General features: G+C 42.6%; 2 protein-coding genes across 5 annotated transcripts; one reads left to right on the top strand and one right to left on the bottom strand.

Moving 5' to 3' along the window:
• Positions 1 to 11,625: 11,625 nt before the first annotated feature.
• On the bottom strand, positions 11,626 to 44,861 carry ATG3 (autophagy related 3). The gene is made up of 11 exons (XM_034789548.1): positions 44,623 to 44,861; positions 40,048 to 40,089; positions 34,820 to 34,869; positions 33,672 to 33,742; positions 30,238 to 30,345; positions 27,486 to 27,535; positions 25,365 to 25,443; positions 24,785 to 24,819; positions 24,330 to 24,485; positions 23,397 to 23,524; positions 11,626 to 11,778 (listed from the first exon to the last, which is right to left on the bottom strand). The coding sequence occupies exons 1-11, from the start codon at positions 44,692 to 44,694 to the stop codon at positions 11,676 to 11,678; spliced, it is 894 nt and encodes a 297-aa protein (XP_034645439.1). The 5' UTR covers positions 44,695 to 44,861; the 3' UTR covers positions 11,626 to 11,675.
• A 65-nt stretch (positions 44,862 to 44,926) lies between these two features.
• SLC35A5 (solute carrier family 35 member A5) lies at positions 44,927 to 66,589 on the top strand. Of its 4 annotated transcripts, XM_034789518.1 has the most exons (8): positions 44,927 to 45,085; positions 46,098 to 46,289; positions 50,308 to 50,460; positions 52,449 to 52,547; positions 58,582 to 58,715; positions 62,457 to 62,524; positions 63,061 to 63,853; positions 65,115 to 66,589. In XM_034789518.1, the coding sequence occupies exons 3-8, from the start codon at positions 50,331 to 50,333 to the stop codon at positions 65,181 to 65,183; spliced, it is 1,293 nt and encodes a 430-aa protein (XP_034645409.1). In that variant the 5' UTR covers positions 44,927 to 45,085; positions 46,098 to 46,289; positions 50,308 to 50,330; the 3' UTR covers positions 65,184 to 66,589. The 4 variants fall into 4 exon arrangements, with proteins under 4 accessions (XP_034645409.1, XP_034645418.1, XP_034645401.1 ...); XM_034789527.1 differs by lacking the exon at positions 46,098 to 46,289 and having other exon boundaries at positions 63,061 to 63,827; XM_034789510.1 differs by lacking the exon at positions 46,098 to 46,289.
• The last annotated feature ends 1,258 nt before the right edge of the window (positions 66,590 to 67,847 follow it).

The raw sequence follows: 67,847 nt of genomic DNA, 5'->3' as shown, positions 1-67,847 counted from the left end.
GAGCATAAGCTTTCGTGGGTAAGAACCTCACTTCTTCAGATGCAAGTCTTGCATCTGAAGAAGTGAGGTTCTTACCCACGAAAGCTTATGCTCCCAATACTTCTGTTAGTCTCAAAGGTGCCACAGGACCCTCTGTTGCTTTTTACAGATTGTGTCCAAGAACCTCACTTCTTCAGATGCAAGACTTGCATCTGAAGAAGTGAGGTTCTTACCCACGAAAGCTTATGCTCCCAATACTTCTGTTAGTCTCAAAGGTGCCACAGGACCCTCTGTTGCTTTTTACAGATTCAGACTAACACGGCTACCCCTCTGATACTTGATAAACTGTAGAGTCTGCTTCATATCAGCTACCTGTGGATGGGACAGATTATGTGGTGTAACATATGTCTAAAGCAAGTTAAACTGGAAGGTAAACCGTTGAAAGCAATTCAATGTACACACAAAGTATTTCATACAAAACTAGCTTAGTGTTAGCAGGGTAAAATTGTTTTTAAAAATAAGTGAATTTATTAAACTTGAAATAATACCTGATCATTCAGATCATAAGTTTTGAGAAGTGCCACTCTTCACTATATTATTGTATTGTTTTCTTATCCCCTTTAGACTTTCTAAGCTGTACTTTTCCTACCTAATGAAATACTAATAAGATTCAGGCCACTTACAAAAGGCATGATTTCACCTAGTTTTCTTGGATATAAAGTATCTAATTACTCTTTTTTACTCTGTTTACCTTAACTAGAGATTCAGGTACCTTCTTATTTTCTTGAAATTTGTACAAGCGGTCATTCCAACAATAGAATATGACTACACAAGACACTTTACAATGTAACTAGAAATCACAAATGTCTATGCTAATTACTGGTTCTGATTTTTTTAAAAAAAAAACCCTATACATGTGACTTGTTTGTTCAGCATTGTACACCGTTTCTGTAACATTCAACTTTTATCAAGTTTATGCATCAAAATAAAAAGTTCCACTACCAGCCTTACTTTTTAATGAAGATCTGTGTGTAAAATAAACCACTTTTCATTCCTATACTTGCAGTATAGGTTTTTATTTTCACATATTAATCTAGTTAGTCCTTAAGCACCTTTTTTACTTATAGCTAGTAGCTCTTTCATATCAAAGGTTAAAACTTTGCTTTCCGGTATGAGTCTAAGCTTGATTCTTTTGGCTTCAGTAATAAAATGCTTTTTATTTTTCAAATAACTTCCAGTTCACATGTTTTTTTTAAACTACATGATGAAACTTGTGATTTGCTTGAGTGCCTTTCTGAGAAGATGAAGGAGAAAAGGAAGTGCTTCATAGATTCTAGGACTGGAAGGGACCTCGAGAGGTCATAGAGTCCAGTTCCCTGCCCTCATGGCAGGACCAAATACTGTCTAGACCATCCCTGATAGACATTTATCTAACCTACTCTTAAATATCTCCAGAGATGGAGATTCCACAACCTCCCAAGGCAGTTTATTCCAGTGTTTAACCACCCTGACAGGATCTTTTTCCTAATGTCCAACCTAAACCCTCCCTTGCTGCAGTTTAAGCCCAGTGCTTCTTGTTCTATCCTTTAGAGGCTAAGGTGAACAAGTTTTCTCTCTCCTCCTTATGACACCCTTTTAGATACCTAAAAGGTATCTATGCTATCGTGTCCCCTCTCAGGCTTCTCTTTTCCAAACTAAACAAACGCAATTCTTTCAGCCTTCCTTCATAGGCCATGTTCAAGACCTTTAATCATTCTTGTTGCTCTTCTCTGGACCCTTTCCAATTTCTCCACATCTTTCTTGAAATGCGGTGTCCAGAACTGGACACAATACTCCATTTGAGGCCTAACCAGTGCAGAGTAGAGCGGAAGAATGACTTCTCGTGTCTTGCTCACAACACACCTGTTAATACATCCCAGAATCATGTTTGGTTTTTTTTTGCAACAGCATCACACTGTTGACTCGTATTTAGCTTGTGGTCCACCATAACCCCTAGATCCCTTTCTGCCGTACTCCTTCCTAGACAGTCTATTCCCATTCTGTATGTGTGAAACTGATTGTTCCTTCCTAAGTGGAGCACTTTGCATTTGTCTTTGTTAAATTTCATCCTGTTTACCTCAGACCATGTCTCCAATTTGTCCAGATCATTTTGAATTATGACCCTGTCCTCCAAAGCAGTTGCAATCCCTCCCAGTTTGGTATCATCCGCAAACTTAATAAGCGTACTTTCTATGCCAATATCTAAGTCATTAATGAAGATATTGAACGGAGCCGGTCCCAAAACAGACCCCTGCGGAACCCCACTTGTTATGCCTTTCCAGCAGGATTGGGAACCATTAATAACTCTGAGTACAGTTATCCAGCTAGTTATGCACCCACCTTATAGTCGCCCCATCTAAATTGTATTTGCCTAGTTTATCGATAAGAATATTATGCGAGACTGTATCAAATGCCTTACTAAAGTCTAGGTATACCACATCCACAGCTTCACCCTTATCCACAAGGCTCGTTATCCTATCGAAGAAAGCTATCAGATTGGTTTGACACGATTTGTTCTTTACAAATCCATGCTGGCTATTCCCTATCACCTTACCACCTTCCAAGTATTTGCAGATGATTTCCTTAATTACTTGCTCCATTATCTTCCCTGGCACAGAAGTTAAACTAACTGGTCTGTAGTTTCCTGGGTTGTTTTTATTTCCCTTTTTATAGATGGGCACTATATTTGCCCTTTTCCAGTCTTCTGGAATCTCTCCTGTCTCCCATGATTTTCCAAAGATAATAGCTAGAGGCTCAGATACCTCCTCTATTGGCTCCTTGAGTATTCTAGGATGCATTTCATCAGGCCCTGGTGACTTGCAGGCATCTAACTTTTCTAAGTGATTTTTAACTTGTTCTTTTTTTATTTTATCTGCTAAACCTACCCCCTTCCCATTAGCATTCACTAGGTTAGGCATTCCTTCAGACTTCTCTGTGAAGACCGAAACAAAGAAGCCATTAAGCATCTCTGCCATTTCCAAGTTTCCTGTTACTGTTTCTCCCTCCTCACTGAGCAATGGGCCTACCCTGTCTTTGGTCTTCCTCTTGCTTCTAATATATTGATAAAAAGTTGATAATCCTGTCTAAGTTTTAACTCTTTGTACTGCACCACAAACAAAAATAGCTAGTCCTAGAACCAGCAAAGATAGCTTATATGAAATGTTGTTAAAGCATAGTGTTGAGATGGTGGGCAAGAAAGCCTATTTGCGAGATACATACTCTCATTCCTAACTTGGTGTGTTTTCTCTTGACCTCCAGATTAATCTTGAAGGTACAAGGAGTGCTGGTGGTATTTTAAGGAATCCTTATTGAGGTTGCAGGAACAAACCATCCCGATGTGTAGAAAGAATAATAAATATTGCAGGCGACCAGCTTGGCTTAACAGTGGAAAACCTTGCTGATCTTAAACACAAAAAAGAAGCTTACAAGAAGTGGAAGATTGGACAAATGAACAGAGAGGAGTATAAAAATATTGCTCAGGCATGCAGGAGTGAAAATCAGGAAGGCCAAATAACACTTGGAGTTGCAGCTAGCAAGGGATGTTAAGAGTAACAAGAAGGGTTTCTACAGGTATGTTAGCAACAAGAAGAAGGTCAAGGAAAGTGTGGGCCCCTTACTGAATGGGGGACGCAACCTACTGACAGAGGATGTGGAAAAAATCATTGAGTACATTAGCTTTTTTGCCTCTGTCTTCACAAACAAGGTCAGCTTCCAGACTACTGCCCTGGGCAGCACTGTATGGGGGAGGAGGTGACCAGCCCTCTGTGGAGAAAGAAGTGGTTCAGGACTATTTAGAAAAGCTGGACGAGCACAAGTCCATAGGGCCAGATGCGCTGCATCCGAGGGTGCTAAAGGAGTTGGCGGATGTAATTGCAGAGCCATTGACCGTTATCTTTGAAAACTCATGGCAATCGGGGGAGGTCCCAGATGACTGGAAAAAGGCTAATGTAGTGCCCATCTTTAAAAAAGGGAAGGAGGAGGATCCAGGGAACTACAGGCCAGCCAGCCTCACCTCAGTCCCTGGAAAAATCATGGAACAGATTCTCAAGGAATTGATTTTGAAGCACTTAGAGGAGAGGAAAGTGATCAGGAACAGTCAGCATGGCTTCATCAAGGGCAAGTCATGCCTGACTAACGTAATTGCCTTCTATGATGACATAAGTGGCTTTGTGGATGAGGGAGAAGCAGTAGATGTGTTATTCCTTGACTTTAGCAAAGCTTTTGTTACGGTCTCCCACAGTATTCTTGCCACCAAGTTAAAGAAGTATGGGCTGCATGAATGGACTATAAGGTGGATAGAAAGCTGGCTAGATCGTCAGGCTCAACGGGTAGTGATCAATGGCTCCATGTCTAGTTGGCCGCCAGGATCAAGTGGAGTGCCCCATGGGTTGGTCTTGGGGCCGGTTTTGTTCAATATCTTCATTAATGATCTGGAGGATGGCGTAGATTGCACCCTCAGCAAGTTTGCAGATGACACTTTAAACTGGGAGGAGTGGTAGATACGCTGGAGGGTAGGGTAGGGATAGGATACAGAGGGACCTAGACAAATTAGAGGATTGGGCCAAAAGAAACCTGATGAGGTTCAAGAAGGACAAGTGCCGAGTCCTGCACTTAGGACGGAAGAATCCCATGCACTGTTACAGACTAGGGACCGAATGGCTAGGAAGCAGTTCTGCAGAAAAAGACCTAGGGTTTACAGTGGATGAGAAACTGGATATGAGTCAACAGTGTGCCCTTGTTGCCAGGAAGGCTAACGGCATTTTGGGCTGTATAAGTAGGAGCATTGCCAGCAGATCGAGAGAGGGGAATGATCACGTCCATTTGGCATTGGTGAGGCCTCATCAGGAGTACTGTGTCCAGTTTTGGGCCTCACACTACAAGAAGGATGTGGAAACGTTGGAAAGAGTCCAGCAGAGGGCAACAAAAATGATTAGGGGGCTGGAGCACATGACTTGTGAGGAGAGGCTGAGGGAACTGGGATTATTTAGTCTGCAGAAGAGAGTATGAGGGGGGATTTGATAGCTGCTTTCAACTACCTGAAAGGGGGTTCCAAAGAGGATGGATCTAGACTGTTCTCAGTGGTACCAGATGACAGAACAAGGAGTAATGGTCTCAAGTTGCAGTGGGGGAGGAGGGTGGTGAAGCACTGGAATGAGTTACCTAGGGAGGTGGTGGATTCTCCTTCCTTAGAGGCTTTTAAGGTCATGCTTGACAAAGCCCTGGCTGGGATGATTTAGTTGGCGATTGGTCCTGCTTTGAACAGGGGGTTGGACTAAATGACCTCCTGAGGTCCCTTCCAACCCTGATATTCTATGAAGAACAAACTCAGTGCCTTAAGCTTTTGTTTTAAAAAGCTTGTTTTCCATGCTAATATTTCAAAATGTTAACTGGCTTTTTAATGTGGTTCTCTATCCCCTAGTAGATTGGGTTAGTAGTCATGCCCACCAGTAGTCCATAAACTTCCACCATTATTTGTAAGTGAATTTGCTCTGGTTGTGCTTTGTGTTCCTTTTCTATTCTTTCCTGGATTCAAATACTTACCTGTTTCTTTCCTAACTGCTCATTGGAAGTGATGTTCAAAGTTGCAACTGCATGAAGCTGGGCCCAACAATTGTTAAATTCACCTATGAGTACTCTCGTACTCACCCAAACATTGAAACAATGCTATGTGCCTGAGATACCCCTAGTTGCAATAGTTGATTAAACAGCTGTTCCAGATTAAATCCTAGGTGAAAACATTAATTATGGCTTATGGATTTGAGGGAAGTACAGTTAGTGGATACCCCCTGGCAGACAGAGGCTATACTTGTCCAATGCTGTAGTCTCTATCCTCTCAAACTACTATCATTCTGAATTCTGTTGTTGCTCTCCCTGGTCTTTTTAGTCCTCCTTTCCCTTCACCCTCTTCAAATATTTGTCACGTAAGTCAAGCATAATACCATCTGAAACTGTCAAAATTCCTCCATCCCCACTACTTAAGCCATGTCACCTTCCCTCAGGCACTAGAGTTCCCTGAGAGGGGTATCCCCTGAAGCATTTGTGAGAAGATTCCTGGAAAGACCCTGCTGCTACATTTGGAAAAAGAAAGAAATGTCTGTCATCTGGGACAGCAGTAGCCTTGTCTTAGTAGGGTGACACCCTAGAAGCAGGCAGCTGCTGATGCTGCTGTTTTTCTGCAGTGGCAGAATCTTTAGATGCCTTCCTCTGCAGGGAAGATGATGGTATAATCTTCAGCAGCCTGCAATGGGGAGTTAGGTGGCAGCAAAATCTTCACCTGCACTTTCCCCAGGTACACTAGAGGCTGACAATGATCCCATTCTTCTGGGCCTGGATGTAAGTGGCAGAATCAGCCACCAGCAAGAGCCAGGCAACAGAATTTTCACAAGTATACAAGAGGAACATGTAGCTTGATGCCAGCAGAAAAGTTGAGAAACAGTGATGCTGAAGTTAGTCAATGACTTCCATCAACACAATTATTTTGTTGCTCTTTGTAAAAGATGTCCATTAGGATACATGTATGGAAGAGAGAGGAAATTGAGCTACTGCCATCAGCCGATCCTAACACAGGCATTTCAATGGTAGCTTTCCATGCCCCTATGAGAATCTGATCTCTGGAACTCCTATAGGCTCCAGCCCTTCCCTCCTGCCTTCATCTCAGAGAGGCTATGGAGGAGCCAAGTTATAGGAGCTCCCTTTGTCTATGGTTCATCTTGAAGCTCCTATGACTATACCTGTCTTTCCTAAGTCATCTGCCTCCTGCTTTATAAAATGTCTTGATTCCTAGTCTCATGTCAGTTTTGCCTCCCTGCATGTGTTTTAAATTCTATAGGTGCTGCTGTGGATTGTATTAGCATCTGCATTGGGCCTCTGGTGTCTTGCCCATCTACTAAGTTCTGCATATGCTCCACAGAGAGCTAAAACTGAGGGAGACCAGTGGTGAAATCCTGACTACATTGAAGTCAATTGGAGTTGTCCCTGACTTCAGCAGAGTCAGCATTTCACCCTAGGAATTCAGGAATGAAGAAGGAAAGCTGCCTTGCAGAAGCTGGAATGCTTAAAACCATAGAGAGCTCCTACACTGGGTGGCACACTAGCTTTTAATGTACATCAAACATTTCAAAAACGTAAAAGGGGGAAAAAGACACACACGTGTGCGCGCGCACACACACACCTTCATTAGCCACAGGTAAGAGTGTATCAGTAACTTAACTACACTTCTATCCCTATATAACGCTGTCCTCTGGAGCCAAAAAATCATACCACGTTATACGTCAAACCGCGTTATATTGAACTTGCTTTGATCCGCCGAAGTGCGCAGCCCTACCCCCCCCCCCCCCCGACCACTGCTTCACCGCATTATATCCGAATTCGTGTTATATCCGGTCTTGTTATATTGGGGTAGAGGTGTATTCAAATATTCTTTTTTTTAGGTGGGAGTTCTTAACTTTGACCTTATAATCTGCCTTGGAATGAAACTTTTTTTTTTTTTAAATGTCTATTGGTCCACAGCAAGCAACTTAATCTAATCGATGACTGTAGAAACTAGAAAGCCTTGCTCTCAGTCATACAGGAAGAGATCTATCTTATAAATGTCTCATTAGACCAATAGCATACTAAGGCAGTCATTCCCTGCTGTACCCATACATGTTCTATCTGCCAGTAATTATGTAAGTAAAATTCAACACACAAATTTTTTATCTAGGAATACAAGTCCCTTGAGCTCAGCTTGTGAAATTGAATGAGAAGACCAAAAGTTAGTTTGGTCACAAAACATTGTACTTGGTATGTATGTCAGAAACGAAGTTGCAAAACTAGAGCGTATATTTTGATAAGCAGCCCACAATTTACAAAAGGGTGTATCTCGGATAATACACATTACCTTAATTGCAAGCTGCTTTAGGTGTGTCTCTTCCCTTGGATGATTTTGACAGTGTGGATGTTAACTGCTGTACTATTTTGGTTTTTCTTACCCTTCATGACTACTACCTTGTCCATCAGAGATTGAGACCACATCTAGTTGAGTCTGCTTATCAACTGGCCTGGCATGTGAGCGTGAGGGCATTCGCTACTCTCAGAACAGCACGGTGGTGGATTTCTATGACTTCTTTTCTTTTGGAGAATTATACAGATTTTGAGCACATAAATGCTTTGGGGCCTAATTCTATACTGCACTGTACTTTGTGGACCCTTTTACACCAGGGCCAAGTGAGTGTGAAATGCTACTATTCTAATTTGTTCACGCTTTGCACCAATGTAAATGCCTGCAAAAGGTTTAGTTTGGGAAAAAAGGCAATTAAGGGTGGACATGATAGTGGTCTTCAGATACTTGAAAGGCTGCCATAAAAAAGATGGAGAAGTTCTCTTTTGCCACAGGGAGCAGGACAAGAGGCAATGGATTCAAACCACAGCACAGCAGATTTAGATTAAATCTCAGGAGAAACTTCCTAACTGGAAGAACAGTAGGACGATGGAACAGACTGCCTCAGGAGGTCATGGAAGCTTTTTCACTGGAGGTTTTCAAAAGGAGGCTGGATCGCCATCTGTCTTGATGGTTTCGATGCAAATTCTGCATCTTGGCAGTGGGTTAGACTAGAGGATCCTTGCGGTCCCTTCTAACCCTATGATTCTAGGTGCAGGTTTGTCATCAGTAGATCTCAAAGCACTTTCCAAAGGAGGTCAGGTTCATCCTCCTAATTTTATAGATGGGGAAACCGAGGCACCAAGAGTTGATGTGACTTTCCTACGGTCACCTAGCAGAGCAAGGACTAGCACCCGCATTGGTTAAGTTCCATGGCAGTGCTCTACCCACTGGGCCACATGGTTATCAAATAGGTAAACCACACTCAAACTCCTTTCTAGTAAAAGAACCTGCAGACCTCTCTTGTTTTTAATGCCTTTCTGTAGAAATGGTTATACCTATCTGATTGTTTCACCACTCCCATCCACTGGGCCTGGTAAGTCAGTCTCTCTCTCTCATACCTATGTTCAAAATCTGGTATTTGCTGCAGCTAAATAATTAACTCCTTTATTTGCCCAAAAAAGTCTCCCTCGGGAAATGTTTGCTGGACGCATGTTTTTTAAGTTGTTTTTATTTTTTTTCCTCAATTCTTTTTGTCTTAAGGCAGTTTAATAACTATTCTACAATTCTTTCTCTTCCAGACTTGCTTACCTAATTTGGTGGTGCAAGGTAGGATTGTTATAATTTATTACAGGAATCTCTTCAGGTGTGGCACAAACATGGATATCCCTTTCCTGAACTGTTCTCCTACATTTTCCCTTAGCTTATTTAGAATATAAACTTTTTAGGGCGCAGAATTTGTCTTCTACTCTAATTTTACAGGTTTCAGTGGTAGCCATGTTAGTCTGTATCAGCAAAAAAAACCCAAGGAGTCCTTGTGGCACCTTTAGAGACTAACAAGCGGGGGAGGGATAGCTTAGTGGTTTGAGCATTGGCCTGCTAAACCGAGGGTTGTAAGCTCAATGCTTGAGGGGGGCATTTAGGGATTTGAGGGTTTAGTTGGGGATTGGTCCTGCTTTGAGCAGGGGTTGGACTAGATGACCTCCTGAGGTCCCTTCTATGATTCTATGAAGCTTTCGTGGAATACAAAAATACAGGAGCAGGTATAAATACATGAAAGGATGGGAGTGCTTTACCAAGTGTTAGATCAGTCTAACAGGATAAATCAATTAACAGCAGGATACCAAGGGAGGAAAAATAATGTTTGAAGTGGTAAGAGAGAGGCTCATTACAGACATTTGACAAGAAGGTGTGAGTAACAGTAGGGAGAAATTAGTATTGGGGAAATTAAGTTTAGGTTTTGTAATGACCCAACCACTCCCAGCCTTTATTCAGGCCTAATCTGAATTTGCAAACTAGATACCATCAGATTAGGTTTCTGAAGTTGGTGGCCAAGGATAAGAATCCACTGGTCATGCTGCATATCTGCACTAACACCACCACTTCAAATGATTCCTCACAGCTTATAGAGGACTTCGGGGAACTTGGAAGCATGCTGAAGGAGAGGAATGTCCAAGTGATCTTCTCTGAAGTCGTTCCTGTCCCAGGAGCAAAGGAAGACAGAAGACATTGGAAGTGAGCTGTTGGCTAGGTAAATTAGTGGAGGGTTTTAGTTTGTGGAAAATTGGTCTATCTTCTATGTAAGGAGGGGGCTGTACAATTTGGATGGCCTCCATTTCAGCAGAATGGGACCCAATCTCCTCAGAGATAGGCTGGCTACAGAAGTTAGGGGATTTAAACTAATAACAAACGGGGAAGATATAAGCACTCAGAACAAAATTGGGAGAGGGGGTGGGGGAGTAATCAAGGGACGTGAAGAGAAGAAATTCTGTAATTGCTTATACGCCAGTGCTAGGAGCCTGAGTAATAAAAATTGGAATTGCTTCATTTATGAGGAAAAAAATTGGATCTGGTTAGTGTTAATTAAACCTGGTGGGGTGAGTCACACCATTGGAATATTAAAATCAGTGGTTATAACGTATTTAGGAAGGTTTAAGTGGGCAAAGAGGGGGAGAGAGTCAGTGACCGTTTGGAAGCAAATTATCTTGAATGTTTATGGATCGATGGTCTAACCAACAAAGCTCAAGATGGGGGTATTAACTGGTGTCTGCTANCTTCTGTTAGTCTCAAAGGTGCCACAGGACCCTCTGTTGCTTTTTACAGATTGTGTCCAAGAACCTCACTTCTTCAGATGCAAGACTTGCATCTGAAGAAGTGAGGTTCTTACCCACGAAAGCTTATGCTCCCAATACTTCTGTTAGTCTCAAAGGTGCCACAGGACCCTCTGTTGCTTTTTACAGATTGTGTCCAAGAACCTCACTTCTTCAGATGCAAGACTTGCATCTGAAGAAGTGAGGTTCTTACCCACGAAAGCTTATGCTCCCAATACTTCTGTTAGTCTCAAAGGTGCCACTGGACCCTCTGTTGCTTTTTACAGATTGTGTCCATCTCAAACTGTAGTACAATGACAGAGCCACATGAAGGGTTAAAACCCCACACTGTTAGCTTAGTTATCAGCCTACACTAGCTGTAATCTATACTGGTACAACTTTCTTGTTTATTCAAGGTCTAAGACTAGCTGGTATGAAAGCTGCTGCTGGTGGTTCAGAGCTTTCAGCAGAACCACAGCCCCCCTTTCCCTTCTTGTTTTAGAACAGGAAAGCCAAATGAAGGATTTAACGGGACACTGGTACCTTGAAAGTGACATTTCTGTCTGAAAGTGTTGTACTAATATATTAATGGTGTAATTATTGTACCTACTGTTATTACAAGTATCACTTAAGATTCCTCATCTCACTAAGATCAGAGAAAGTACTATTTGTACAAATGCAACTGACCAGAAGAAGAGTGAAAGTGACTAGCTATAATATGAATTATTTTCACTATTCTGTTGGTCAACTGCATTTGTTTTAGAACTAGCATGAGATCACTAATGAACTTTGCTGGGGGAGCTCAGTCAGAACATGCATGCTACTTCCCAATTCCTGCACATAAGAAAAAATGGTAACTTGGCGTGCCTTGGATGTTATTGCTAATCTAAAAGTGACTTCAATAGTAGTAAGACTCACAAATTACCTGCAAAATAAAGTTTTAGGAATGGACGGAGGATGGATTAGACCTTTATTAGATAACATATTCTTCAGAGGTCTCCTGACATTCCATGGAAAGGATACATATGAACTCCAAGTTCTCCCCCACCTTCTGCAACTGTTTCAATTATTTTCTTCATCACTTCTGCATGCCTGAAAGTAGATTGGGACTCTTAGAGATATCGTGCCAAGACAACTCAATCTTCCATAACTCAATAAAATTAGATTATTTGTGCAGATTAATAGCCTTAAGAAGTATGACTGGATGGCTACGGAAAGTGGCATTTGGATAGGAAATTTTTTAACCTTTAGCTTACTGGCGTCAAACCAACTCCAAACCATGAGGAAGTTATAACCAATTAACTGTGGTTTGGTTAGGCTTCTGAAAGAATAGGGCATACTTAGTCCACATCAGAAAACACCCTGAAGAACGTTATCCTTATTGGTAAGTTTCATACTTCACCCTGGACATTGTTGCACTGTGTCAGAGAGGAAGTACATTGTTGAGACAGCGTGGAATAAATTGGAATTAACTCACCTGGGGGTAGGTTGCTTCCATCACTAAAACGTTGTTTTTAAAAGTTTTGGTGCTGGGCAAGCAGAACAATGCATGAGAGTTTTCACAGACCAGTTTTAAACCACAAGATGCCCTCCATACTGTTAAGTCTCATACTTCATGGTTTAGTATGGCAATCTTCAAGCTAGTTATGGCTGAGATTCTTATTCCAGACAATGCACAACAAGATTTTAAAATCAAAGCATACTAAGAGAATACACTTCAAAGTTACAAGCGATTTTCATTTTCAAAACAAGTTTAAAACTCAGATCTTGCTTTTACATACCTGCCATATCAGAGTTAGAAAGTTCCATTTTTTTGCAATAGTGTGTCAACACCTTAAAATGCAGTAAGATGTTCTTATTTTATTTTAGGGGGGGTTAAGTTACATTTAACCCTTCCACAAATGGCAGTTTAAATTCACCGTCCAATTAATCAAGTCATTTTACTAGCTGTTACCATAAAACTGACCATGGAGCACCGTGGCCAGAGTGAGATTAAGATCAGATTCACTAATTATTTATATGTGTATTTTCATCTAGCATCTTTCATACATGGTGCTTTTCAAACTATGAAGAAAGCACTTCATCCACTACTGAAACGGGCTGCAGAGAGACAAGAGCAATTACAATATGTTTAGGGCCCTTCGTTTTCAGTTATTTTATTTTATTTAATTTTTCCCAGGAATTTATCAGCATTTATTACTACAACAAAAAAAGGTGAAAAAAAAAAATCTATGGAAAAACAATTTTTCTGGGTAAATATTGGGTTTATTTTGGTGGATGGAAGGAAAGGGGAAAAATATTCAGTAGATTAATGCTTTGATGAATGGAATTCAAATGTGGTTTGCTGCAGAACTTAAAACACAATGCCACCTCTGAGTTTAAGGAAACGATATCTCTAATCCCGATAAAACTTTTCATTTGAATAAACAGTTTACTGTTGTAGACTTAGAACTATTAGCCTATAAATATTTACATTTAATAATTGGGCCACGCTGTTTGCAGTGCATATACTCAACTTCATCTTTTCTCCTGTTTTTTGGTTGCTTTTTTTGTAAGTACTTTCAAATACTTCCTTGTGTTCTGAAACGTAATCAGATACGTTTTTATTTTCTTTGCATTTTAGTGTCTCAGATCTTGAAAACGTTATCTGCTAACAGCTTGAAATGTGTACATGGTGGGCGGGAGAGCCATCAGGATGTTCAGATGTGTACACACTTCAGAGCTTGTGGGCGTGCTTGTTTATTGTGTGTATCTTCTAGACTAATACATAGCCTTACTTCAACAGACAGCTTTGCATATACACAAACTAATGTATTATCGTAATACATATATCTCTTGCAATGTATTGTATTTTCCTAATAAAACAAGTTATTTTTTATACATTTGAATGACAAAAGTTAGGATGAAAAATCAGAAAAAAACAAATAATGCTTTTTGTAAAAGTTGGGATATTTTCAATCAGTTTCAATTAAAAATGAAGGGGCTTAAATATGTTTCACAATTGTAAGGGAGGAAAAGTGAACATTTCCACCTAATGACACTGGAGCAAAAAACTACTTTTTAAGAATAGCTATGGGACCTTCAATATGTCCATGCAGACCACAACCCCAATTAAAGATTTTGTCAAAGCTCTATGTAGTTCACTTTGAGTTTATTTGTCCCAGAGAAAGGGCGGGCTTGATCATCCCTGCCTGAATCCAAACTTGTGCTTCCAGATCTGAGGCTCAAAATACTAAGAAATATTTTAGCCACTGGCAATTCTACATTTCACATAACTTAGCTTGCATGGCAGACGGTGTATGTAATTTGATGGTCAGTAACTGTTCTTTGCTTTTGTAAGCTATCACCACTGTTTTTCGTTTATCTCAAATATGAGCCCACATGTACTCACTTATTGGCATTCTAAACACTGGAAATGTTTCTCTTTTAAAGTGTTTGGCACTTTAAGCCACCATGTTTTGACACAATGATCCATTACACATCTGGAGAAACATCAGTAGCTGCACATAGAGATGCTCCTGCCAATGCATCAGAACTTTTCACAACCAGTTACAGTCTCAAAGTAAAGATGGCTGTCTGATATGTTTCCAATATAACATTTGTAGATATGGTAGGGTAGGGAGCAGCAGTGAGAAGGGGTACAGAGTGGGAAGGAGAGAGGACTGAGCAGACAATAATTCTCAAACAGGATTGCAGGGGAGAGAAGGAGGCATCAAGAACGACAAAGGAGGTGCTTTAAATGAAGATCGCTTTAGCTATGCTTTTATTTTAGGTTTTTGTAGTCAAACCTTAATTTGTGAAAAATCCTCAGGTTAAGACGACAAACCAAGGGAAGACCACAAAGAAATTAACAGGATTTTTTTTAAAAATGGTCACCTCAAACTGATTGCTATTTAGGGGAAGCTTACAGAATTTAATGAAAGGGCTCAGATAGCATTATATAAATGCTTAAGTAGATGGCTATTAATCTGCATTCAGTCAACTCTGTTAGCTCAAAGTTTAGCCATCTTGGTCATGTGATTCTGAGAATACAAATAAGTGGTTACCACATTATTAAAACGGATATTGTGAAGTGGAATGAGTCAAAAAGAAGAAGTGGTGTTGGGCAATATCAGAGGACCATATTTCTCACAAGCTATACTACTTGTCTTTACATGCAGTTGCTGGGAAATCATAGCCCATTAATATTTTATTAGTCCCACTGCAATACTACCGTAGAGTGCATTGACAAAAATTTACACAGCAGGTGCTTTTTATATATATTTCAGGAACAGTCAAGCTGTTAGCCTCTCTGAATTCTCCCATGTCAGTTCAGCCACACTAAGGCTGTTTCATTCGAGTTCAAAAAGTAAAGAAGTTCATTCCATCGCCATTGAATACTTCATCTCAAGATGATCAGAGCAATGCTGCAGCTTGGTGGAAGAGTTATTACAATAGCACTGCAATTTTTCATTATACAATCTAGCCATAAAATGCTGCCATTGTGTTCCTTAGAATGCAAGACCTGACAGATTTCAATAATTAGCAGTCCCATAGGAGCCGACCTATTAGTGTCACTCTTTCATCCCTACAGTTTTATAAAAATATGCACAAACACTTGTGAAAGCAGAACTAAGACTGGAAAGGTCTGAAGTGTTTTCTTTGAGCACTTCATTTTTAAAGGGAAGCAAAGATCTTAACTTCAATATCAGCCACAAACCTCCTCCCTTCAAAGTAGAGAAGGAAGAGATAGTAGTCCTGCAGTCTGTAACAGACTAAGCCAGACATTCTAGGCTCAACAGTCCCTCACAATTTTAAAGTGAAACATGTACAAAAAGTAATCCTGGGAAATACTTTTGGATGTGTGATAAAGGATGGTTACCTGGACTCAAAGGAGAGTTTTGAAGAACAGATGGGAAATTGTATCTTTACTAGACATTATCCTGTATCAAACCACACTGTATGGACTTTAAAGAGAATGAAAAGGAACGCGAGGCAGCCATGTGAAAACAGCAATCTGAAGAACTGCAACCTAAAAGGGACTTGAAGGCCTTGTTTAATCTAGAGTTTAGTCCTTTTGTAATTAGTTAAATGTTTGCCAGTTAACTTGAGCTAGCTAGATACTCCACCAATGCTTATTTCACTACAAACATTTGATCCATCCTGTAGCCTAGATTGGACCAAAAACATTTGTGTCCTAGAACAAATTTTATCAAATGATGATCCACACATGTCACAATCATAGTAGTTGGCTTAAATTAACTAGCAATCAATTAACTAGTTACAATAGGACTAAGAACTTTCATCCAGATGTCAAACATTGCTACTCCTGCCAAAGAAGATCTGGTGACAGCCATGCATTAGGCTTCAACAAATGGAACAGTCATCAAAATAAGCTTCCTAACACAAAGGCCTCAGTAAGAAGCTCTCTCACTGAGAATTTGTTCTCCCAATTCCAACGACCCTCTTCCTACCGGTGTAGGAGACCAAATGAACTCCCAGGAAAATCTTTCAGACTTCTGTGCACCTTGAACATATTGTATTAAGTGACTAACTTAAGCATTCAAGTTTGAAAAAGCTGGCCTTGTGGTTTAGTTACACCTTGTGAATTGTGTAATTCATGTTCATTAAAAAAGGTTAGGTCAAAAGAAAAAAGTTTTCCAGAATGGAATGAAACGGGACAGTCTGGTCCAACAAAAGTGATTTGTCTCTTGGGCTTTCACCATGACAAACTTCAAACAGGAAAGGAAGTTTTAATAATGAAGTAGGGAAAATTCAAAGATCCCCCATAATAAAGTGGGTCAGTGTGGAATCTGTTTATGAAAGTGACTTCTGTAGCTGCTCAAACACAGTTAAGTGAATGAGAACTAGTAGCAAAACCAGTATTACCTTTAACTGCAGCTTCCTGGACCTCCAAACTGACAGACACCAAGCCATCTTGGAAAGCACTAAAGTTGGATCACTAGGTGGTCTCCCTCCTCCACTCCCACAACACTCCTTATAATGTAAACTATAGAGTGGAACTCCTAAGCTTTAAGAAGTGCACCATGGACACTTAAGGGCATAGGAGTGAATCCTCCAGTTGACAATATAATATCAGTATTTTTTTGGTTAATTCTTTAAATGACCAAAAAATGAAGTTTCAGGTCAACAAACTATTTGTGAAATCATCTCAAGTTCACATAATAGTTTTGAGCAAACAAATATCAAAATGTTTCGGAAAAGTCAAAGTCACATTTCATTTTGACCTGACTCAAGGATTTTTTATTTTGATTTTGGGCACTGAAAGTAGGTCTAGAACTACAAAATGGGGGGGATGGATAAGAGGAGAGGCAGGAATGGGGATGCCCCCACTCCTTAAAACTCACTGGGATGTGGGATAACCAGGTTCAATTTCCCACCTCTGCCTGATGCAGAGAAGGAATTTGAACTTGGGTCTCCCACATAGTAGGAGAGAGAGTCTTAGCCCCTGGGGCAAGGGATATTCTGGGTAAGGGGCTCTCTCAATTTCTCATCTTGAAGCTGTTCCACTTTTTGTAAGTAAGTAAATAATTATTGGAGCAGAGCCTTGAACTTAGGTCTCCCACATCCTAGATGCATGCCCTAACAAACCCATAGGCTACAGAGTCTCTTTCCCTGACTCAGTCACTCTTCATTGCCCAATTCCTACTTCTACAAACTTGTGGATCAGCATTTATTATTGACAAATTGATTAAATGGCTGCCAATTGATTACTTCTAACAGGAAGTTAGTAAAGACTGCTTTTACCCATCAAGCAATTGCCAAAACACAACTTGTGTGACTATGCTGATTGAACAGAACGTTTGAAGTAATGATTCAACAAGTGGTTAGCGTGCAGCTTTCCATGGTATCTATCCCTTTTTCAGTTCCTCCTTTGAAACAGAATACCATGGCAATACATGCGACAAAAGAAAAACTACTGAGTGAGCAGGCTGCCACAGTGTTGTGAGCCAACAGGTACTTTCCCAGTTGTCAAGCATAGCCCTACGTACACCACATTGCACAATTTATGGGGTGGGCAAGGAAGCGACAGGGATAAGAGAGGAAAGACTGGAACTTCTTTGTGAAGCAAAGATTAAAGCAGCACCCCTAGCTACTGTTTCTACCCGAAATATCTAGGAGCAGCTTAGAATCCAACAGGCCCTTTTAACTTCAAAAGTTAAGTGACTGAGTGGGCAATTCCCACTCAATAGACACCTTTCACCCCCTCCAGCATCCCTCTGTCCCAAACCAAGCAGTTCCACACCATCTAATTCATAGACCTTAAGGTCAGAATGGACCATCATGATCATCTATTCTGACCATGTCCACATTGCAGGCCACAGAACCTCATCCACCCCTAACCTTTGGCTGAGGTTACTGAAATCCTCAAATCAAGGTTTATAGACTTCAAGTTACAGAGAATCCACCATTTACAATTCAGCTTGATTTTCTGATGGTTCTGAAGCCCAATCCAGCTGCCTGTCTCCCCTAGGGGTGTCTGACACACAGGCACATGCCAGATGAGATGGCAGAAAACTGCATACTAAACAAGCAACAAGTGCCCAGATCCCACTCTCTGAGAGAACAGCTATTTAATTAAACCCTGTATATGCCTCCCAGAGTCTGTAGTTGCATTAGCACTATCAAGGGCAGCTAGTCAATTTACTAGAATCAGCAATAGTTAAATGCCCCATGTCCACAGCCAGAACATATTCTAACAAGACCTGTGCTATCTGTACCACACTCTGGCCTGAAGCCAGACTAACAGGACTCAAGGAAGATCAAAATGCCGGTTAATATTGGAGCGGTCTCAGTACAGTCTCAGCTTTCCCTCTCCAACCCACCATCCCCCGAAACAGGAAGAGTAGCAATTGGAGAGACTATCAGCATGAAAAAACTGCTTCTTGAGCACAGGCCTAAGTTCCTTGACAAGAGTGCTGACACTTTGCTCTACTGGGGAAGGGTGTGGAGGGTGAAAGGTGTGTGACAGTATCTACTGATAGTATTCCCCTTGAGAGATTATCCCAACTTCCCCCATCCACCATCTCTAGAACCTTGCTGAGTGAGAGAAATTCAGCTGGAAAAGAAGTTATGTTGTTTGCCAGTAGACTCATGCTGGTAGGTGCAGGATGCCCAAACACCTCTCAGCAAGAAATTCAACCGAGCAGACATGCTAGATTCAATACACCACGGGTGGCCAGCCTGTAGCTCCGGAGCCACATGCGGCTATTCAGAAGCTAATATGTGTCTCCTTGTATTACCGACTTTGGGGCTGGAGCTACAGGCACCAACTTTCCAACGTGCCAGGGGGTGCTGATTGCTCAACCCTTGGCTCTGCCACAGGCCCTGCACCCACTCCACCCCTTCCCGCCCCCTACCGTGAGCCTGTAGTGCTCTCACTTCCCTCCTCCTGGTCCCCCCGAGCCTCCTGCACGCCACAAAACAGCTGATTAGAAGGTGTGGGGAAGGAGGGGGAGGTGCTGATCGGCAGGGCTGTCAGTGGGTGGGAGAACTGATAGAGGGCTGCTGACATATTACTGTGGCTCTTTGGCAATGTACATTGATAAATTCTGGCTCCTTTTCAGGTTCAGGTTGGCCACCCCTGCAATATACTATCCATGCCCCAGATGGAACTGCTGGTTGGGACTTCAAGTGATACAAGAGGACAACTTTTCATTGCATTAAAAAAAAGTCATGTCTTATGCTGTGCCTATGATAGCAATCACCCCCATGATTTCTCCCCAATACTCTGATCGCCTCCTTTCACATTTAAGGCATGTCTACACTTAATGCTACAGCTGTGCCACTGCAGTTATGCTGCTGTAGCGCTTCAGTTTAGACACTACCTATGCTGACAGGAGGGAGTTGAGAGGTGGTAGCTAGGTCAATGGAAGAATTTTTCCTTCAACCTAGAGCATGTCTACACTACAGCCTTAAGTTGATCTAAGTTAGGTCGACTTACAGCCACAGCAGTAACTGCCCTCCTTCTGTCAGTGGTGCGCATCCCCATCAGGAGCGCTTCCACCAACTGATGGGGACAGTGTGGGGGGCAGCTGCCCAGATTTCTCAGGCTTCTTACCTCCCTGAGCAGGGAGCCTCCAGGCAGCTGCCCAGCTGGGAGTGGGGATCTGGGGGCAGCCAGGCTGTCTTGTCAATTTCACAGCTCCAGCATGGAAATTGATAAGACAACCAACAGCTGAAGTAAGTAACACTGTGTTGCCCTAACTACAAAGACATAAATGCCATGCCTCTGGCGGGGGTGGAGTTATCGTATCCATGTAGTACAGCACTTGGGGCAGTCTACACTACAGGGTTAAGTCGACCTAAGTTACGCAACTCCAGCTAGGTGAATAACATAGCTGAGTCGACGTAGCTTAGGTCGACATATTGCAATGTCTACACTGCACTGGGTTGACGGGACTTACCTTATGTTTCTGATTCCGGTGGAGTATCGAGTTGACAGGAGTGCGATCTGTGGTCGATTTAGTGGGTCTTCACTAGACCTGCTAAATTGACCCCCAGTGGATCAATCACCACAGCATTGATCCCTGGTAAGTGTAGACATACCCTTCCATTGGCAGGACAAAACTGTAGCATGTACAGACAAAATTAGGTCAATGTAAGGCAACTTACAGCGACCTCACTGTGTCGTGTAGACCAGTTCCTACTGCTATCTACATGGGGACTTAGTTAAACCAACCTAGTTTTTTATTGTAGACCAGGCCTTACTCTACTGCAGTCACCTGAGTACCAAGATGACCTGTAAAAGTTGCATACAAGGAGAGGTCAATTTAGCAGCCACTTGACAGCAATGGTTAGAGCATCCTACTACAATATCAATAGATAGTGGACCGCTGCCTGAATAATACCTTCCCTATAGAGGTCGAACCAAATGGGTCAGTTAACGTCAGAGGGCAGCCCAACAACACAGGGCCTGTGGACCTAGTAGGAGTAAAGGTAATGTTACATCTTGAGGTGTGTAATCCTCACCCTGATCACTACCATAGTGTGGGACCACATGTGTGAGAAGACAGAATCCCCGTGGGATGGACTCCCTTTGTTAACGTAAGTGTCCACATAGAGGACTTTTTTTCAGTTTGACTTCAGTGCTCATGACCCTCTCAGCAACTCCAACACCAGGCTGGACAAAAACTCAAACTGTACATCTAAGAACAGTAGCAGTGTCTATTTCAAACAGATTCTGGGTCTTGCATATACGGTTGCTGCACTCCAATTTAATCTTGGAATGAGACCGCCTATATTTAGGGTCAGATGCAACCAAGACACATGCAGATTGGTAAGCATCAATAATTTCTCATCTACAACAGGGTGAAGAAGCAACACTGACTTCATGGCTACGCCAGTTTTTACAGTTTCATGATGGCTCCAGCAAGGTGAAAGTGTTTATTTTCTATAGAGAAGTTATTCAAATTTCAGACAAGCAGGACTATTTATTAATCAATATAACGAGCAGAGCAGTATGAATTTCCCTGTGCTACTTCATCAATAGACTATCTTGACTTACATCATTTCTGCTGTTATACTTCTGAGCTTCTCTTGAGGCTGATAGATATGAATACTCAAGACACTGATTAGTGGCTAAGCTGAAACCACAGAAAGTGACCTAGTGTAAGATTTGAACTTGCAACTGCAGAAGCAAAAAAGGCCAGCAAGCTATCCCACTGCGAAATCAAAACACTCCTAGTTTCTCTGGTGTTTGCAGTGCTGTCTAGTGGCAATAGCATTAACAGCACTGTCTGAAAGGACCAACAGGCTGCAGATCCTGTGGCTGCACAGAGGCAGAGATAGTGCTCCTCAACCACACACACACACACACACACACACACACACACAAGCAGTGAGTGACCAAAAGCTGAGCCATGCTCAGTATCAGACTAAAGCTTGTTTGCTACCAGGTCACATCAAGAATTTCAATCTGTTCAGTGCGACGAAAGCCACCTCTAATCAGAGAGACACGAGGCAAGAACCACAGGAAGTGGTAGTGATGAGCCAGCATAACAGCTACAGAAGCAATTTAAGCCGGTACTGCTATACTCAGTGGCAAAGGGGTAAAAAGTCAGTCCTGTCAGTGCCAACCCTCCCCTCCCTATATCCCCTAGTTGCAAAACTGCAGAGGAGACAACCCCACCCCCAGGGGCGGGTTGGGGGACTAGGGCTCCTGCATTGTCCCTCCTCACCTCACCCATGTGGGTCTGGGGACACACTGCAAGGAGGAGCCAGCCAGAGACTGAAGCTGGCAGAGCAGCTGCACAAGCATTGGCTGTTTGCTCCAACTTCTTCCCTCCCCCTCAGGCTTGGTCTAAACCAGTAGTTTTCAAACTGTGGGTCGGACCCAATCCTGGGTCACGGAATGGAAGGCACCGGGTTGTGGCAGCTCTGGTCAGCACCACAGACCAGGCCATTAAAAGTCCTGTCAGTGGTGCTTCCCGGATAAGGCAAGCTAGTCCCTACCTGTTCTGACACCTTGCTGCACCTCAGAAGTGGCCAGAAGCAGGTTCGGCTCCTAGATGGGGAGGCCACGGGGCTCTGCATGCTGCCCTGCCCCGAGCACCGGCTCTGCACTCCCAGCTAATGGGAACTGGGGTGGAGGTGCCTGCAGGCAAGAGCCACGCAGAGCCACTTGTGTACCTCCGCCTAGGAGCCGGACCTGCTGCTGGCTGCTTTCAGGGCATAGCGTGGTCCGCAGTGCCAGGACAGCGTGGCTGGCTCCAGCAGGGCGGCGCAGCTGTAGCGCCGCCAGCCACCAGTGCTCCAGGCACCGTGGTAAGGGGGCAGGGAGTGAGGGGGTTGGATAGAGGGCAGAAGAGTTTGGGGGTGGTGGTCAGAGGGTGGGGAACAGGGAGGTTGAATGGGGGCAGGAGTCTCAGGGGGCAGTCAGGAAGGACAGGGAGGTTGGATGGGGCGGTGGGGGGCAGTCAGGGGCAGGAGTTTTGGGGGCGGTCAGGGGACAGGGAGTGTGGGGAAGAGGGTAGATGGGGGAGGGGTCCCAGGGTGGGGGCCATCAAGGAACAGGGGGAGTTGGATGGGGCAGGGGTCCCAGGGTGGGGGCCGATAGGGGGTGGGGTCCAGGCCACACCCCCTCCTCTAACTGGCCCTTCATACAATTTCCAAAAACCGATGCGGCCCTCAGGCCAAAAAAAGTTTGCCCACCACTTGTCTAAGCATAGCTGTCTGCCACCTTCTGGAGTTGATGTGAAAGTGCAATTGTGTGACTTTTTTTTTTTTTTAATTGGATAAACAAAAACAACCTGTAGTAGCTTTCAAAATACAATAGGTTTTTGGTAAACAATTTACCTTCCCAAAAGATCATGCTAGAGTAGAATAAAAGAATATTTTTTTGCAGCAAAAGATCAAAACGAGAATAGCCTGATTCTAGACTTTCTAGAAGAGGAGACTCATGGAGAATACAGTTTTGAGATGCTACTACAAAACAGAAGCACAAAGGAAAAACCAAACCAATTCTCTTAATGCACATTTAGCACTGGGATGGCTGCTCAAACAATTGCTGACTTTTCTTCCCTCTGCAAAAGGGAACAGCTCATGCAGACAGACAGCTGTGGACAAGTGTCCAGGAAATGGGAATTTATGATTGTTTGATAGATCACAAGAGGATGGACAAAAGGCAACTTTAATTAGACAGAATGATCTTTTCACAAACATATCCATAAGCTGGGCTTAGTAAAGAAATACTGAAAGACTGAAGATACCTGCATGGATGAACTGAACACATAGGTGGTGGAGGAAGATGGGGATGATTTTCAATTGTTACTGTTTTTTTGACATGATCTTGACTAATATCTTCATACATGTAGTCTACCGTTAAAGGCTGCCGTTGCTGAAAAGAAAAGAAATGTGTAGCAGGAACAGTGTCGCACAAACAATCTTTTCCTCCTACTCAGAAAGTAGGATAGCACTAAAGTAGCATTTTGCAGGTATATATGTTATCTCTGCTTAAAGGACCCCAGAGTACTTTATAAACTAAACATAGCACTGAAATCAAAAGTGGCAAGCAACCATAGGGACAACAGGTGAGAAAGGGGATCTTAATGACCGGGCAAACCTCTATTCTTATGAAAAATGCTGCAGGATCCATAGGATCCACACAGAGCAGATATAATACTGCATAGTACTTTGTTTACAGTACTGTGGGAGAACTGGGAGCTGAACCTGTGGTTCCAAGGAACCTAGATATTTCTAGACTGAGTCTTATATCACTAAGTCTTCAAACTTACAAGATTCCATAGTGTAAAATGGAAGAATGCTTCCTTACTCAACTTCCTGCTGCCTGTGTACACTTGGTTCTCACACCTTCTTGCTCTACTGACAACAGATTTACTGGTTTTCATTCTTGTTACCCACGGAAAGCCAACAGCTCAGAGAACTAGAATCTTTTCTTTCAAGGGCACCATCATAACTGGTTATGAAGATCCAATTACAGGGCCATTCAAGGTGTGGTGAGGTTGCTTTTACTTATTTTCACAGGCCCAGTAAATCTTAGCTGAAGTCCTGGCTTAACACTGATCTGCTCACTTCCCTTAAACATATATTTAATCAAGTTGCAACAAATTGTCCGTGCTACCTTAACTGGCGAGTCTTAACACTGGGGAAAAAAAAAAAAAAAAAAAAAATACTGGTAATACCTCATCATATCCAAATAACCACAGCCTTGGAGTCTGGTAGTATTTGTCGTAAGTGATGTAGAGGTCATAAGTTCTGGTCTGCAGGATGGCATCTTCCCCTCCGACATCAGCTTTAGCTTTGCTAGCTTCTGCTATTTTTCTTGTATCAAGAGTTGCCTGAGTGTAAAGATTTAAGATAAAAGAATAAAGTCAATAACAGTAAAACAAGTATTTAAGTAACACTATGCCTTTATTCACCTTTGCCCCATACCTAAAAAGGCATCTGAAGACCATGGTATTCTGATCAATGTGTCAGTTATAATATTCATTTATAACAAAAATTGGTGCTTTTAAAAGTTTTAGTAAATGCATTTAAAAAGAAAAAAGCATATTAGCCATTTGACAGTGTTACCAGTTTGAGCACAAAGTAGAAAGGGTGTTAATGCTGTGGAGGAGGTAGAGAACAGTTCACTCACGTCATCTGTCTCCAATAGCCCACTCTCTTCATATTCTGAAAGGAAAGAAAGAATGTCTACAAGTTCATGCCAAGCTTGTAATTGGTCATCAGAAGCTTAAAAATATGCAACCAAGAGTGCTTCCTTAAAATCTGCAAGCATCTAATATACATGCTTTATCCAAGTAGATTTCCTAATTTTCCCAGTACCATTAAACTACACCTAGACTCTCTAATACTGTAAATCTGACAGATTGTCTACCATGTGGCTCCACTAGACACTCATTATGGAAGCCTCTAGGAAGTCAGCATTTTTCACTGGGTGGGTTTCAGAAACTGAAGTTCGTGCACTAAACAGTCACAGAGTTGCCATGCTAGACTTGTCTATTCCGCTGCCTACTGGCCTAATTTTCCAGTCACTGACACTTGTGCATTCCAGTGGAGTTGTGGTGGCGTAAACCCAATGTGAAAGGAGAATCAGGTCCAACATGGGACTGTTAATAGGCATTACATGGAAACAAGCAGTAGTGCTTTCCTAGAGAGTGCTGCCCTGGTTACATGGCTGAAATAAAGTGCATCCTATCCAACTTAAAGGGAAATACCTTCCATGTCAGCTGCTTCCCCTTCATCTTCCTCATCATCTTCACAAGAGGCTGGATATCCTGATAGTTTTATATTGTCCTTTTAAGTTAAATTGAAAGCAAGTGAGAACAATGCTTTACAGACACTTGGATTCAAGAGATGCAATTCATCTGCCTTGGAAAATCTATTTACAAATGAGTATTTTCCATTTATTCCTATGAGGCCAAACAACATAAATAAGAAAACTGATATTCACATTAGTAAGTACTACATTCTCAGGCATTTAAAGGTTTTTGTACAACATTAAAAATCCACTGAAAGTTATGAGATTCTGTATTCTCTTGCTTCCAGATCAACTCTGCTCAGGCTCAAAGTCAAAGGATGACTTCTGTAACTATCCATGTTGTAAATTCTGCTCTGAAAATACATTTACTCCTATATCACCACCAAGATAGAGACTCTGCCGTCAGAGCATAACTGATAAGCCTGCTGTTTCCCAAGGCATAACAGAATCCAGTTTGCTCAGTGGCACCACACAGACTATACAGCTAGCAGGAAGAAGTTGTCAGCAAAGAGAAGTGTGACTTGAAGACATACAGAGCTGGTACATTGGGCAAGTCAATTTAAAGGAATCAAGTACAATTATATTTAAAACTCAATATCTGGTTTAAAGCCTGTTAGTACCATAGCAAAAGCCAGTTGTCCAATAATTCCACACTTGTTTTAAAGCCATGCAAGATTCTCAGCTTGTTTGAGACTTTGATCCATAGTCTGACAAGTTAGAGATCCAAGATTGGAAGAGAGAGATCCTGGGTGTCAATGGCCAACATTCCTCCCTTTCCATATAAAGCAGGTTCTAACGTTAAAGGTTCTATACAAGCTTGCTAAGTGCATAATGAACTGCTTTGGGATACAGTACCCATGTACAGAAGACACTACATAAAAGCAAATCCTGTTCTAATAATATTACACAGGAACGCAAAGATTTGCCATGTTGGATTGGGCCACTGGCCCATCAAACCAAGTATCCTGCAAAAAGCAGATTTTTTTTGCATCTGATGAAGCCAGTTACACAATGCAGTATGTACAGTGCAGATACTTCACATTCTGAAAGAATAGGTGACAAGCAAGCCAAGTGCTTTTATTTCTGCTTGAAAAGTGTGTATTTGCCCTGGGCCCCATAAAAATAGTAAAAATATTGTTGTACAAGACAATGTTGTTGGCCAGCTACAATAGGTCTGTAAGCACCACGAGGGATCACTGAATTAAACTGATCTGTTGCAGTCCTTACCAATTACCAGCTCCCCCCCACTTCACACACCAGATTTATACTGCTTTTAGATTCAAAGAAGCCTTCCAATTGCAGCTCAGAGGCACAGCTCCATTTTAGTTAGGTTCCTTTTTAAGAGGCATTTCTACAGATGACTTTCACCCAATAATGCTTTTTAAACATATACATGTTATTGTTGAGAATGGAAAGGTTCATGCTATCTTAAGTGCCTCTTCAGCCTTAGAGGAAGCTGAGAGCAGCTGGAAGTTTTCCAGATTTCATCTCGGCCCTATGATGATTTGAGAAGTATGGTGGCAGTTAATAAAAACGCACTAAAACAAGAATGAATTTAGCTACATTAGTGCCTCAGCAACTGGAGATACAAGTTGGGCAGAAATATGACTTGTCCAAATCAAGATGTACCTTCTCTAGACCTCCTTAAGGGACCAGGATTTTAAAACTATATAAAACTTGTTGAATAAGCCCCATTTTACCATATAATAGGACTTTTTGTTTTTAAATCTAACAATTTGTCAGCATTCTAATAGCTCTGCACATGCTCACCTCAAAGTTGAGTGAAATCAGTTTCTAGGTGTATGTGGAATATTAGTGAATGTGTATGTTGAATGGAAATACTCCAGATGAACAGTGCCTCATTCCATGATAATGGGAGGGGATACATGCTTACATTGATATTATAAGGGGGTTACTAATTCAGTTCAGAGCTCACCCCACCTTCACATATTTCCTGGCCTCTACTGTTCTTTCATGTACAGAATTAGCTCACATGGCTGTTTAGGGACACTATCAGACATCTATTGTAGTTTAACCTTCTAGTACAATAAGTCAATATTCACAAGCTAACAAATACCTTGCTCTCCAGTGTGATCTCCTTAACTGCTTCTGTCCCGCCTGCAATACCTGTTGATTGAACATCAACATTGAAAATAGTCCAAATTAGAAGAGCCTGTTTCTTTGTTACCAGGATGGTACAAATGGCTCAGAAAGGAGTATGTGATCCTTCCAATTACATTTTTATAAAATAACTTTAGAAACTGGAAGGACACGTTATTCAGAGCTGGACAAAGATTATCCCGCCCCCAAGCAGACTTATGTAGGCTAGTACAGACTAATCACATAGGGCAGACTTTGAGATAAGAGTTTTGATAGAGGAATCTTAAGCAGCTTTTGCACAAGTAATGAGTTGGGGGCAATAATTTAACTGATGATGGATAGCTCTTACCACTACAAAAAAATCTAGATGGGCTAATAGTCATACTGTACTACTCATGAACACTACCTTACACATAGTAACCTCAAGCACATGAAAGCAAGGTGCACTCCAAGAATAATAATTTGAGTATATGGCAAGAGCTACTGTACATTCAAAGCATCCTGTCCATGTAGCAGCCTTGACTGTGGTTGAACATGCTTCCTTGTTAGCCAAGTGTTATTTCTATAGTGTCATAAGTGCATAAAATAATTCAAACAAATAAATACTGACATGTCCCTGTTCCCAGGAGCTTATATTTAAAAAGTAGCAGCTTGCCACTATCAATTAATAAGCATTAGGAGAAGAGGCTGATACTGTGGCTACACTAGAGAGCTTTGCGCCATGTAAACACGTTAATGTAGCCCCTCTAAGGCGACAGCTCTCTCATCGGCTTAATTACGCCAGCCCTGCGAGCAGTGGTAGTTATGTTGGTGGAGAGATGTTCTCCGGCCAATATATTCTGACTTAATTTAGTGCTGTCCAAATCGGCATTTATGTCACTCAGGGGGTGGACTAATTCACACTCCTGATCGACATTACCTATGTCAACTTAAGCTGTAATATAGCCGGAGCCTCTGTCATTCAGAAAAAAGAACACCCGCTGCATTGCCGCTTCTCTTCAACCCATCCCACTTATCCTTCTATTACTTCTTGTTTACTGCTGTTCTTCTCCACTGTCCCGTAATATTACATCACTCTGTTTCAATACAATCGCAGGTCCAGTTAACCAACTGAAGAGGAAGAATCTCAGATGACTTCCTCAAAGATACAATGCATTATCTTAGGAGAATACCCATTAGTAGACAGCATGTCTTACCACTCAGGAAAGACACAGCCAGCATACTGGCAACACATCAGCAAATGAACACTGTTTGGGAACAATCATTTCAACTGGCTGGTGTAGTCATGCCTACATATTGTTTCTCCTGCCAGAACTGAAGGTACTCTTAGCTCTATAATATCCTAGCACTGTCAGATATTTTTGTTTACAGAACTGGTTCACAATATCAGCGAACCTCCCAAAAATCACTGGAAGATTTCTAGTGACAAAAATAAGAATTAAAACATCAGCAAACACAGAATAAAGAAATTAACTTCTGGGGTATTCCAATCACACTAAGGAGTTGTTTTTCTTAGGGCATGTCTTCACTAACATCTGTGTAGTCATGGCACCAGTGCTGGGAGAAAGCTTTCCCGGCGCTACAAAAAACAACCCACCTCCATGAGGGGAATAGACACCAGCGCTGGGAAAACTGTCTACACTGGCACTTTACAGTGCTGAAACTTGCAGCACTCAGGGGGGTGTTTTTTCACACCCGAGCGAGAAAGTTGCAGTGCTGTAAAGTGCCAGTGTAGACAAGCCCTTAGAAAGCCTCTAGGCTACAGAGCTACTGAGAGATGTTGCATTACGCAAGGGGTGAAAATGGTTTGAGTACTTTTGATACATAGAAAGGAGAGAAACTTACTTTTAAGGGCTATTCTCAAACACCTTCATCCTGGAATTTAAAGGTCAGCTTTCTCAGGCTGTGTTAAAACAATCATCTACTCTCAAAAGAAAAGCTGAAAGGAGTATACTATGGAAGAGATTTTGCTAGGCACTTGGGAGTTAGACTGACTACACAGTAGAATCAGATGAACAGTTATTTTTAGTTTCTCTCTCACGGTGACAAAGGCATCCACTTAGCAGAGAAGCCTGTCTCTATGACTAAAGCTTTCAAATTTATGTAAAGTACTAACTCAATTATCTGTACTTAACTACAGTTTCCTTTTATCATCCCAATTTATCTGAGGGCCCTTAGATACCTTCTAGCAACACTAAACTGTTGGGACTAGAGATCAAAGGCTCATCTAAGGTGGGGCAATATCACAGTTGTGTCACTGCTTAACTGAGATAGAGTCTTAACTGTTGCACATCTCATACTTAAACTCACTGACAAGGGAGGTCAGTATGCCATTATTCTTCAAATAAGGTGAAGAGAATGGTGCTTTTATTTCTCTCAGTATCTCTTTAGTAACAAGTTTGGTCCCCTGCATGTGGGATATTTACCTTACCAAATATAGTAATATGCATCTCTATTGTGCTTCTCAAAGGACTTAAAGCTTTAAGCATCCACACCTCTGAGATATTACCTCATTTCACAGAAACAGACACAGAGAGGTTAAGCAACTTGCTAATGTCTCTCACACACACACACACAGGTATTTAACTGGGACTGTAACTCAGGTCTCTCAAACTAGTGATTAAGACACATCATATATGAGAGTTAATAGACATTTCAAAATTAAAATTAAGAGTCAAGGTCTTTAATATTAGTTAGCAGTGGAAAGTTAAAATCAAGAGTTTCAATACCTGCATTGTGAAATGTGTCTACCCATCCCCCATCACCATCATCTTCTTCTATAATTGCTTCCAGTTCATCTGAATACTCCATCTGTTTACACCGCTTGTAGCATGGCACTGTAAAGATCAGCAAACTCTTACAAGTAATAGGATAATTGCAATCAGATACTAGACAGAGCAGAGACAAACTCACTCTGCAAAGCATTCTGCAGTGAATAAGCTTCCCCCAGCCCCTATTTGCTCTCTGTGGTACAAGTTTTTTTTTTTTTTTTTTTAAAATAGGTTAAAAATACAAATGTAGACAAAATATCTTTACATTATACAATTTCAGAACATTTGGGTTAATCTTTTAGGATTTCCAACCTTAATTATTCACATGAATTTAGTGCAGGAGAAGGCAAGATGATACTTGGACTCTAGTTAAAGAGCTTGTACATTCCAGGCAGTGGTCACACAATCATCTTACATTTTTCTGCCACTTGTCATTGTGCCTCAACCCTGACCTGTAAGGGTCAGAAGGGAGTGTGAGTCTCCAGATTTTCTGAGACTGCCAACCATTTGGTGGTATCTGGGACCTACCTATCCATTTGTTTCAGGCATTTCACTGAACAGCTTTTAGTCAGTGCAGATCTTGGCTGAATTTGAACATGCAACTTTTACTAGTTATCTGCTGGGCAGACTTCCACTTAAAGTTCATTAGTCATGTAAGTTACAGATCAGTTTGTCACCTGGAAAACTGCTGTTAACAGTAATATGGTTATTTAACAAGATTAGTTTACTATCATATGCATATGTACAAGTTGTGCTTTCTAAAATAAGGCTTTGTCTACACTAGCCTTTTTATTGGCAAACTTTTTGTCAGTCAGGGGTGTGGGGGGAAAAAAACCAACTCCCCCCTCCCCCCCCCCCGACCAACGTACGTTGCACCAACAAAAGCGCTGGTGTGGACAGCTCTATGTCAGCGGGAGAGCAACTCCCGCCAACATAGCTACCGCTGCTCATTGGGTGTGGTTTAATTATGCCTCTCCTGTTGGCATAGAGCGACTACACAAGAGATCTTAGGGGCACAGTAAAAGTTTGCGTAATAGTACATATCTGATTTAAAGGCAAAACTGACCTTTTCATTAATATAAATAGAAAGATTATAGCTGCAACACTCAAACCCAGCCCTGGAGAAGAGAATTAGTACACAAGAGCTACACTTATAAGCTGACTGTAGACCTTCTACAAAAAACAGGACATGGGGACAGGATCAAAATGAAAACTAGAGGCCATCTCCCTGGAAACTGGTTAGTAGGGTGCTCTGTGGCATCTTTTCTGCAAGCATTTAACTTAAGTCAGAGGTTACCAGTATACCGTGGTCCCAGACGACTGAGCGCAAGAAACATGGAATCCTGGATTTTCTTCCTCTGAAGAGTGACCAGGAGAGAAAGGGCACCAGAAGACCCCACAGAAATTGCAAGTACATCACTTAGCCATGCTGCCATTGCTATTGCCTGCATAGCAAGTTCATTGCAACTGTAGGCAGCACTGGGGGTGGGGTGGTAAATAATTCAATTATGTCCTCTGCAGACCACAGGGCATTCTACTGGCTCACTGAGGATTTCAAGTCTCCAAAATGGGCAAGTCAAGTCAAAGCATGGAATGCCACCTTATGAGGCCATAATTCCTTGTCGCAGGCCTTCAATTACATAGTTTTTACAAGCCAGAACTGAGGGGGCTACATTGGCATTTTTGCTATAGACAAAATTTGACACAAAAGACAATGTTTCTTTTGTGAAAAGAAAGCTTCCCCCATAGTTTTGGCTCAGGTGCAAGTTTTCCTCTTTTATAGAAAGTGGGGCAGTCAGCACTACCATTATACAATGCTTTAATTTTGTGACCATCAGTTGAGCTGTTTCACAGCAGAATTCTGCAGTTTCACTAATATGGTGATCTGAGTTACATAGTTTGCATGAGATTAAAAGTATGAGTGTTACCAAGTAAAGCATTTTGGAATACTTTTAGTAAGCCAGGAAGAACCAGAAGATCCAGTATTGGGGAGGGTGAAGGAAGAAGAATTTTAAGTTAAAACCTCACCGTTGCTAACCCTTGTGTGTGGAAGGGCGGGGGGAGAGAGGCAGAGGATTAGAGGAAGCAAGCAAGCAAGGAAAGATAAGGAGGGCTATTTAGTAAGTGTTTCTGGACTTAAAGGTTTCAATTTCACAATGCAAGCTGCAATGCTGACCCCAAGCATATATTTATCATCTTCATGCTCGGTGATGACAGATTCTGCGAGGAGAGAGATCTGGATACTCAAGTTCAGACAGACAATCTGCTGCTTGTGTCACCACAAAATTAAAATGCAGAAGATACAAGGGAAGTTTAGTTTCCATTATCAATTTTATGTATAGGGTAAAATTTGGGTGCACAAGCATAGAATCATAGAATATCAAGGTTGGAAGGGACCTCAGTAGGTCATCTAGTCAAACCCCCTGCTCAAAGCGGGACCAACCCCAACTAGATCATCCCAGTCAGGACTTTGTCAAGCCAAATCTTAAAAAGCTTTAAGGATGGAGATTCCATCATCTCCCTAGGTACTCCATTCCAGTGCTTCACCACCCTCCTAGTGAAAAAGTTTTTCCTAATATCCAACCTAAACCTCTCCCGGGTTGCGAGCTGTCAGCCTCCACCCCAAACCCCACTTTGCCTCCAGCATTTACAATGGTGTTAAATATATAAACAAGTGTTTTTAATTTATAAGGGGCGGGGGTAACACTCAGAGGTTTGCTGTATGAACGGGGTCACCAGTACAAAAGTTTGAGACCCACTGGGCTAGAGGGACCGTTGGTGCCCCATATGCAGCTCTGGGGGTCTGGATTCTCCCCCGATCAGGCACTGGCTTGATCCAGCATCCATCTGAGGAAGTCTGGGGAAGGAGGTCTCCGGAGAAAAGCACAGGCTGTAGCTGGTGCTTTCAGCGTCACTCCTGGGTCGGGACTGGCCCCATCTCCCCCGGGAGGACCTGTTCTGGATGGCGCCAGATCCTCCACTGGTGGACGGTGGCCAAGAACCAAGCCAGGGGCAGAAAGGGATGGGGGATGTGGAGGGAGGTTAGGGTGCCTTTGAAGAACTGGCTGCAACTCCCTGCTGCGCCACACTCCTGCTGCTGCCACTGCGTGCCTCAGTGTCCCCCTCTGTTGTCGCAGAGGGGTGCTGAGTCCATGGAACTATGGCTCTTGGGGGCCCACTGATGATCTGGCCCCCAAAATCCAGGGAGATTAAAAATCAGGAGGAGCGGGGGAGGGTCAGAGTTCTCCACTGAGCTGAGGCTGGGTTTATGCTCCTTTCTATTTCCCTCACCAGGATTTAACTTAAATGTTCTAATAGGCCTACAATTATTTTCCCCTCAAGTCATTCACAAGAGCTGTACTGCATTCAGCTCTACTAAGAGTCATTCTTACCATTTTTAGTTACCAAAAACTGTTTGTCTGTTGGCAGATAAGCCTTGACCTTTAATTCTTCTCCTGAAGCCCTTTAAAAAAAAGCATACCACAAAAAAGTGAAAACTTGTTTTGTAGACAAGAACACTTCTATTTTCATTCTGTGTGGCCAGAAGACAAAAATACCACCTTCCTGCTTCTGTTTGAGATTAGTAACTACCACACATGTAATAGCAGAACTTGAGATAGGTTGTTTTTGCAGTATCTCTCTTTGCAATTTGAAACGTACCAAGCTGACCAATGAGGTGATCCCAAGTGTGAGCAGGAAGGGGCTGGGAAGAAGTATATTTAAGAGCTTTCAGCAGAATCGCCTCACAACCTATTGTGACTCTTGCCATGCTGACAAATCTAAATCTACTAATCGTATATTGCCCACATGCATTGGTTTTTTGCTTGAACAATAATAATCTAGACACTAATGTCATGTTCTATCCACTAACCATTTCATGGTTTATTTTTGTGATGCAAGAAAGATCCTGTTAAAATGTACTGAATACATTTTTTGTACATTCTCATTGCATTCCAGAGGTAAAAAAAGCCTTCTCAGAGTGATTATGGCATGTACATTCAGAGATAGACCAGCATTTTCTAATCTATAACTCAGCTGGATATGGACTCAAGATCAAATTTAAGTAGTGTAAGCTATTGTTTTTAATATGTAGGTTACATCAAGGCAATGACTTTACAAGTAGCCCTTTGTAATTAGTAATTTCAGTGACTCTCTGCCACCATGACAGAGAACATGATCTCAAGACTTCAGATTCCCAATAACCAATGGAGCCAAGAAAGGCCCAAGGGAGAATGAGCCTGCTATTACCATTAGAAATTGAAAGTATTCATACCAGAGTAATCTGTTCAGAGAAACCATCCTGACTGCAGCTACAAATGGTAGCTAATACAAAAGCCTCCCCCCCCAAAAGTGACTGTAATTTGGATCATGACAAAGATATCAATGGCATGGGTTCTACTGCCAGAGTTCATGTCTAGATTTAGTTCTCATCTACGTTAAATTGAGATATACCATACATTTTTGCATCTGATGCAAATGTAATATGACAAAAAAACTTGCTGTTCCTCTAGCTCTTTGTGCTTCATTCTCTTTTACTTACCATTGCCAAGTAGGACAGTGGTGAACTAAATGGTCTCCAGCTGCCACAAACTGTTTGGGCACAAAGAAAAAAGTGAAATATGTATGTAGTATAAGGAAACTCTTATAAACTTGAGCAATATTAACATTTCAGTTGTACAGAGATCACATTTTTGTAAGTGTGTTCAATGTAATCTTTATAGCGCTTTATGCTTTAGAGATGCAGTGAAAAGAAAAAGCATCTGTTTCCTCCAACTGGTGTAGACAGACACTGACTGATTTCTTTCATCTCGAGGAACCATGCAGTAAAGAGAGTCATAACTGCAAAGATGGACAGAACTTCCAAGAGTTTTCTCTATACCTTATGGCAAACCCGAAAAGGTTTATGAACATTTACCAGGCTAGATAAAATATACTTGTTGTCATAAATATAAAGGGAAGGGTAACCACCTTTCTGTATACAGTACTATAAAATCCCTCCTGGCCAGAGGCACAAAATCCTTTTACCTATAAAGGGTTAAGAAGCTCAGGTAACCTAGCTGGCACCTGACCAAAAGGACCAATAAGGGGACAAGATACTTTCAAATCTGGGGAGGGGAAAAAGGTTTTGTTTTGTCTGTTCTGTGTGCTTGCTGAAGACAGATCAAGAAGGCAAGCAATCCAACTCCGTTAGAATTGGTAAGTAATAATAAGGGAATGTGTTAGCTTACTTTTATTTTGGCTTGTAATTTTCCTTGTCTAGAGGGAGGTTTTGTCTAGAGGGAGATTTATCCCCAGATTTGTAACTTTAAGAGGATCTCCTCTCTAGGCAAAACCTATGTTCTTGAGTTTTTTGTTATTCTGTAAAGTACTTACCATCCCGATTTTACAGAGGTAATTCTTTTATCTTTTCTTTAATTAAAATTCTTCTTTTAAGAACCTGATTGATTTTTCATCGTTTTAAGATCCAAGGGTTTGTGTCTGTGTTCACCTGTACCAATTTGTGAGGATATTATTCTCAAGCCTCCCCAGGAAAGGGGGTGTTGGGGCTTGGGGGATTATTCTCAAGCCTGCCCAGGAAAAGGGATTGTAAGGGCTTGGGGGGATATTTGGGGAAGGTAGGGCTCCAAGTGGCCCTCCCTAAATGTTTGTTTAAATCACTTGGTAGTGGCAGCATTACTTAATCCAAGGAATAGGGGAGTTTTAAACCTAAGCTGGTAAAAATAATCTTAGGGGGTCTTCATGCGGGTCCCCACGTCTGTACCCTAAAGTTCAGATTGGGGAGGAAACCCTGACACTTGTTCACTCCACCATGAAGACAGTGGTGAAAAAAGCTAGTTTTATTTGCCCATGGGGAAAGTTTACTCTCTCCTATATCAGGATTTGACAAGGCTGCTTTATTAAATAAATGCTTGTTATAGTTAGCAGTATAGGCAAGTAGAATCTGGATTGACATTTAATTTTTGTGAAAGCTTTTCTTTTTTAAAAAATACCCAAATAGAAGTATTTCCTCATTCTCAAATTTTAACTAGAAGTTCTTAAAAACATTTCCCTGCAGTGTTCAAAACCAAACACTGCAACATGAAGAAACTGAAAGTGAAACGGAAATCACTTATTCACTGTTAAAGTAGAGAGAAATGCAAGAAGTGGATACAAGTAGTATAGTGTGGCAGTGCCCAGAGATGTCAATCATGAATGAATATCAAAGTGTGCTAGATGCAGTGAAAACATGAAAATAGGTCCCTTTCCTGAAGAGTTAGATTTTAAAAACTCTCTTTTAATAAACTGTTAATAGTAACTGAGATAAAGAAATTTCTTAATTATGTTTCTAGTATATTTTAAAAAACAACAGCATTTAAGAGCTACATAGAGTGAATATTAATGCAGTCTCATCCAATCATTTATTTGTCCCTTTATTCTGTTCATAATGGGAAGGAACAGCTGAAGTTTTAAAGCCATAGTGAATTTGTTTTGCTTGTTCTTTACAATGTTATTAGTTTTGCAAATGACTTACACATCTGTTGTTCCAGCTGCTTCCCCATTTTAAAATACTATTTCACAGTAACATGCTACTCAGCTGACTGAAACCCATTGCAGAATGGCGTCACAGTCTATAGTACACCTCTACCCTGATATAACACTGTCCTCGGGAGCAAAAAAAAAAAAATCTTACTGCATTATAGGTGAAACCGTTCTATTGAACTTGCTTTGATCCGCCGCAGTGCGCAGCCCCGCCCACCTGAGCACTGCTTTACCGCGTTATATCCGAATTGTGTTATATTGGGTCGCGTTATATCAGGGTAGAGGTCTACTTGCACAGACTTTTTGTAGAATCAAATCACGTTGTATGCCTAATGACCAGGGAACAACCAAAGTTCAGGATAGGGGCATCTGGTCCATTATTTGAAATGTGTCCTACATGTAAACGTTAACAAAACATTTTTTTTAAATAATTGAGTGAAACAAGTATGATGTGTTTTATTCTATGTAAATCTGTTCCAGCAAAGGATCAGTTTATAACTTCTATGCTTTTATAAAAAAGTGAGAATAGCTGTCAGGCAAACTAACTATTGGATTAAGTGCAGATATAAGGGTCTGAATATAATTAAACAATTTTATATTCCTTTTAATCTTTGTAAGCACTTTGGGGGATGAAACACCATAGAAGGCTGTACAAACCTCCACCTCCACTTTTCCTCTCCACCCCCTGCAGAAAATAAACTCAGCTATGGAAACCTACCAAATGACCAAACAAAGAATCAACAAAAAATCAGTTCCTCCATGGAGCTAAAGATTGAGGTTATCTCAGTACATTTGAAGATACTTTATGTGGGTCTCTTAAGACACAATGTTGCCTAAAAAAGAAACACTTTCACAGCGATTAATTTATTTTAGAAGACTCAGAGCTGTTCTGTGCATCTTAATAACATGGGTCACGTTTATGATGACAGAGTCAGAACCAGAGGCCCAACTGATACAACATACACCAAGGCAGAGTTAGAATAAAAAGCCATAGCTCTTTGAAAGCAAATTACCAAGATACATGGAGAGCACATGAGCTCTCAACCTCTTGGGAATCACTACCCTTGAGTCTAGAGCAGTGGTCCCCAACCTTTTCAGTGTGGCAGGCGCCTGACAACTAGCCGCCAAAGAGCGCGGCCGTCGGACAAGCAGCAGCCGAAATGCCGCCGTGAAGTGGCAACGCGAAGAAGCGTCGCTGCTGAAATGCCGCCGAGAAGCAGCGGCATTTCGGCAGCGACGCTTCTTGACGTTGCCGCTTCTCGGCGGCAGGGTCCTCCCTTGTCAGTAGGTGGGCGCCATGGCGCCCGCGGGCACCACGTTGGGGACCACTAGTCTAGAGGACAGGCAGTCTCCTTACACATCCTGCAAGAAGAATGTATGCCATATGTCACACCAATGGTCCATTAAATCTAAGATCCTGCCTCTGGCATGGATTTATATCTGATGTTGCAAACAGCAAAGACTCCAGTGCATATAGCCAGCTGACCCAAAAGGGAAACCCCTTCTAATTAGACACTCCTGTGCAGGTTTTCCCCACAGATGATAGGGCTAAGTGTCAGTGGTTCAGAGTTATCTAGAATTTTTTTTTGGGTGGTCACCGTGAAGTTAGAAGAAAATAAACACAACTACCTCAAAAGATTGTTTAGCACTAAACAAATTGGTTAATTCTATAGTACTCCAGCAGGCTAGCAAAAATGATCTCCTCTGGCACATAGTGTAGCTCAGTAGAAATGTTTCAGATGCCAATATTGGTATAATATTTCTGCCTCATTTATCTTCTTATGTTATTTGTCTGCCTTGCCACCACTATCTTCATTTTTGTCTGATTCTGTCTCCTTCCTTCTCTGCATTTGTCTTTACCTTACCTCTCTCCTTCATCCTCCCTACTTTCATTTTACTCTTTTGTAGTCTCTGCGTAGACAGTTTCAGAGACAACAGTTTTCAAATGCTAGCCCTTCCCATCCTTGTGTGAAGAGGAGGAAAACCAAAACACACCATTGCATTCGATACTGAGAAGAAACAGGCCAGGAATTTGTAATCCTGGTTTCCTTTTACAACAGACTCCTTTGTAAGCTGCTACTACAGGCACTTACTGGAAACGTGGCCAAGCTAAGGGCAGCCTATAGAGGAGTACAGAAAAATGCTTGTGCATGGCAGGTGGCCAACAATATGTTGTGACCCCACCACACACGGAGGCGGAGTTTTCAATCCAATGAACTCTTTCCTGCTCCAACTTCAATGCAAAATGGAGCTGCTGACCCAGGAAAACCAAACCATCTAAACCAGAGGTGGGCAAATTTTTTGGGCCGAGGTCCACATCTGGGTGGGGAAATTGTATGCAGGGCAGTGGTTGGGGTGTGTGAGGGGGCGCGGTGTGCAGGAAGGGGCTCAGGGCAAGGGATTGGGGCAGAGGAGGAATGTGGGGTGTATGAGGGGGCTCAGGAAGGGTGCGGGGTGTATGAGGGGGCTCAGGGCAAGGGTGCAAGAGGGGTGCGGATGGCGAGAGGCGGCTCAGGGCAGGGGGTTGAGGTACAGGAGGGGTGCGGGGTATATGAGAGGGCTCAGGGCAGGGAATTGGGGGGCAGGGTACAGGAGGGGTTCGGGCTCTGGCCCCACTTACTTCAAGCGGCTCTGGGGTGGCAGCAGCGCGCACTGGGACCAGGGCAGGCTCCCTGCCTGCCTGCCCTGTCCCCGCCCCCGGAAGCGCTGCAGCCCCTGGGAGAGGGGAGACAGAGGGCTCCGCGTATGTTGCCCTTGCTGCACCTCCAGGTACCTCCCCCGAAGCTCCCATTGACCGGGGTTCCCCATCCCCAGCCAATCGGAGCTGGGGGGAGGGAGGCGGTGCCTGGAGGCAATGCCCAGAGCCCTCTGCCCCCCTGCCCAGAGGCCGCTGGCGGTGTCGCAGGCCGGATCCAAAGCCCTGAGGGGCCGGATCCAGCCCGCGGGCTGTAGTTTGCCCACCCTGATCTATACAATGTTCAGAGAAAGGTGGGTTCTCCCTCAGCCTATATTAGGATGCCTAGGGCTTGCGCCCCAAACTCCATTCCAAGAGGAATTCTGTTGCTGACAGACTCCAACAGCAGAAATACTTTGCACATAGTAGTAGCTATCACATCCTCAAATTTTCACTAAGTTAGCAGTTGCAAGAGTCAATTTAAGATTGATTATAATGTTATGGCAACTTTTACCACAAGTTATTACTATTTTAATAGCTTCCTTAAGTACATTTTATAAGTTCTGAACACTCACCTCTTCAGGAGTGATGACTCCAGTTTCTTTAAACTTTGACTCCTAGAATAAAGACAATTCAGAAACATTTATATCTCTGTTGACATTTGAATCCCACTCTCCAAGGCTGAAGAAACTCTGCTAGGCTCTGGTCCTGCAACTGTTTCTCTCTAGGTCAGCGATTCTCAAACTGTGGGTTGTGACCCCATTTTAATGGGTTCACCAGAGCTGGCTTAGACTTGCTGGGATCCAGGGCCGAAGTCCGAGGACTTCAGCCCTGGGTGGCGGGGCTCAGGTTATAGGCCACCTGCCTGGAGCTGAAGCCCTTGGGCTTCAGCTTTGGCCCCCCACACCACCCATGGCAGTGGGGCTCAGGCTTTGGCCCTTTTACCCAGTGTGATGGGGCTCAGGCGTCAGTCCCTGCTCCTGGGCTCATGTAGTAATTTCTGTTATCAGAAGGGGGTTGCGGTGCAATGAAGTTTGAGAACCCCTGCTATGGGTAGCTCTGTGCACCAGCTTGACGGCAGTTGTGGGGTCAGTACCCTAGTTTGTAGCCAGCTTGCATCCATTTTCTATAGCACAGAACATTAGCAAGGAAGTAGTTCTTTGCAGAATCCAAGAGGTTATCAGAACTGCCACATAACTAAAGCATATTTTTCTGCAATTATAAACAGTTCAGTTGTCTAATAGGAGAGCTCCTGTGATCAATGCTATACTTGCTTAAGAGGCAGAAAGCCAATCAGAACCAGGCACTCTCAGCCATGATTTGTGTAGCTGCCCTAAGTACTAAACTAAAAAATATTAACGTAATGCATCAGTTTGAGATTACAAAAAGCAAAGAAGTCCAGAAATGACAAATGATTGTTCCCACTGCCAATGTGCCTTGGACCCATTTTGTAGAGATTGTATTATTTGCTTTTTTGGTGTATATATCCATCCCTTTATTGTGCACCACGTGGAAACAGTTTTGAGTTTCTTGAATTTTCTCATGCTGTTTTCATTAACTTGTTCTTGGTTTGGACAAGGTACATTGCTATCTATAAGATTTCAGTTTACTTTTGCATTCAGACAGACATCTAGAAAGTTTGCTAAGTGTAAAAAACAGGTGTAATTCATGCTCATGTAAACCCAGAATACATAGAAAATTTTAGACTCCAGAAGAAATAACATCAGCACTGAAAGACCAGAAGTTTTCCCCCGTAATTTTAAGACTACCCAAGAATGAGAGAACCAGTAATTATCCATATTTGGGATGTGCCACCCATCACCGTAATATTTGTGGTGGATTTCCTTTCTACTGCCCTGAACAGCCCTCAGATTTCATCATCAAGTCTCAGGCCTCTTTTCAACCAGTACTCTGACTCTAGGCTACACTTCCATCCTGTTCAATCCTCCAACATCATTCAGTCTTCAGTTAAGCATACATTCTACTGCCTCCACTGCCAGAATTAATTGCCATAGATGCACAGCATGGGGCACAAAGTCGGAGGACGTCCAAATTGTCTCCTTCTAACAAGGGAGCTGAAAAAAGCAAAGTCTTCATATAAGCAATCTAGTCTCTCTCCTCCCCCGCCCCCACAAAGATGAAGGAAAAAAAATATAATTTAAGTGCATGATTCAGATGAGACAGGCAAAACTCTTGTTGTACCACTGCGAGACAACAGAATATCAACACTGCATGCCAATGAAAATTCTCCTTTTAAGAGTTTGGAATAATACATAAATCTCAAGACTTTATGGCAGTACATTGTGTTACCGTATCAAAGTCTCAGAATGCAATGACCTTAGGACTCATTCCCAAGGTGCATCATATAGCACATACAAGTCTGGGATCCTGAGAGTGGGTGGGGCCAAAAATAGACCAGTCTGGATCCCCTGTCAACTTAGTGAAGTGTAAAAAGCTTAGCTTCTTTAGAAGGCAAGGCTACATTATGCTGCATTCCTAGTGGGTATTTTTAAAATCCCATCCATCTGTAGTAGAAAGAGAGCCTGAAGCAGAGGCCTGGTCCAAGTCCTGAATCAAAGTCAGCAAAAGTTATGCTTTGAGCAAAAGTCAGGCCCTCTCAAAAGGAGATGCTTGCCTGTAAGTTCACTGTTCGGTACATGAACTCGACGCCAGTACTGCTAGCGTTGCTAAAATATACTGATTATGTAAATACATTCCCGCAGGCTAGGACAAGAACACCCCAACCTAGCACACGATAAGATGGCTTGACAGAAGTGATGACTAGTGATGTTTTGTCTAAAACATCAGGAGAAAGGTACAAGGGGTGGTAATAAACATCATGAAACACGTAAGGTAATACTGTATGCAAGTTGTTTATCTCAGATGGTTTGTTTCAGTCTATAAATGCTGGAATGCTTCACCTTAACCCTTTGTCCAGCTGCTGGTTCTCTGTCATGGGCAAACATGTATTAAGTTTACCCGTAGCACATGTACGGAACTAATACTGTGCTTTGTTGGCAATAAACCTGGCCTAGCGCTTTCACCACTGAACAGTCTGTGGTCTTCTTGGGCAGTTCAATCGAAGTCTGCTGTGCGAGCTATCTTGTCAGAGCCTGTGCAGCACTCAGCAAGAACACACACAGAGCCAACAATTCACACCACAATTCACTTAGTTTTCAATTGTTGTTTTGTAGCATTCCAGTCTCTCACAACAAGCTATTCAAAGTGCAAGGATAGCGAACAGCACATGTCTTCCTTTAATACAATGTGTTACAGGGGTTAGATGGGGAAATTTGGAGTTAGAACTCCTGGGTTCTATTTCTAGCACAGCAAGTGACCCGTTCAGTAAACTTAGACAAGTCACTTCAACTCCCTGTGCCTCAGTTTCTGTCTCTATACTCAGTTACAGTGATGGGCAATGTTACAAAAACTTAGCTAAAACATGGACACCCTAATATTTACTTCACAGGGGCAAGAAAATTTGGTTATGAATGAAGAATGCTATAAAGTGGTCTACAAACAAGGATCTCTGATGTGAAGTACAAAATATGTAAGGAAGTTACATTATAGAAGCCTGAAATGATCAAGAGGAATGCGTTTTTGTTTTTTCCCTTAAAAGGGTCCCAGTAGAAACAACTCTTCTGAAAGCATGCAGTAAAGATCTGAAAGCAAAACTGTCTTCACTGTTTTCATTACCTGGACTGAGGAAAATCCAGAGACTAAACTGACAAGAAGAGAAGAGAATGGGGATTTTTTTAAAAAAATCACCAGTTTTAATATAAGGGATTATTAGTAACAGAGGCAAGAATACCTTGCAGTAGGACAACTACATGTAACAAAGAACTAAAGTGACAGAAGTACCTGCATGTGTCACAGCTATATAAAGCACAGAAGTAGATAAAAGTATTTGCACATTACAAGGGTTTGGCAAGTATTAGACTAGGTCTAACAGAGCAACTAGACACCCACAGCAAGCACAGGCCAGCTGCAGTGGTTTAGCTACTGTGTAGATATAGCCTTATTTAAAGGCCTTGCTAACACACAAAAATTGTACTGCTTAAACTACACTGGTATAATAAGAGTGGTACAATCCTCCTGCCACCCCACGGAGTGTGGACTCAGTTATACCCAGATGCTTATACCAGCATAGTTTTTTCTCTATAAAGGAAGGGGAACAAGCTATAGTGGTATAAGGGCACGTCTTCACTACCCGCCGAATCGGCGGGTAGCAATCAATCTATTGGGGATCGACTTATCGTGTCTAGTGAAGACGCGATAAAAATCGATCACTGATCGCTCTGCCGTCAACTCCGGAAATCCACCGCGGCAAGAGGCGGAAGCGGAGTCGACAGCGGAGCGGCAGCGGTCAACTTGCCGCCGTCCTCACAGCCAGGTAAGTCGACCTAAAATATGCAACTGCAGCTACACTATTCACAGAGCTGAAGTTGCGTATCTTAAGTCAACCCCCGCCCCGGGTAGTGTAGACCTAGCCTCAGGCACCTAGGGTGACCAGATAGCAAGTGTGAAAAACAGGACAAATTTTTGGGAGGAGACAAGGAAGCTATAGTTATGTATAAAGACAAAGCCCTTAGTATCAGGGTGGTGCTGATAATATCAGGACATCTGGTCACCCTAAAGGCACCTTTCCACCCACGAAACTGCACCTAGACTAGTACAACCCCTAGTGTAAACATCTCAGTACAAAGTCACGCCCCTAACCAACACAGCAACACCGGCACCAGAACTGTCATCGCCCAGGCCTAGGAGCCGGTACCCGAGGGCAAGTCACCGTTAAAGGCTCCCTGCCCACTTGTAGCCTAGCTTGGGGGACCAGCCGGGCCCCTCCCAGTGTCCGGGGCTGCGCCCGCCGCCGCCTCCCGGCCTGGAGCAGAGCGGGCTCCCTCCCCGCGCTGTGACAGCCCCGCAGGCCCCGGGGCCCCGCTGGCGGGACGTGCACATGAAGGCGACACGGGGACGGCGCAGGCTGGGGGCCGTTTCGCGGCTCTCGCTGGGACACCAGCCTGCCCCAGACACTAGCGGGCTACGCCGCCGCGGGAACCGCCCGGGGGGGGGGGGTCCGACGGGAAGAGGCACCTCCGGGCCCACCCCCTCCGCCGGGGTCAGGCTGCGGCGGCCCCACCGGGCGGTACCTTGAGCACGGGAGTGAGGTACTCGGCCACCTCCAGCGCCTTCCCCTTCACCGTGTTGATGACGTTCTGCATCCTGCCGGCGCGCGCGGGGGTCCCTAACGCCCACAGCCCCGCTCGCGCCACAAGCCTTCAGCAGCGCCCACCGCCAACCAGAGTCACATGACCTGTTCTCCCCCACGCACGTGATACAGAAGTCTAGAGAGGGAAAAGCTCCGCTCACAGCTTTATGCTTGCTCGGCAGATTGCCGGCTAGAGCCCAGAACGCGCATGCGCACGTGAAGGGCCAGTTCCCTGCGCGCACGCGTAGAATGAGGGGCCGGATAAGGAAGAGGAGAAAGGACGTGCGCGGTGGGCTGCACGGGGAAGAGATCACATGACTGTATGGGGCGCTCCCTAACACGTGACTAAGCGGCAAGGGGCGTGCGCGAGCGGTGATGCTGGATGGGGGAGCCGCTGCCGCCTGGTGAGCTGGGGGGGCGGGGTCTGGGAGCTGTCAGGGCGCGTGTCGCTCGCTGCCCCGCGCCGAGGGGCCCGCCATGCGGCGTCGTGGTGGCGGCAGGGCCGGCGCGGAAGCCCGGGGAGCGGCGCTCTCTGAGGCGGGGCTGCCTCGGCCTGGGAGCAAGCGCGGGGCCCGCATCAGCCCCGAGCAACGCCGCTGCCCGGAGCGGGACCCGGCGCGGCTGCCCTGGCCCGGGTCTCACGCGGGAAGCGTCTCTGGCTTCGGGCCGCGGCGATCCGCGTCGGTGGCATGTCGGGGCGGCCCGTGCCCAGCGCGCCCCTCTCTAGCACCAGCCTGGGTATTTACTGCTCCCCGTCAGAGGCGGCCCCGTGCGGGTGGCCGTGCTGCCGGCGGCCTCTCCCGTCTGTACTGCAGCAGGGCGGCCCCCGGGAGCAGCTTTCTAGGATAAACACCGGGCCGGGCAGCTGCACATGCCACGTCTTTGTGCCTACGGTTTCTGGGCACCTGCAGCCTCTTCTGTACTGACACTTGATTCAGCCCATCGGTCTCCAGGCAATTTGCCAGCTTGGCTCTCAGGGCATGTCTGCGCTAGAAAATTAGGTCGATTTTACAGAAGTTAATCTTTAGAAAACGAGTTTATACAGTTGATCGTGTATGTACCCACTAAGCACTGTAGGTCGGCAGAATGCGTCTTCAATACTGTGACTAGCATCGACTCATAGAGTGATGCACTGTGGGTAGCTATCCCACAGTCCCCGCTGCCCATTGGAATGCTGGGTTAAGCTCTCAGTGCCTGATGGGGCAAAAACATTGTCACGGGTGGTTTTGGGTACATGTTGTCAGTCTTCCCTCCCTCTCTCCTTGAAAGCAACGGCAAACAATCGTGGCAAACAATCGTTCCGCACCTTTTTTCCTGGGTTACCCATGCAGATGCCATAACAAGGCAAGCATGGAGCCCACTCAGCTCAGCACTGCTGTTGTGAGTGTTGTAAACACCTCCCGCATTATTCTGCAGTATGTGCAGAACTTGGCTAGGAGCTGCCAGCACGAGGATGATTGTGAGGAGGACATGGACGCAGACGTTCCTGAATGCATAGGATGTGGCAGTTGGGATATCATGACGGCAGTGGGGCTGGTTGATACAGTGGAACGCCGATTCTGGTCCCGGCAAACAAGCACAGACTGGTGGGACCACATATTGTTGCAGGTATGAGATGGTTCCCAGTGGCTGCGAAACTTTTGCATGTGTAAGGCCACTTTCATGGGACTATGTGAGTTGCTTTCCCCTGCCCTGAAGCGCAGGAATACCAAGATGAGACCTGCCCTCACGCTTGAGAAGCGAGTGGCGATAGTCCTGTGGAAGCTTGCAATGCCTGACTGCTACTGGTCAGTTGGGAATCAATTCGGAATGGACAAATCTACCATGGGGGCGGCTGTGATAAAGGTAGCCAAGGTAATCACTAACCTTCTGCTAGCAAGGGTAGTGAGTCTGGGAAATATGCAGGTCATACTGGATAGCTTTGCTGCAGTGGGGTTCCCTAACTCTGGTGGGGCGATAGATGGAACGCATATCCCTATCTTGGCACCGGACTACCTTGCCAACCAATACATAAACCCCGAGGGGTACTTCTCAATGGTGCTGCAAGCACTGGTGGATCACAAGGAACGTTTCACCAACATCAACGTGGGATGGTCGGCAAAGGTGCATGATGCTTGCATCTTTAGGAACTCCGAGCTATTCGAAAAGCTGCAAGAAGGGATTTACTTCCCAGACCAGAAAATTACCGTTGGGGATGTTGAAATGCCAATAGTTATCCTTGGGGACCCAGCCTACCCCTTGCTCCCATGGCTCATGAAGCCGTACACAGGCAGCCTGAACAGTAGTAAGGAGCAGTTCAGCTATAGGCTGGGCAAGTGCAGTTAAGTTCTTTGGACATTTAAAAGCCTGCTGGTGCTGTTTGCTGACTCGGTTAGACCTCAGTGCAACCAGCATTCCCATTGTTATTGCAGCTTGCTGTGTGCTCCATAATATCTGAGAGAGTAAGGGGGAAATGTTTATGGCAGTGTGGGAGGTTGAGGCAAATCACCTGGCAGCCAATTTTGAACAGTTAGACACGAGGGCGATTAGAAGAGCACAGCTAGGAGCACTGCGCATCAAGAGAGGCTTTGAAAAACAGTTTCATGACTGGCCAGGCTACGGTGTGACAGATGCAAAACCACCCCCTTTGTTGAATGTACTTCCCTGTAAGCCAATCTCTCTCCCCCTCCACCCCTCCGACCACAGCTGGCAAAGGAAATAAAGTCCCTATTGTTTTGAATCCGTGCATTCTTTATTTATTTTAAAAAAAGTGAGATCACTGACAAGGTAGCCCAGGTGCGGTGGAGGAGGTGGGAAGGACGAGGCCACATTGCTTATTGCAGCCACACTACAAATCAAAGCTGTTTGAATGACAGCATTCTGTTGCTTGGGCCGTCCTCTGGAGTGGAGTGGCTGGGTGACTGGAGCCTCCCCCTCCGCGTTCTTGGGCGGGTGAGGAGGATATGGAACTTGGCAAGGAGGGAAGGCGGTTATACAATGGATGCAGCGGCGGTCTGTGCTCTTGTTGCCTTTCCTGCAGCTCCACCAGACGTCTGATCATGTCTGTTTGCTCCCCCGTTAGCCTCAGCATCTCCTCCTGCATGTTCTGATCATGCTCACTGAATGCTTTCCTGGCCTCCGCCACTGAATGCTTCCATGCATTCAGCTGTGCCCTATCAGTCGGAGAGGATTGCATGAGCTCAGAAAATACGTAATTGTGAGTGCATTTTTTTCGCCTTCTGATCTGCGATAACCTCAGGGATGGAGATGATAAGGGAACATTTGCACCTGCAGGGGGGGTAAAAAGGGAGAGTAAAATTTAAGAAGATACATTTCTGAGAACAAAATGGAGACTCTTTCATAGTGAATCAAACAATTCACAGCAGACAGCACGTGTACTTAAGGTACAAGGTCACATTTTGCCTTTTATAATGAGCGCCTGCTGGTATGGTGACACATCACACACGGCTGGGCAACAGAATTCAGTTTCCGGGCAGCCATGGTAAGCCAAAGGGTATGCAGGGTTGGCTTCTGCCTTCATAACATGTGAGAATGGTTTCAAACTGCAGCACCCTCCTTTTCCATAGCAAGCAATGCCAATTGGGTTTGCCATTTAAAAGGAGGGGCTGCGGTTTTGGGGTGGATGTGCAGCACACCCCTCCCCCCACTGTGTGGCTATTCTCCAGGATGATCCATTTTAGCCAAGTGCAAACAGCCCAGCATGAATGCGGTCCTTTTACTGTTCACTTACAAAACTTCCCCTATTTCAACCAGGTGACCATGAATGATATCACTCTCCTGAGGCTGTCACAGAAAGATAAAGATCGAATGTTGCATGAATGCGACCAAAACCCAGGGCCATTTGCTGCCATGCTTTGTGCTGCAATGATTCCAGACCACTTGCTACTGGCTTGGCATGGTAAAGTGTCCTACGGTGGAGGAAGAAATAAGGCAGCCCTGCCCAGAAACCTGCAAAGGCTTTCAGAATACATCCAGGAGAGCTTCATGGAGATGTCCCTGGAGGATTCCCCTCCATCTCCAGACATGTTAACAGACTTTTCCAGTAGCTGTACTGGCCATGAATGTATCCCAATTCTTCAGGGCAAATCAAACATTAAACACAATTGCTTTTAACCCCTGTAGTTTAGTTACAAATGTGCACTCACTAGAGGTGCTTTCTCCACCTTCAGGGTCTGGGATCTCGCCTTGGGAGGGTATTGGCTCCAGAGTGATGAAAAGTTTCTGGCTGCCGGGGAGAACGGATTCTCCCCTTGCCTGCTGCGCATTCTCCTCCTCCTCGACAAAATCCTCGTCCATGTTGCATGAGACTCCCCCCTTGCAGGTGTTCATGGACAGTGGTGGGGTACTGGTAGGGCCCCCCCCCCCTAGAATGGCATGCAGCTGATCACAGAAGCGACGTGTGGGGCTCTGATCTGGAGCGTCTGTTTGCCTCCTTTGTCTTGTACTAGGCTTGCCTGAGCTCCTTAACTTTCACGTGGCACTGCTGTGTGTCCCTGGTGTAGCCTCTCTCCACCATGCCCTGTGCGATTTTGACATAGATATATTTGCATTTCTTCTTTTTGATCGGAGTTCTGCCTGCACAGATTCTTCTCCCCATACAGCAATCAGATCCAGTGTCTCCCGTTCGCTCCATGCTGGAGCTCGTTTGTGATTCTGGGGGGACTGCATGGTCACCTGTGCTGCTGAGCTCGCCATGCTGACCAAACAGGAAATGAAATTCTAATTTTCCCAGGGCTTTTCCTGTGTACTTGGCTAGCGCATCGGAGTTCAAAGTGCTATCCAGAGCGGTCACATTGGAGCACTCTGGGATAGCTCCTGGAGGCCAATACCGTCTAATTGCACAACACTGTGTCTGCACTACCCCAAATTCGACCCAAGAAGGTTGATTTTAGCGCTACTCCCCTCGTCGGGGAGGAGTACAGCAGTCGATTTTAAGAGCCCTTTAGGGCAATGGAAGGGGTTGGTTGTGTAGCCGCATTGCTTATAAAATTGACCGAAAGTGGCTAAATTCGACCTAATCTCGTAGTATAGACCAGCCCTTAGTGAAACAAAGTTTGGGGCTTCTCCTGCTCTTTGTCTTAGCAGCACCAATAAGAAATAGGAGCGGGTTTCTGATTGCATTCTTGTTTCCTAATTTCAGTGCTTCAGGTAACTGAATTATAGTAAACATAAGTCTTGATGATGTTAATATATGCTGTTTAGTAAGACTGAGAGGTTTGTGTAGGGGTTTGGACTACTATCGTTGGACTCTATGGAAATGAATGAGATCCTGTTTCAGCACATGAGACATAGCAAATTGCCAACAGTAGAAACAAGATTGTTTTTTAAAATGTGAGACGTCATAAAAGAATAGATAGATACCAAGACTATGCCATTTGTTTAACCCCAGTAGTTATTCAGCATTGTACAAATACATCCTTCTCCCAGCATTGCTTTTTTGGGTCTTACACAACATGCACTGAATGCTCCAGTGGATCTCTTTTGCTGCTGCTCAGAGATTTTTCCAAAGCAGCAATAGAATGAAACTATGGTAGGGCTCCAGAAAGCAATAAAATCGTGTGCTTAGATATCTGTTATCAGTGTCTGAAAATACGTGTACAAGATATTTTTGTTTTGTTGTCCAAAGGGCATTGACAGCCAGACAGCAGAATGGAGACCAAGTGCTGCAGCCCGTCTCTATGGTGCTCCAAGTCAGCCTTGTACACATTCCTGCTAGGAGGAGCATTTGTTACCTTGGGTTCAAGTCGTATTCTCCTGATGAAGTATTCCGCCAATGAAGGTAAGGTTGGATGTTTAATATAAAATGTATTACCTGCAGAAATTAGTTTTCTACTTGGGGTAAGACAATGTAGATGCTGAGATTAAACCACTCTATTGCAAATATATTTAGTAGGTTTGATGTCCCATTCGAGCAGTGTGTTTATCCTTGCCTTTCACCTGCAGGTTTGTTAGGAGCATAAATGTTTTAATACAGAATCTGTTTCTGGGGGAGCAGTGTGGTCTAGCGAAGTGTTTCTCAAATGCGGCCACCAGGGGCTTTTCTTGCGGCCACAGCCTCCTGGGCGGTGATTTGGGATGAGAGGGGGCAGGGCAGGCGCAAAGCAGCAGCCCCTCCCCAGGGGCCACCAGGAGTGGTTGGGACCTGCCTCCCTCCAAAAAGAGACAAGCTGGAGGAATAGGCAGCCAATGAGTTCCCCACCTTCCCAGGGAGAGTGGGATCGGGCTTTAGCCCTCGGGTGGCAGGCTTTAGCCACGGGGCTTCGGGCTCTGTCCCCTGGGCATGTGGTTTTGGGCTCCATTCCCTGGCTGCGTGGTGATGGGCTCTGACCCTAAGCTCATCCTCCACCCCCATCACCTCTGCCCCCCGCTGCCTCTCCCAGTGCCCCATCACCCCTGGCCCCTGCTGCCTCTGTACCTACCTCCCCATCCAAGGCTTAATTTGTCCCAGGGCTTGCTTGCCGGGGCTGAGTAAGTCTGTTGTGAAAAGTGATATTGTATGTTTGTTAATATCACTTTTCACAGCACACTTAGTAGCTAGCAAGTCTAAAAAAAAAAGGCAACCAAAAAAAGCAACAGAAACAATAAGAAAAATGACAAGAACATTCAAAACACCTTATTTGTGTTTCTATTCTGTTTAGGTCCAAAAAGAATAGAAACAACTGTACACCATTTTTATTATTGAGTCTATAAAAAGAAAACACCCCACATAGATAGATTGCAATGATTTGGACATGTACCTTTGCATATTTATTTGTTTTTCCTAAAGTTAATTAAGTATTTTAGGAAAAATTTTCACCAACTCTTGCTGGTGGCCGCACTCTGAGGCCACCAAAAAAATTGTTATGAGAACCCCTGATCTAGTGGATAGAGCACTGGACTCAGGAGACCTGGATTCTATTCCTCATTCTGCCACTGATCTGCTGGGTAACCTTGGGCAAGTCTGTGCTTCTGTTTCCCCATCTGTAAAATGGGGGTATGGCACCTCTTTCATTTAAAGCACTTTCAGATCTACTGATGACAAGAGTGATATAAGACTTAGTTGTTGTTGTTGTTGTTGTGCATTGGAATCTGTCAGCAAAGAGAGTTTTTTCTATGCTGAAAACCTTTTATTTAGCCCTGATGTGCCTGATATTGGAAGGTGCTATGCCCTCAACTCCCACAGAAGTCAGTCTTTCATGATCAGGCCTTTTGTTACTATATAGTATTGTGGCTGCCAATTTTAGTAAAAACTGATAGAATATGTGTGAAACAGATTTGAAATACTTACAATAATTCTGGCTAACAATGAAAGGGCCTAATCCTTGAAGAAGGGTTAGCCAACTTAACAACCTCAAACTTGTAAAATTGTCAGTTTTGTTTTGTGTGAGCAAAAAAAAAAAAAAGCTCAAATTTAATTAAATTGGAAAAGTATGATTTTTCATCTTTCAGTAGCACTCTATAATGGCTGAACTAATTGTACTCAACCTTTACTGAAGAATTCAAACTTATGAGCTTGAAACTAAGCATGGAAAACTTCAGCCTGGAAAGTGAAATGTTCAAGAAGTTGTGTGCCATTGAAAATATGGATTATTTATAATTAAAGTCATGAACATAACCTTAACTTACAAAGTGTGCGTTGTTTATGGAACCTGGCCCAAACTTCTTAATGGATGTGTTTAAGCGATTATCATGGAATTGTTGTGCTCTTTCTGTTGCTCTAAATGTGATTGGAAAAGTTGGATGAGTAAGAATGTTTATTTGCTATAATAATTTTGCTGAATTTCACAGATAACAAATACGATTACCTTCCTGCAACTGTGAATGTGTGCTCAGAGCTAGTTAAACTGGTGCTATGTATGACAGTGGCACTCTGGATAACAACAAAAGGTAAGTTCATATGGCTAAAAATCTGTTAGGAAATGTTCACCTTATACTTTAAATTCCTCTGCTTTTGTATGATGGATTCTTGCCATGCTGTATTAGGAGGAGAACATCACCAGACAGACATTTAAATTGTTTTATTTAACTAAAACAACTTTATGTATTCTGGATTCTTTTCTTCAACAGCAAACATATTTTTACAAAACAAGCATATGAATTTTTGAATTTAGTTAAACATTCAAGTTTTTTAAAATCAGGTTTGTTTTTGTTAAAATTATTTTTAACTAAAATAGATAAATATTTAAAAAAACAACAAAAAAATTAAATAGACTATGTCAGTAAGGTCAACATGAGAAACATAAAATATTGGCTTATGCAGTAAACTCAGTCGTCTTCACCTTAATTTTCCTGTTTGTTCATAATCTGGAAAAGAAAAACAAGCTTTCCTGCTTTTTCAGGTCTCAAACGATTTCTCAATTTGGAATGAATTAGTCCAAAAGAAGAAAATATTCTTTCTACACCAGCAGAAGAAGCTACTGCTGTTAAAAGTGAGATTATCACTTCAACAGTCTCTGAATCCAAGTGGTTAAGTGACTTCCACCAGTTCACTGGTGTGACTTTCTTTAAAACATCATCAGCCAACATATATTTCTTGAACGGTTCTTATTCCCAAACTGGGTCTCTTTTACGGCCTGCTGCCATTATAGGTTTTTCCCTTCTAGTGAGAGAATGGTATGGTAGATCTCAAATCAATGAAGGCTACACTCAGAAAGACCTCAAGACTTTTGGAATATGCTGCTCAAACAATTTCACTTTCGTTTCTACTGCCTGTCCCTCCCTTCTCACATTTATCTCCAGACTTCTCCTTGTCCAGATCTTTTAGAGAGAGGTAAGGGATTGACTCTGCGTACACAAATTTGCAGAGGGACAATAGGTCTGTTATTTCTCACTTCTATGTATTTATTTATTTATTTAAAAACATTTTTGCTGTTAACAAGCATATCTCTGGAGACACAAATCCACAGTTTGAGAACTGCAAAACTAAGCATCTCTGATGCTATCTTCTAGACTGAGCACTGAGTCCAATTGGGTAGATAGAAAGATTAGCCCCTTGAACCACATAAGATTGGGTCCCTAATCCATGAACTATTGGAACTCATTTACAAAACTTTTCTTAAACATTACATGAATGTATTGTGTCATACTATAGAATTAGAATTTATAATCCCTATTCCATGATGAGATATCTTTGAGCTATAATGTTTCTTAATTAAAACTCTTTAGATAAGTTTTTTTCCCCTCAAAAAGCATTTAATAAAAAAAAATACGATTTTTTTTTTTTAAATCATTGATTTTTATCCACCCTGGTCTGTACACCCCAACAGGCAGTCAACTCAAGTGAAAAGCACCATCATACTGTAGTGAAGGGTTTTTGTGTATGGACAGGACTAGAGCTAGGGGCAACACTCAAGTTATAACTTGAGTTAACTCTGAAGTGAAGACAAGCCCTGGGTCTGTGATCTCTTCAGATCTTATAAGCTAAGCCAGGGTCAGGCTTGGTTACCTAATGCTGTAAAAAGTGCTGATGGCGACTCTTATGGTTCTCGGGATACCCAGGACTGAGAGTCATCTTATTACCCTCTGCCTCCAGCATGAGGGAGTCTTGCCTGTGCCTTGCTGGGCATCAGCTCCCTAACACCAGCCTGTCAGCCACTGAAGCACTCTCCTCTGAGCTATGCCAGTCCTGTCTTTACCTTTCAGATTAACAGTAGGTGCATCCTGGTCCCTGAATCCCTTCAAGAGTTCCCCTGTGATATCCAGCCCGACACTAGCTACTGTCAGAAATCCCAGATCCGCTGCCCCCAAAGGCACAGTGTACTGCAGTTTACTAGTTTTACCTTAAATCCTCTCCTCTATATAATGCACAGCACTTATGAGCACTTAAAAGAAGATTAAGAAAGAATAGATGTTCCACTGGAAATGAGAGAGTGGTGGAAACAAATGGTTAAAATACAAAGCAAAATCCTAAAGGATGAACCTGGGTCTATGTTCATTAATAATTACCTTTCCTATCTAAAAAAGTAGGTGTCCCCCCCCCACTCACCCCCCAAAAATGTACAGTCTGTGGCAGATCTGGCTGGCTTCACAGACCAGGATCCAATTTTTCATGAGAACATTCCTGCGCCTCAAGATGTTTCCTCCTCAGTGTAAGTATATAGAGTATCTCTCCATGCTCTGTTTTGTACTGAAACAATCTTTTGTCTCTATTCATAGGCAGGGTAATTCTCTGTCTGTTGTAGTGTTTCTTTTTTACCTCCAAGTGGTTTCGATAGTTTGCAGTTGCCTCCGATGGTTTTCCATTGAAAATCTTGAGAAGGGAGCAAGGCTAGACAATTGAGCCTTCATCACTGTCTAACCAGGACAGGGGGTGACATCTCCTTCCTGTTTGAATGAGCCATCACAGAGATACATTATCCCCTGATGACTTACTTCTGCTCCAAGTCCATAAAGCATACTTTCAGTATAACTACATTGTTCCTTAAATATTGCCCATACATGCATCTTGCAATGGTTATGAATCTTGACAAGTTACAAGCTTTCCATAGATACCTTATATATTACTATTTATGGATCATTATCCTGCAAAACATGTTTGCTGTAGTGAGTTTGTCAGGTCTGAGGTGAGTTGTTTGCCAAGCAGCCTCTGTGTCTCAGCGATTCAGTAGGCTATACTCTTCCTTCTGAGCTGGTGCTGATTCAATGTCCCAGCACAGTGCATGCTGCTTGGGATACCTTTTTTTTTTTTTTTTTTTTCAGATGAGACATCAGTTTCTGATCACTTGTGGTCATTAAAGATTTTATGGTGATCTGCCTGAATTTCATTTTAGGTAACTATATTCTGTCTAGCAAAATTCTCCCTGTAGTTTGTTAGATACAGTATTCTTCAACCTTAGAAAGAAGGGAGTGGTCCTGTGGTTCAAGTGTAGAATTGGAAACAAGAATTTCTTGTTCTGCTCCTTGGCTCCATCACTGTATACTTTGAACAAATCCCTTAACTACTTTGTTCTCCGGTTTTTCCAGTGTAAGTTTTGTAAGGCTTGTTTAATGTTTATAAAGCACTTGGAGAGACTCGTAGGAAAGGCACAAGAGAATAGTATATTTTTGTTGATTGTAGTTCCTTCTTTTCCACCCAACCTCTCTGTAGCTTCTTCATAAAGTGAAAAAGATCAGTGGTTAACCTCACCATTTCATAAAGCAAAATAGTAGAAGACTGATACTTTTGTACAGGAGAGAACGACAACCTTGTGGGACTTCAACCATTTTGTAATAGAGACTGAAAAGGAACTTGAGTGAAATACTGGTTTCCACAAATGTTAATGAAAAAGCCAAGTTCAGGTAGATCATAAATACAGTGCACAGCCCGTGTTTTCAAAAACAAACTAAACTGGATATTTTTTTTTTCCACGCATGACTGTAGCACCCAACAAGGTATTGTATGAAAGGGGTAGATAAAACTGGCCTGTCTTCCAAAATAGGTTGATTTCCTAACTGTAGTAGGTTGACCTTTTCCCTCGTAATCAACTATGTATCAAAATATATATAACAATCAGTTCCTTTTTTTAACCAGAAGCCACTGTGACATGTCTGCTACATGTATTTACTTGAAGGTTCACACATGAAAGAGTTGGGCTATCAGCCTGGACAGTGTAGTTGATATGTCACTACTAACCAGCATCAGCTGAGTAGAATTTCCAGCTTCCCAGTCACAGAAGATAAGGATGACACATGCCAGTGCCTTGTGCGTGTGTGTCCTTTGCCATGTGCTCAGCAAATAAATGCTGTTTTTTAAAGTTCACGTTTAAAGGAGTAAAGTCTTTATGGGCAAGTATCCACGCTGATGATGATCTAGAGGTGGAAAGACATATTAGGTCATCCAATCCATCTCCCTGATGGTGAAGGTTTTCTACCTACTGCATGTTACTATACATACAACATGATGGGGGCTAATTTAGCTACAACCAATCAGGAAAGAGATCTTGGAGTCATCCTGTATAGTTCTCTGAAGACGACCACGCAGTGTGCAGTGGCAGTCAAAAAAGCAAACAGGATGTTAGGAATCATTAAAAAAGGGATAGAGAATAAGATGGAGACTATCTTATTGCCCTTATATAAATCCATGGTATGCCCACATCTTGAATACTACATACAGATGTGGTGGTCTCATGTCAAAAAAGATATACTGGCATTAGAAAAGGTTCAGAGAAGGGCAACTAAAATGATCAGGGGTCTGGAACAGGAGAGATTAAAGAGGCTCAGACTTTTCATCTTGGGAAAGAGGAGACTAAGGGGGAATATGATAGAGGTATATAAAATGAGTGGTGTGGAGAAAGTGAATAAGGAAAAGTTATTTACTTGTTCCCATAATATAAGAACTAGGGGCCACCAAATGAAATTAATGGGCAGCAGGTTTAAAACAAATAAAAGGACATTCCTCTTCACACAGCGCACAGTCAACGTGTGGAACTCCTTGCCTGAGGAGGTTGTGAAGGCTAGGACTATAACAAGGTTTAAAAGAGAACTAGATAAATTCATGGAGGTTAAGTCCATTAATGGCTATTAGCCAGGATGGGTAAGGAATGGTGTCGCTAGCCCCTGTTTGTCAGAGGGTGGAGATGGATGGCAGGAGAGAGATCACTTAATCATTACCTGTTAGGTTCACTCCCTCTGGGACACCTGGCATTGGCCACTGTCGGTAGGCAGGATACTGGGCTGGATGGACCTTTGGTCTGACCCAGTATGGCCATTCTTATGTATGTTCTTATGTTTGATACTGCTGTTTTGCTCCTTCAGTATATTTCCTGGACAGAGCACCTGTCATTCCAAAGTGCTTTACAAACTTTTACTAAGCAATTTAATTCTTTGCTTTGGGAATAAAGTGTAGTCAGATCGAGGAGAAGAAATGACGCACACCTGCATTCAAAGACTATTGATTGAGAATGCTAAGGGTACATTTATCTTCCAAACTTTCTCCCCTCAAATTTAATATAGTTTGAAGGGAAGCTGAAACTAGTCAGCCCATTCCCACCTAAATTTCCCCCTTCACCTTCTTCCCCTTTCCTTATCCTTTTGAGCCTTTAAACACATCTTTCTTCCTATTCCTCTCATCCGCATCCTCACTGCTATTCACATTTAATATTACATTATGTTTTAAGACACACATCCCCTGAACATTTAAGCACATGTAATTATTATTCTTTTTTTATTTGTATTACCGTAGCACATAGGCACCCCCGTCATGGACCAGGATCCCAGCATGCTAGGTTCTATAAAAACCTAGAACAAAAAAGTGATCCCTGCCACAAAGAGCTTACAAACCATGTGTAATCGTGCATCTTCTCCCCTTGCTCACCTTCTGTTTTGCCTGGTCTTATGTCATGTCTTCATTTAGATTGTAAACTCTGAGAACAGGGACTGTCTTTTTGTCTGTAAAATGCTACTGTACTTTGGGTGCTACATATGCAGGTCTCTTACATCTAGGCTATTGTTTCAAATCTAGGCATGCTCAGTAGTCAGCAAAAGTAATTTCTATCTGACTGTCATTCTTTAGGCATCAATAATGAAGGGTGGTCTTATCCTAGTTCCTAGTGAGTATTGTGCAAAAGGACCACCAGCCTTGTTGATGGTCTCTCTGCTGAGGCAGAAGACCAAATGACCGTTGAGATTGAACGCCTCTCCTTAGAGGTTGTTGCTTTAGGTTCTTGGTTAAGGCAGATTGACGAGAGTATGGGGAAGCTAGCCTCTGCTTGTGTTGTATCTCCTGTGGATTAATGGAAGACTAAGGTCTCCAGGGCTGTCATTCTGACACCATTCATCAAATGCTACATTTGCTTTAAAACAAACCAAAAAAAGCAATTGCTGTCCTGTCAAATGGGGATTAAAACACACTTCCATTAACATGGAAAGTCTTTTACACAGATTTTTATCATTCTAATCAAGTTCATTTTACTGACTGATTTTTTTTTTTTTCCTTTTCTTTTAGAGGGACGTTCATATAGTGACTTTGGATGCACCTCATGGAGGGAGTTTTATAGCTACATGAAGTGGTCAGTTCCGGCCTTTCTGTACTTTTTGGATAACCTGATTGTTTTCTATGTATTGTCCTACCTCCAACCAGTAAGTATACACAGACCAAATAAAATAGCATTGAAATGATGCAAGTCTCTCTCTTGTTGGAGGTTTGCTAGTTGGGGTTTCATGGTCCTGCAGTTGATCTGTCTAAGGCTGCCCTGTACACAAGGACTGTTTCTATTAATCCCTTCCATCCACCTGCCCATCAGATCCTGTTTTGTAGCTTCCAGTTGAGAGAGAATCTTTCTGAATTATCTACTTCCTTTCTGATTTAGAGGTAGCGTTGAATGGCTTCAAAGTGATGCAAGACTTGGTCCTTCCTTCTCCTTTCTTGAGCTCAGCATATCTGTTTGATTTGAAGGGGGGATTTTGAGTCCCATCCCCTATACAGCTCCTACCATTAATGTCTTTATATGAATGACTTCATTCAGTCACTTTTGTATTTTGCTTTCTTCTATTTTGCATCGATACCATTACGATCAAACCCCAAAAGTGAGAGGAAGGGGAGATGGAAAGAGTGTTGGATGCTGATTTTTTTTTTTTGCATTTAATTACCTCCCGTACCTGAGCTAGTATCCAGTGTGACTGACATTTGCTGATTTTATTCATAGAACCTGGAATCAATCTACAAATGTTCAGAAAAATTGTGATCTTCATTTTAAGCCTGGGATGATTTTTTTTTTTTTTTTTGGTTCAAGTTTTATTAGTGTTGACTATAAAATAACAGGGAATTCTCAATATATTTATCATGACACTAGAGAAACTATAGTTAAACTCAATCTAAACCTTTATTTTCACTCTCAGGCGGTCTCAAAAAATTGTCCTTTAAGGCTCAAATTTCTGGCATGGACAGCTGTAGTCAACAGGACTGTTGCTTTTGCCTGGTTTGCAAACATCTGGTTTTAGGGGGAAAAAAGGTCTGGGTGATTTAAAATAACATATGCACTGCTTTAGTAACTTTTGAAAGGTGAGCACAGATATAATGCCCTGAATAATTACAGGATCTAATGTTTGAAAGATTACGTCTACATGCAGTCATTTTCTTAAATAAGCAACTTGGCTTTTGGTTGAGGGGATCTTTTATAAAGATCATACAGCAAGCTTGTACACACACTAGTAATTTGTATTTTTTCCCTTAGAGCGAACGCTGTTCAAAACCCTCCATTTCCATTATATAATTTTTTTTCTTTAACTTTCAATCTGGTATATTTCATAGAGGTTTATTAAAATTGTAGTGCTATAATGGTAAAACAAGAATGAATAATAACATTTCCGATATTTAAGTGCATCCTGGGCTGAATAAATTCTGGAAGGCATGATAAGCTGCAATTGAAGAGACAGTAGCTAGTTGCATGAAAGAAGATGCATGTAAGCCTTGTCTCATGTGATTTTAAAAACTAAGTAGGTATGGGTCTTACTAGTACTTGAATGAGTGACTGCCTGAAATACCGAGGGTTCTATGCTTGGAGCAGTGGCTGTTCTTAATTATTTAATGTGACTTGTAAATATGATTTCATGTTCTGTTATCTGATGTGTTGCGTAGTGGTCTCTGGTAGATTTGGCTCCGATTCCTGCCCTGTTGTCTTGTTCCTTGGGACATCTGTAAATAAATACTGGAAAACAATATCCAGTAAATATTGCACCATAGGCTGTTGGAGACAGGACATAATAAAAATTTTGGTTTGTACTTTGATTGATGACCACAAAGCAAAAACAAAAATGTAAATGGAGCGTATGTTTCAATTTTGTATCCGTCCCTGTATCTGCTAGTCCATCTCTTGAAGAACCTCCTCTGTCAGTTCTGGATTCACTTATCTAGTCAAATATTTTTCTTACTTTTAAAAGTAGAACTAAGGAAATTTTATGCTTAATGGTCTAGTAACAGTTTTAAAAATGAGACTTTAATTTCACAAGTCAAGAAAATCAGAGGAAACTTTAACTGACCTCTTGTGTGTATTCATTGCACTTAGCATCTTTGATTAAATGGGAACACAGTATTGGAAAATGTGACCTGCTACTTGGCAAATAATACACTGGATTATAATAGAAAGGAACTGCCCCTTTTACTGGTTAACGCAAGACAACATTAATGCAAAGTTAGGGTTGTGAATTTAAAGACATAAGTCATGAAGGTCAGAATATATGCACAACATGGAAATTATTTATATAAATATTTGATTAAAATCTATTATGTAACGAAGAGATCTTTCTTCATAAAGGTCTACTGCAGGGAGAGACTCAAGGTAAGTTAAACCCAGATTTCTGTGTTTGTCGCTCTTTGTTAAACAGGCTGAGAGATAAGGAGAGGTATATGACAGAAAAATATTTTTTTAAAATACTTTTTAACCTCTGTTTCTGTTCGGGATTCATTAGCGTTGCACCAGAAAAACATTGTTCTGGGACATAAGATACTACAAGTCTCATATGGCCACTGGCTCCTGTGGTGCCAATGATGTACTATAAATGATGCATTCTCAGATGTCTTCAATGATCCCTTGACCTGGTTGATGAGGGCAGTAATTCAGTTTTGAATTTTGCTTGGCAGTTCATGTTTAAAAACTAGGGTCATGGCATGTCAGACATATTAATGGGAACCCACTACTTCCTAGCTAAGTCAGCCTGGAATGACTTTGAGGACATGGTTAAGATTATAGAAAATCCCCGTGGGAACCTGAATTGAGAATCTTCTGACTCTTAAGACTTTTTAAAGTGTGGTTCTGCTCTGAAAAATGCCATTGTTTATGAAGTATCCAAATCAAATTTGTTCCCATTTCCCAAATAAAACAGTGTTGTTGTTTTAATTAATGCTGCTGCAAGCTTGCCCTGGGTTCTTGCCTTCCATTCATTATCACAAATAAAGAAGATTTTGCAGACCAAATTCTTCCTTCAGTTACACCTGTGCAGACCCGTTGTCTTCAAATTATGCTCTGTTACATCTGTGCAACAGCATTAGGCTAAATCTACACTACACAGCTTTTAGTGACACTAAACATTTGTCTTTTGGGAGAGTGGTTTTTTTTTTTTTTTTTTAACACTTCTGAAAGACAAAAGTTTTGCTGTTCAGATGCCAGTGTAGACAAAGCCTTAGTCTTGTAATTGATAGCTAGTTGATAATTCTGTTGATGAGTGAGCCAGAATAGACTCCAGGAGCTGTATTGGTTATGCACAGCTAGCTAGAGTAAAAAATAGCAGACACTCCACTTTTTTTTTTTTCTTTCAGTAAAATCTGTAGATCTGACTCTGATACTCACAGAAAATAGGATTAGGAAGGAGCCATTTTTACACAGTCACTTTCCAGAGTAGAACTGTGATTTATACATCTGTTTTCATGTGCACTGTTGAGATTGTAATAATGCTCAAACGTCAGAGTACAAACAGCAAAAAAAAATCTGAACGTATGCCACAATTGAAATGACTAAATATTCTATGTATTAAAATTCTAACTCATGGCTGTAAAAGAAATTTATTGGCCCAAAGTTCTTGATCTAGCGCTCACTGAAGTCAGTGGAAGTTTTTCCAACTCTGTTTAGCCCAGGGTGAAATCTGCCCCATTGCAGAAAACCCTAGCAAGATTCTGTGCACCACTTAAGCCATTAATGTGGAACTGGCATTTAGGATCTTGTGTGGTTCCTCCTTGCAAGAGTGAATTTCGCCCCGAGTGAAAGGTCTGTCCCAATATGATCACTTTTTGCTGTGGGGTCTTCTGATAGATGAACACTGTGAGTTGATTTTTTTGTTGGTCAGATTCTGTCTGGATTGTAATTTTTCCCCGTCCTCTTTTTCTAGGCCATGGCTGTATTATTCTCAAATTTTATCATTATAACAACTGCGCTCCTATTCAGGATAGTGCTAAAGTAAGTAGCTATGAAAGCAAATAAAACATTGGGGAAGTTATGTGGATTCTTTCTCTCCACATGAGGGCTATAGTATTTTCAATACTCTGTATTTTCTGTAGTCTTTGGCATACAAGCGCGAATAATGGCTAAGTGGTTTAACTTTACTGTAGGTATGAAATACTTAGCTTAATTGGAACCACAAGTTTAAATTTCAGCTTATTTGTCTCAGTCCTTCATTCTTCTGTAATGGATAAATAGAATCATTATTGTAATGTTGTCTCCATTGTGAGTCATGCAGGGGCTTCTCGTAGGCAGCTGGGGGAGGCACTTGAGCACACTGCCTCTTTTGGTGTCTGAGATGAAGCTCTAGGGAAATCCTCACCCCATTGAAGTTAATGGGAATTTTATCTGCTCAATGGAGCTGAGATTTCACGCTCTCTCTCTGGGTTTGCCTGTGGTGTGGAGATTTCTCCGTGCCACATGTCATTTGTTTTCAAAATGCTGAACACCTGTCCCTGTACTCTAAAGGTTTGGGGTTTTTTGTCTCCACGCAGACGGCAGCTCTCCTGGGTGCAGTGGGCATCTCTACTGATTTTGTTCCTGTCCATCATAGCCCTGACTGCAGGGACCGGAAGCCATCAGCACAGCTTGGCCACACACGGGTTTCATCATGACATGTTTTTCAGCTCATCAAATCGCTGCCTTCAGTACACCAGGCCGGAGGAAGAGTGCTGGGGAGGAGACAACTGTACGGAAACAGGGTTCTTTCCCAGCTTCAAGTGGAATGTCACTGCTACCACTGCAGGAGCATTGAAACCTCTCCGCCTCGGCTTGGGCCATCTGCTGATAATAGTGCAGTGTTTCATCTCTGCTTTGGCCAACATCTATAATGAGAAGATCCTGAAGGAAGGGGACCAGCTCAATGAAAGTATATTTGTGCAGAACAGCAAGCTATATGTCTTCGGGGTGCTGTTCAATGGGCTGATGCTGGGCCTGCGCTCTGAGAACCGTTGGCAGATAGAGTACTGTGGCTTCTTTTATGGCCACAATGTGTTCTCTGTAGCTCTCATTTTTGTCACTGCCTTCCTGGGGCTGTCCGTGGCCTTCATTCTGAAGTTCCGAGACAACATGTTCCACGTCCTGACTGCACAGATCACCACCGTGATCATCACCATTGTGTCCATTGTCATCTTTGACTTCAAGCCTTCTCTGGACTTCTTCTTGGAAGCACCTGTGGTGCTTCTTTCCATATTTATCTACAATGCCAGCAAACATCAAGGCCTGGAATATGCCACTCAGCAGGAGAGGAACAAACTCCTCGGTGAGATCTGGGAGCGATCCAGCGGGGTAAGGCTTTGAAATGCTTGTGTCTCTGGTTGACTCCCTTTCTCACAGACTGTTTACCCAGTTGACCATTCAGAGTTCACTACACGTGTGGCTGGACTCATAATTCAACCAAATTGTCACTTTCATTTAAATGACACAAGATAAATCTCGGTCTTGTAAATAAATCTTTGTTTTAGCTCCATACTTCTATGTGTAGCTTCCTCTTGTTTCCTGATGCCTGGCTGAAGCTTTACCTCTCTGCTCTGACCTCAGGTGATCCTTCAGCCATCTTGGCTTGAACATTTTTTTAGCATTTGTCGCCAAATGCCCCCATCAAACCCAAATATCCCAGCATTATACTGGGGAACTGATTATAAACAAAGAAAATTGACTAGTCTATTTTCACAGCTCAGGTTCAGCTAAATGCAGAAAGTAAACATACAGCATAAATGGAGGAAAATAAAGTAGATATTTAAAAATTTTTCAGCTTTAACAGTCTAAGATGTTTTAAGAAATTCAGGTAAGATTTTTTTTTTTTTTAAAGAAATGCAGGTAAGGATGTTTTTAATGTAAGATTTTCAACAGGTAGTTGCCTCTTCCTCATGAATCAGTTCCTCCAGCCTCCTGCTATAATTTCTGCTCTTCTATGAACGAAGATCCAGATGCTTAAAATCTAGGAAAATCTTTGTGGGGAAGGGGCTTGCTCCCAGACCTCACATTCAGGTGAACGGAGAAATAAGTCTGCAGTATTTATAGTATATTTATGGTCTGTGAGCAGCAGAGGGCACTGTCTGCATTTAGTCCTGGGAAACTTCATTTATCCTAGAAAGAGGAGGGTCGATGTTTCCTTGGAATTCTGCACAGTGCTATTGCAGAGTGATATTTAACAGTAAATAACACATATAGTCACACATTTGTAAAATCAATCACTGCATGTTTCAGCAGATGTAATTAATTAGCTACAGTACAAGTTACTCAGCACCTATGTATTTGCCAACATAGGAAGGGACACATCTATTAATTGAATACAGTGCAATTGGTAAGATTTCAGGAAGGACACCATGGAAAAATGGTAAATATTTAGCTATAAAAAATATCTAGGGACTGTCCTTCAGGAACAGCTATATATGTTGTATCTTACATACCAGGACAAAAGCTTTTAAGTACAGGTTCTTGATTTTGCAGTTGTCACTGGACTGCTGCAGGGTAAGTATTACTAACAAGAAGAAAATTTGCTAATGCTGTTACTATCTTCTTCCCCTCCATTTTTCGGCTCCTGTAGGATGGAGAGGAACTTGAGAGACTGACCAAAGCAAACAGTGACATTGATACAGATGAAGATGCCTTCTAGCATGAGCTTGTGCAACTGAGTGCTGGGTATTCTCCAAGAGAACAGTGTTGGTATCTTTTTAAACTATGGGATAGTCTTTTTTCTAAGTGCAACAGTTAAAACTGTTTGGATGGTTTTGTGATTCCAGAGGATGTGTATTTTGTGTTTTTAAGTTGTGCAAATAAAACACAGTTCCAAGATCAGAATAGGGTGTGTCCAGGTTTGGGGCTGGGATGTCTGATGAGGAAAAAATGAGTAAAGCCCATTGGATTTCAGAAGTTGACAAGGAAAGCTAGAGAATTATCAGTTCGAGCCTTATATATTAAGGGTTTTTTTCTCTTCTCACACTAGTGTAAATCAGCAGTTAATTCCAGTGATAATAAAAGTTGTATATGAGAGAGGTTTGGCCCTAGCTTAATGATTTGGGTCACATGGGTGCTGTATTATGTATAGTAATCCAGAACACTCAGTGTCCTCAATTGCACGTGTTTGTCTATCATACACTAGGGTTGTATAGGGGTAATAATATTTCTCATTGGTGAAGGGCCTGATCCTGTAAACCTCAGATCCATGATCCTGATTCATTTGAGAATAGTCCCATTGAATGGGCCCCTAACATTTGTAAAGTGCTTTAAAGATATGAAGTGTTATATAAGTGCTAGGTATTCTTATTTCCAGGGCTACATGTTCATTGGTATCGTGCACCCCTCTGCAATTTGATTAAGGGATGATTCCACAGCTGCAGAATGAGTTTCCTCATTTCTGCAGTGATTTGCAGGCACTGCTGCTCCTATGTGTCCTGTGGAACATTACACCCAATTATAAATAATTTATAAATAAATAAATAAATATAAATTCTGTTTGTTTGGTAACGTGATAAGTGTTGCACAGTGGCAGAGAAGCTTTCCTGATATTCAGAATACAAGCTTTTAAATAAACAGAGGTTTCATATACTTTCCTTTGGGGAAGTAATTTCATTCTTACTCTACCTGGAATTGCAGTTTGCCCATCACAAGACATCAGGGATTTTCATTCTAGTTCACTATAAAAGTAGTTACCTTATGTCCAAATTCACTGTAAGTGCATTTCACCATATCTGTAAATACAGTGTTTTAAATCTAAAAAGATAAACTTGACCCCAAATTTAGGTTTTTGTAAAAACAAGCTTAAAAAACAACAACCCTAAGAAATATTTCTGTAGTATTAAAAAAAATCAGATTAATGGGTTCTGTTTAGACCAACATTTTTCTGCATTGTTTGCAGCCCAGATGCTACAAAACTGCGCTAGTGTGTGGGGTGGTCTAGATCAGTGGTCTCCAAACTTTTTTGATCACGCACCCCTATCAGTAAAAAAATTTTGACCACACACCCCCTGAAAAAGCCACTCGGACTCCCGCCTGAGCTGACAAAGCAAAAAAAAAAAAAAAGGCTCCTCCTGCTGCGCACCCCCAAGGATCTTCTTGCAGACCCCACTTTGGAGACCACTGGTCTAGATAATACATAGTCATGTCTCAGTGTAGGGGCTGGACTAGATGACCTATCGAGTTCCCTTCCAATCCAAAGTCTGTTCAGTTTTGAAAAATGATCTGTTTTATTCCATGCAGCATGGTCTGGCGGTCTCAGCAACTCCCGAGTCTAATTTCTTCCACTGCTTCAGTTAGCCACCTTGCCTCAGCCATTTCAGTTTCCTGAATGATATTCCCCATTTGTAATATAGATATAATACTGTTACCTACCTCACAAGTGTGTTCTGAGGATTAATTATTGAATGTTTGTGCAGCACTTTGAACAGTAAAAAACTATACAGACACTTCAATGTGTTTAGTAATCTAAGCTATTACTAAGAAGATAAGAACACTTGTGTTTTGGTTTTTAAATAGAAGGCCAGATTCACTCATATGTTTCAGCTGCTTTTTGACACTGGCCATACAAAGCACCTGTAAACCCAGCTTAATCAGAGAGCCCTTTTGAATTTGGCTCATCATTTTTTTTTTTTTTTTAACCTGACAGTGTCCTCTCAAACATACCATTTGGGTTAGGGATGTATTCCCTGTTACAGGTGCAGCTCTTGAATGTGTGGTTTGACCGTGGTCCAGATTCTGACTTTACCCCAGTTTTATACCAGGATAACTATTGGCTTGTGTAGAATTCCTCCTTATGTATGCTGGTATAACTGAGAACAGAATAAGGCCTGTTGATTTCAGCAACTCACCCTTGTATTGCATTCTGTGTGAGACTCTGCGGCTTTCATATGTACTGGTGCCTATGGTATATGACCGCTTTGTAAATAGGTGTTGTTTTACATGTAATTTATTATGCCTAATTGTGACACAAGCCTGAATAAACTAAAGTTCATTATGAAATGATGTGTGGTGTATTCATGGTTTCCTAGAGGGGGCAGCAAACTTAGAGATACAATATTCCTTTTCTCTCCATTGCCACTAGAGCTATTAAATAAAAACAGCAACACAGTGTATTCTCAATGACCCTAGAACATTTGACAGTAGGGTGACCAGACGTCCCGATTTTATCGGGACCGTCCCGATATTTCCTTGTTTGTCCCGCGTCCCGACCGACATGCGGTCGGGACAACCGGACAAACAAGGAAATGCCCCGGAGCCTAGAGCCCGGAAGTACTCGCACGCCCCCCCCCCCCCCCCCCCCCCCCCCCCCCCCCCCCCCCCC

This window comes from Trachemys scripta, chromosome 1 (assembly GCF_013100865.1).
Source record: "Trachemys scripta elegans isolate TJP31775 chromosome 1, CAS_Tse_1.0, whole genome shotgun sequence".
Taxonomy (NCBI): Eukaryota; Metazoa; Chordata; order Testudines; family Emydidae; genus Trachemys; species Trachemys scripta.
The sequence above is the reverse complement of the archived record's forward strand: the minus strand, read 5'-3'. Positions and strand labels throughout refer to the sequence as shown.

Coding starts and splice junctions, on each gene's coding strand:
- ATG3 (XM_034789548.1), bottom strand. CDS start 44,694: ATGCAGAACGTCATCAACACGGTGAAGGGGAAGGCGCTGGAGGTGGCC. Junction 40,090..44,622: donor ACCTCACTCCCGTGCTCAAG/GTACCGCCCGGT, acceptor TCTTTATTCTAG/GAGTCAAAGTTTAAAGAAAC. Junction 30,346..33,671: donor GTTTTTGGTAACTAAAAATG/GTAAGAATGACT, acceptor TGATCTTTACAG/TGCCATGCTACAAGCGGTGT.
- SLC35A5 (XM_034789510.1), top strand. CDS start 50,331: ATGGAGACCAAGTGCTGCAGCCCGTCTCTATGGTGCTCCAAGTCAGCC. Junction 50,461..52,448: donor GAAGTATTCCGCCAATGAAG/GTAAGGTTGGAT, acceptor TGAATTTCACAG/ATAACAAATACGATTACCTT. Junction 58,716..62,456: donor TATTGTCCTACCTCCAACCA/GTAAGTATACAC, acceptor CTCTTTTTCTAG/GCCATGGCTGTATTATTCTC.